The following is a 72,089-nucleotide window of genomic DNA, read 5'->3' as shown; positions in this document are numbered from 1 at the left end:
CTTGCGATTTTCTAATTGCTGTCATGGTTACGCATAAGACCAATCAAAAAGTCTTTGCCAATACTGGACAAATGCCGACCAAGACGACTTACCAGAACCGGAAGAACTGCCCACCATCACGGAAGCTGAAGTCGCCGGCGCCCTCGCTAGACTTCGCCCGAAGAAGGCCCCGGGAGCGGACTGACTGGGCACCCCAGCCCTCAGAAGACTGCCAGAAATGGGTCGTGAAATGGATAACCTCCCTATTCAACTCCTGCCTCCGACTCAAACACTTTCCCAAACCCTGGAAGCAGGCAAAGCTTATCCTACTACCGAAGCCTCTTAAAAACCTCACCCTACCCGACAGCTACCGCCCAATCTCCCTCCTACCTTCCTTGTCGAAAATCCTAGAGCGACTCATTTTGGCCCGCTTCCCCGAGGACTTCCACATGGAAATCCGCAAAGAACAATACGGCTTCCGTCGGGGTCACTCCACCACCCTCCAACTGACTAGAGTGTTCTCAGACCTCACTGACTCCCATAACCAAGGACTGGTCACCACCGCAGTCTCCCTGGATGTCAGCAAGGCCTTCGATCGCGTCTGGCATCAAGGGCTCCTGTACAAGTTGGCCCACAGTCCACTTCCTCGCAGTTTGTTCCGACTTCTCCAGTCTTACCTAGCAGACAGAACTTTCTCTGTCTCAGTGGAACAGGCCGCGTCGTCGTCTCGGCCCGTCACCGCGGGCGTGCCACAGGGATCTGTACTGGGCCCAGTGCTGTACCTGTGGTACACAAAATGACATCCCAGTCATTCCCAGGATGTCTCTCGCCCTCTACGCTGACGACGCACTGTTCTACAGTAAGTCGGCCAACATCCGCCAATCATGTGCCTACATGAGAAGGCAAATGGAACATCTGGACCCCTGGCTGAGGAAGTGGAAGGTCAGGATCAACACTCAGAAGACCGAGGCTATCTGCTTCACCAAAAACCCGCAGTATCCGGCCCAGCGCGAGAAGATTCACCTGCAGGGGGACCAACTAAGGTGGACCAAGTCTATTAAATACTTGGGAGTCGTCCTCAACAGGACTCTAACGACTGGACTTGCCGCCAAAGGAGGATCCGCCTTGGAATGGCCGCCCGTCAAGGGCTGTCGGCTCTACTGAGACCTCACTCCGGACTTCCCATCAGCACGAAGCTGCTGCTCTACAAAACGATAGTCCGCCCCATCGTGACATACGCGGCTCCTGCCTGGTATCCACACACCTCCAAGACGACCAGGAAGGCACTAGAAGCCTTCCAGAACAGGACAATCCGCCAACTGACGAACACACCATGGTTCGTCAGACACACGGTCGCGTCCTATGGTCTGCAGGACTTCCCAGCCTGCATGACTTCATCACTGGCCATGCGAGAGTCATGTATGCAGCAGCAGCTGAATCCAAGTGGGATCACATCCGTGAGTGGGCAACCAGGGAAGCCGTCCATCCGTGGAAAATCTCACAGCTAAAAGTAATATTAGACGACCCACCATAGAAGACTAAATGTACTAAACAAAAACCAACGACTCTCCACTTCACTTCACTTCCAAACCTACTACACTTCTTTTCACCGACCTAAATAAAACCACACACTCAACAATTCCCCACGACCCAACGCAAAAATAGCCCCTCTTGGGGCTGGACGTACTGATGATCAGTAGCCATTCTGCTTGTTGCAGAGACGCTACCACAGAAGGGACGAGAGTCCCGGCTTACCCGCTGCCTGCCTGCCTGCAATGGAGTGACGCACCATCATCAACCTTAATGATGTGTACAGAAAAATGAGTCTTCATACCTAATTTCAGAACTGTAGGTCAATTCATTCTTGAGATATCGTGCAGAAGGGCAGACAAATAGAAATATAAAAATATAATAAAGGTTTTCCTGCCCCTAAAATGAAAATATCGTATCGTCTCAAAAGGTGTATTATAAAACAATAAGTATGGTGAAGATTGTACATATAGATCTCAATCCGTTTTAAATATATCCAGGCGTGTCATGACCTAACTTACACCCTTATATGTAAGGAGTTATTTGACCATAGATTTTGCTACGATCGTCTTAGAGATGTTTTGTTCATGTCATAGTGTTTCTTTTGAATTTGACTTTAAAATGAAATGTTACAAGATAAGGGTTACAATTTAAAAAATTTAAAATTACACCTCTCTAGCCCCATTTTATACCTTCCTGGAGGAATAAGGGGGAGTACACAAAAGTTCAAAAAAGTATTGTAATAGGTATAGTGACGATTGTACATCAATATCTCAATCAGTTTGGCGTATAATGACCTAATTTACACTCTGTTTATATTATCAAAATAAAAATATTGACGAAAACTCCAATAAGACTTTAATTTTGACTTTTAGGGAACGTTACATGATAATATACAGTTGCCTAACTGTACTCTATAATTCCCTCTCTACACTTTTGTCAATTACTGCTGTACAAGTAGCAGTGGACATGCTTAATTTGTTTCGTGGGAGGATCCAATTAACATTGATTTCAACAACTACCACTTAACTTGAACAGATGGTGCACAACAACAGATTCATTACGCTATTTATCCCAAACTGATCGCGAAATTGTACACAGAACACCGATTCTGTTCTATTGTTCAGGATAACACTCTTAGTGAATAATTCAATACCACCCTAACCAATCATAATGTAGGCTTTCACGAGTTATTGGCAACTTGTTGTATTTGGTGTATTTAATCAAAATTGATGCCTCTATGGTGCTGGGTCTTAGAAAACATTCCTTTTTACCAGTAAAACATGAGTTCTTTAGGTAAAATAGTATATGGAAATTTAATCTACAAACTGTACATTGAAAAAGTTTTCGTCGATATCACTCATATAATGTTATAAGATGTATAACACAACGTTTCAAGGATTGGAATTTATCCTCTTCCTCAGGGATCCCACTGCAGCCTGCACTAGTGTGATCCTCGCACTTGTGATTTGTGCTCGTGACTTATACACCCTGTGTAGTGACAACGCCTAGCTAGATTCCAAGCGGCTTTTTGGTATGTTTGAACCCTTTTCTTTTCCTTACTTCTTTCTGTTCTTTATTCCTGTATGTATTAACAACTCCCCCACCTGACGAAGAGGATAGATTCAAATCCTCGAAACGTTGTATTAACTTTTATAGACCTATAAACGATGGCAAATGTCTGAAGTCCTATTATCCTTTCAAACCTTCCATCGTAAATAAAAAAAAAAACAAATAATGTTTTTCTATACTTTGCCTTATAACTTACCAGCTCTACTACTCGATTACGCTTGAAGACCAGAGCAAGAACTGGAAGAGTGGAAGAAAGATGAGGGATTCTTTGTTAAGAAGAAGCGTGCTTTCACAGTGAGGACACATGAAACAGGAACATTAAGTCGTCGAGTTTGGTTCTCCGCCTCTCTTGCCTTTTTTATACCTCTCTACAATGTTTTATAATACGAATGTTAATGAAGTTAATTTGGAAAAAAAACAATTAAAAAATTGTAAAACAATATATTTTTTTATTTGTTATATATAAATTTAGTAGTTATAAAATGTAGGTTCTGGGACAGGACCTTTGACCCCTGTTATCTCTCTGCGGGGGGTCCTTATCAGTGATAACCTTTGACATTTCCGCATATTTTAAGATAAGCACGTGCCAGATAACCTTGACCCCAATTAAAAAGCAATTGACCTCAATTAAATAACAATTAGATAAGCCCGCGAGGTCGCTACTATTGTTTACGTTTCGTTATCGGCACGCGCCGGTTCGTATCGCGAATTCTTCACCTCTAGGTCATTGAAGTTGATATTATTATTTACTTTCATCCCACTTTGGCGGAGAAAAAAACATTAAAATGTCAGAAGAACAAAGAAAAGCTTACAATTTAAGAGTTTTGAGAAATAGGTATCAAATATTCTACGAGAGACGTGAAGGTGAACGAATTCAGAGCTCTTTCGTTTCATCTTCGACTTGGACGTGGGGTGATTCAAAATATTACAAAGCACAGGTTTCACGTCCAACGGATACAAACAACTGCGTACAAGACTCTCAAGTTTCAAGTAGTGGCAGCTAGCTCTAAGGATGAAGATTTGAGACCGGTTACAACTTTTCATAAAACTTATAATTGAGAGTAATAAAAATTTTGTGAAAGATTTACTAGTAAAAAAAAAAAAATAATTTTATAATTTTGTTTTGATGTCTTAATAAAGTTAGAAGAGAGTTTCAGAAGATGATTGGTACAATTCATTCGTAAACTTCAAATTGCAGAGAAAGAAAAAAGGATTGTTGAAGATTTACTAGTAAAACAATTTTATGTATATATGTTTAATATAAATATAACTTTTTACTGAGGTATTAATTTTAATTTGTGTTAACATCCCAATAAAGATAGAAGTGTGAAAGATTCAACAGCTCAGAAGATGATTGGTATAATATTCATTATACTAAGCTTTGATATCAATTGACCTGACCTCTGATAAATGTTTTATCTAACAACCAATTTAATTTTAAAGTAAGCGGTATTGTTTGATCCACCGAAACATGCTTGCAACGTCTGCTCTCCTGATAATATCACATTTTTACTTGTCCTTTATTTACCCTTGTTTACTACATTTTGTCGACACGTGGTCACCTTAAACCTTTAGAATGATTAAAACTGTAAATTTCTATCAACACGTGTTCGCCTTTAACCTCAAACGTCAGTTCTGGATGGGTATATAGCGTTCTCCTCTTCAGAGAGTTGATCAAGTTCAATTTTCGACTTCTACTCGTCCGCTTCTCACTTAACAAGTAAGTACAACTATAAAATAGTGTGATAGAAAATGGAAACCTTGCGGTGTTAACACAAGTTTTCTATCGCACTTTTAAAATAATAATAAGTACTTAGTTTTATGGAGCAGAGAATGGAAACCTTGCGGTGTTAACGTAAGTTCTCTGTTATTAGTAATTTATTTTAGACCAGTGTGATAGAAAATGGAAACCTTGCGGTGTTAACACAAGTTTTCTATCGCACTTTTAAAATAATAATAAGTACTTAGTTTTATGGAGCAGAGAATGGAAACCTTGCGGTGTTAACGTAAGTTCTCTGTTTAGCTAGACATACACAATTATTATCATAAACAGCTTTAATTAATGTAAAACTTATTATTTTTTAGTGTCGAAGTCTCAACTAGGGTTCGTGCGTCTAACTGAAAACGCTTTTCCTCCACATAGAAGCTCACCTTCAGCTGCTGGTTTTGATTTATGTAGTGCCTATGATTATGTAGTACAGAAATTTGGCAGACAATTAATTAAGACAGATATAGCAATTAAACTACCTGAAAACTGTTATGGTAGAATAGCACCTAGATCCGGTTTGGCTCTACATCATTTCATTGATGTTGGAGCAGGTGTAGTTGACAGGGACTATACGGGGAATGTAGGTGTTGTACTATTTAATCATTCAAATCAAGACTTTGTTATTAAAAAAGGAGACAGGATAGCACAACTGATTTGTGAATTAATACTGTATCCTGAGTTATGTGAGCTTTCTGACGTGGGAGAGACCGTGAGAGGATCACATGGGTTTGGGTCTAGTGGTGTGTAGTATTAAAATAATTATAAACTTTTAAGATTTATTTAAGTTAAAATAAAATATTATATTTTTGTTAACTTTTGCAAGCGTTTAACAGGTTAACTAATTTTCTTTTTTTCTTTTAATGCAGAAAATGGAGCAAGCCCATCATGTCGTGGAAACCGTGGATTCTGACAATGAATCCATGAGATCTGATGCCGTGGTTGACCAACCAAAGAAAAGCACTTCTTCTTCTTCAAAAGTAGAGGGTGCGTTGATCAGCTTGATAGTTTTGATTCAAAATTTGTATACGATTGGGTTAAATTCTTTGGATATGTGGGAGAAGGCAGTCAACGGACTAAAAAAATGCGAAACTTTGAAAAACAACTTTGACGCTATGGCCCTAGTGTTTGACTTAACACAACTTATGAACGTTTTTTATTCCAATGTACATATTAACCCAGTAGATCTTAGTCAAGAAAAGGTCCCGTTGCTCACTGCAGAAGTTAAAACATACGATGAAGTAATGTCTTTTTTTAAACCAATTTTAAGTAAAAAACCGTTGAAAGGGAAAAAATACACACCTGAAATAGTTAATGCTGTAATTCAATGTTTAAATTATATTCTTTCGGGCTCATCTAAAAATGAAGAAGAAGAAAAGAAAAGTAGCAAGAGAGGTAGATCAAAACAGTTAAAACAAAAATCTGTTAAAAAACTTAAGAAATCTCGATCAGCCTCAACCTCCTCGTCTTCTTCTTCTTCATCTTCTTCTAGTTCATCGTCTTCATCAGACTCATCTTCTTGCAGTGAAGACACGGAATCTGAATCAGACTTTGATAGTCTTTTTAGAAGTAGGAAAGGGAAGGGTCCAATAGTCTTAAGTCAACAATTTCAATGTTTAAAAAATAAGAAAAGATTAAGGTTTACTTCTCCAGGAGAGCAGGGTACGCATTTAATAAAAATCGAAATTACTAAAACAAAAGACCTAAAGTATTGCAGTTCAAGTAGCATGTATTGGCAGATGGTATCAAAAAAAGGCTTGTTTTTGATTGATTCCACTAAAGGTGATGAAAAGGAAGCTCTAAAAAAACTGTCTTCTATTTTAACTATTTTTGGTAAGAAGGTTAAAAACATTGAAAATACAAAATTAACGGTGATTGATCAGAAAGTAAAGAAGTAAACATATTATGTAAATAGGGTTAGTTAAGTGATATTTCTTTCTTCTATCTTAACCACTTTAGAATTTTTTTTTTTTTTTTTTTCAGATTAGTTTACATTCAAATTTTACAATGGCTAAGAGATCACACTCCAGTTTAGCCGGTGATGAACAGGCTATGGAAGTAGATGCTCTACCTACAAGATTGACTAAGCGGAGACGTCTTGAAGTTGTTACTCGTGTTGATGAGTTTATCGAGATAAAAACCGCTTTCAAGGGAATACTTAAAACTTTTTTCCTTAAAAACAGTGATTTGAATTTATTAAATATTTGTGATTTTCTCCAACAACATGAGGATAAACTCGAACGTTTAATTAACAGGGTCATAGCCGAAAGTGATGCTATTAAGTTTAATATTGTGCTTGAGTGTACTTATGTAAAACCTCTTAGCCAAGAGGTAACACCTCGCGCATTCAAAACCAGAAACAAGAAGGTTTTGGAAGAAACTTCCATTTCCAGAGTTGTACAAAAAATGTTTAGAAAAATTTGTAGAGAAGAGAGTGAACAGTTAAGCAAAGGGAGTGGGTGGACTCTTCTACATATTGATGGGATTTTAGTACGATTCAGCAGGTACAAACCGCTTAGAGGTAGTACTTTCATACCTTTACCATCAGCAATAGTGCTTAAAAAAGCAGTAATCAATCCGATGAACTTACATGATAACGAGTGCTTTAAGTGGGCAATTTTATGTCATTATGTTAAAGGTGTGCACAGGGAGCGCGTAAACAACAGATACTTTGATTTACAACATAAATTTAATTTTAACGGTATTCAGTTTCCAACACCTCTAAATCAAGTCGGTAAATTTGAAAAAAACAATCCGACTGTTAGTATAAACGTATATGGACTTAACAAGAATAATGAGGTGTATCCTCTGAAAGTGGTTAAGACTGAGAAGAAAGATCACATAGATTTGTTGTTATTTTCTAACAATGTAGGAGTAAGCCACTATTGTTATATTAATAATTTTTCTAGATTAGTACGTGTACAAATGACAAAACATGAAGTAAAGGCAGCTTTTTGTAAAAGTTGTTTAAAACATTTTCAAGGCTTACGTGCTAAAAAACTGTTAAAAAAACATAGAAAAGACTGTGTTCCTAACAAACCCGTAAAGGTTGTTATGCCTCATCTTACAGATAATGAGGATGATCCTACTTATTTATCTTTTAATAACTTTCATTTTAAGTATAAAGTACCTATAGTATGTTATTGTGATTTTGAGTCTATTCTAAAAAAACCTAGCTCTGAAGAATGTAACAAACAATCTCAACATGTAACAGTAAAAGAAATACATGAACCAATGAGCTTCTGTGCATATTTTGCTATCAACGAAAATATGTTACCACTAGAAATTGTAAACAGTTTGCCTAATGAGCCCTATCTCTATCGAGGTCCTAATGCCGGTTTAAAATTTGTAGAGTACATTAAATCTATAGCAAATCTGATTGGTGATTTGTTAAATGTAAACGTACCCATGTTACCTCTTACTAGGGAAGAAAGTGATAGATTTAAGTCAGCCACCCACTGTGAATGTTGTAACACAGAATTTAGTGAGGCTCTTAATGCTCCTTGTAGAGACCATTGTCACTTAACTGGTAAATTCAGAGCAGTGTTATGCGGTTCTTGTAATTTAAAAAGACAAGATCAAAAATCTCTTCCCGTTATAATTCACGGTAGTTCTAATTATGATACCCATTTTATTATTAAACATTTAGGACTTGATCAAAATAAAGTTGATGTTGTTCCTAACACCAAAGAGAAATACATTTCTTATGTAAAACACACAGATAGCGGTATTAAATTAAGGTTCATAGATAGCTTTAGGTTCATGGCAAGTAGTCTAAGTTCTTTGGTTAAAAATTTGAAAAATGATCAATTTATTCACACAAAAATGTTTTTTCGTGATGAAGACTTGTGTCTTGTAACGAGAAAAGGAGTGTATCCATATGAGTTTACCGATAGTTGGGAGAAACTTGATGTAACTCAACTCCCTGCTAAAGCGCAATTTTATAATAGTATGGGTTTAAGCGAAATATCGGACACGGACTATGAACATGCTGAAAAAGTATGGAATACATTTAACTGTCAAACCCTCGGTGATTATAGCGATTTGTATCTGAAAACCGATGTGTTGTTACTCTGTGATGTATTTGAAAACTTTAGATTAGTTTGTATAAATAATTATGAATTAGATCCAGCACATTATTTTACCTTACCTAGTCTTACCTTTGATGCTATGCTAAAGTATACTAAAGTTGAACTTGAGCTGATTCATGATTATGATATGTATATGTTTATCGAAAAGGGGATAAGAGGAGGAATTACCCAATGTGTTAAACGCTATGCAAAAGCTAACAATAGTTATTTAGGATCATCTTTTGATGCTGGTAAAGATGTTAGTTTTCTTACTTACATTGATGCAAATAATTTGTATGGTTTTTCAATGTCTCAACCAATACCGAAAGAAAACTTTAGATGGTTAAAAAAGGGAGCGATAAAACATTTTGATGTTATGACAAAGCCTGATGAAGGAGAAAATGGTTACATTCTAGAGTGTGATCTATCTTATCCACAACATCTTCATGAGGAACATAATGATTTACCTTTTCTCCCTGAAAACAAACGTCCTCCAGGATCAAAACAGATCAAGCTGTTAACAACATTAACGGATAAAAAAAAATATGTTTGTCATTATTTAAACTTAAAACAAGCTTTGCAAAACGGTCTTGTGTTGAAAAAGATTCATAGAATTCTAAAGTTTTCCCAGAGTTGTTGGTTAAAACCTTACATAGATTTTAATACTAAAAAACGAAAAGAATCAAAAAACGATTTTGAGAAAGAATTTTACAAATTACTAAACAATGCAATGTTTGGAAAAACAATTGAAAACATTAGGAAAAGAATTGATTTAGAACTAGTTACTAATAGCAAAAGAGTAGATAAGTTAGTTTCAAAGCCTAATTTTAAGAATAGAATAATATATGGTGAAAATATTGCAGCTATTGAGCTATCCAAAGATAAGATTTGTTTTAACAAACCAATTTATGTAGGATTCACTGTCTTGGAGTTGTCCAAACTTCACATGTATAACTTTCACTACAACATTGTAAAACCTTTTTATGGTAACAAACAAATCAACATTTTATATCTTGATACAGATTCTTTTTTGTATGAAGTATTTACTGAGGACTTGTATGAAGACTTTGAGAATCCTATTCTAAAGCAACACCTCGACTTATCCAACTATCCTTTTGATCATAAGTGTTTTGATGCATCTAACAAAAAAGCATTAGGCAAATTTAAAGACGAATGTACAGGGATTCCAATTGTAGAGTTTGTAGGTTTACGACCTAAACTTTATGCCTACCGCACAACAAATGATGATTATTTACAAGAATCCAATAATCTAAGATTGAAAAAAGCTAAAGGAATTTCAAAGGCTGTAGTGGATAAGACTATAGTTTTTCAAAACTATTTAGATTGTTTGTTTAAAAATGAAAATATGAGAAGAGATGTAAGAACTTTTCAATCAAAGAAGCACAATGTAAAAACTGTAGTAATTAACAAGTTAGCTTTAAGTAATAAGGATGATAAGAGATATGTTTGTCCAAACAACATCAACACCCTAGCATATGGTCATTATAGCTTGTAAGTTCTTGACTTGTCATTTTGTGCTTGTTATTGTGAGAATAAACAGCTTTTTAATCAAAAACTTTGTTTTTAATTCACAACCTTTTCATATATGACATACGCTTGTATGTTTCTTTCAAGGTGATTAGAAAAAGGAAAGAAGAAAAAATCGAAATAGAGTAACATGTTCCTTTATTGATAAATACAGAAATCTACATAATTTTTTTAACAATACCAGACAATGGTAAATATTGAATTAAAGCATCATGAATGATCAAACAGTAGGCTGCCGTATTAGCAGGTATTGCAGCAGACGTTTGAATTTCCAGTCGTATATCCAGTGATCCTGATTTTAACGTTTCCACTTGCTTAGAACAGTCAATAACAAATAAAGGAGTTTTAGCTAAATATGTTGTTTTATCGAGACAAGGTTGATCATCACATCCTGAATAATAAGAAGATTGAAATCTTGTATACAAGTCATACATTAATGATTTGTTGCTGTTCAAGTTATCATATGGATAGTACTTGCTGTTGAGGTAAAGTTTCACATTTTCTAGATGACACAAATCAAAATGAGATGCATTTTTAGCAGCGTTATCTTTACGATTTGTTTGAAAACCTAGTATGACGTAGCGTGGCTTTTCCATAACTGAACTAGTTTTAACTGTCCATGTTTGAAACTGCGAGGCTGGTAAAGATGGATATTCGTTTAACTGCCATCTTCTAAAAGGAATAGAAATGGGTTGATCTTTATCTACAACTTTTAAAAGAGATAATTTTATATTGTCTTCAACTTGTACGTAAGGTACTTTCCAAATAACTTTTGCCAAATTTATTTTAAAATCATGTAAAGCAGCTCCACTCTGAATGATGGCATTCTTATCACTTGATGCTCTCAAAAGTACCAATTCCTGTTTAACATTTAATAAAATATGATTATAATCTTCTACAAATCCAAGAAGCAATTTAAGTGGTACACAAAAAGAAAAGTTAGTTCTATCACTTAAATTTTCTACTGATGTAATTTTCCAACCAGCATTTTCCATCCAGTTGACATCACTTGGGCGAGATGTAAGTATATTTTTCATTGTAGTCGTAATACCAACATTTTTAACTCTATCAATTTCTGTACCACACAGTTCGTATCGTATTTCATCAAACAAAAATGACATAGCATTATTTACCAACTCCGTAGTTATATCATCAGAATTGTCCGCAACCTTTATAATTTTTCCCTCAATCAGAAGGAAACTTCGACTTGGTAATGTGTATACATCTTGTTGGTGAACTGGAATTCTAATTTCATCACTATTCTTTAATGAATTCGAAGAGTATGGATTGTGAGAATGCCATTCAATATTAATTACTGAATCATCAAAATTTACATTTTCACCAATATCCAGTATCCCGTTCATGATGATAAAGGTGATTTAAATATTCCTAGTGAGTTAAGAAATATGCGGTTCCTCAATGTTAACGGCTTCACTGTTCGAGGAATACTGACATTTGGTGTAGTATGAAAGGTTTTAACTAACTTTTTTTTAGAAGATGCAGAGGTTGAGTTAAACACCAAGCCCATAGTTATTTTCCTGCTTTCTCTCTAATGTGAACGCGTAAATTAATGTTTTCACCTCTGAAATTAATTAAATCTCCGTTCTGATCTTCTAGTTTTATGTTAAATTCTGATAAATTATTTTGTTTGTAAATTGGAAGATATTGTACTGATTCAGGTCTTTCAACAATTTTAAATCCAGGTCCAACCACTGGATAAAATTCATGTAATACGTGTCCTTCGATTCCGTCTCTATATGAACCTCCTACAATATTACAAGTGATTCGTATGATATCAACTTTGTTAATGGCCACTTGACTTGATGATACATGCCATTTATTTGCATCCAATATCTTGATATCTTTATCTATAAACCCAAGTAACGAACCTAAATTGTGAGGTTTCGAAACGTCTATTCTCTTAGAACACCATATTTCACTTTTAAGTGTATTGTTGTTTGCTTTTAACTTGAATGTTGTAGTCGGATCTATTTCTTTCAATTTATTGTTAATATACTTATGAATGTCTTCTATTTCATAAGATCCTGTTGGAAGAGATATTGTATTGGAGCCGATGTAAAGTACGTTATTGATATTTTCTTCAATATTGGGAATTGAATTGTAAGTCATTAAATCCAAAAAACCCATTTCCCAGTCATTAGATCTTGATAAATCTAAAGGAGGAAACAACGTACACTTGAGATCAGACGATCTTCCTGTAACACAAATCATTTCTTCACGAACAAAAAGTCTAAACACAAATGACCGCAGTTAAAAGTATTTTCCTTCTGCCTCGGAAAGTAATTGTATTTGATTGTAACGTGATGGGGTCCACTGTTAAAGTAATCCTCTAACTCGGTCGGCGGTCTTAAATTACCAAAACTGTCAAAGTATTCTACGTTATATCCACGTTTCACATAACATACCCAATGTGTACCTTTTCCATTTATACTATCTAAATTAACAACTGCAGATTCATTATCGTTAATTTTAGGCGGTAACAGGTCTCTCATAAATACTCCTCTAAAGTATGGTAACTTTAGAAGCTTAGCACATTTTAAAATGTCAAACTGTGATAGCGGTTTACTTGGAAGCTCATCTATTATTTTCGATGAATATTTTTTTTTTTTTTTAATCCTGATCCGGAATACGGTTTTAAATATAACCCCTTTCCCTTTAAGGTTTTTTTCATTTGCTTTGTTTTGTTCTTGTTTGTCTTTGTTTTCTTATTGTTTTTTATATTTTTATTTGTTTTCATCTGTTTCCTCTTCTGTACTGCTTTCTTCTTCTTCTTACTTATTGACCCACCACTTAATTTAGATTTCGCTTTCATAATATTTGTAACTGCCCACGCTGCGGCTTTTTCACCTACACTTGAATCTGATGCTTTAAATCTATTCCAAGCCTTTTCAGCTAAGATTCTGTCAGCGTATGCTCTGTTATTAGTATCTTGATATTTTAAGTACGCTATATCATGTTCCTTACAAGCTGCGTCTAAACCGTTAATTCCTGGATCGTTTCTACTTAATCTCTTTTGTAAATCTGTACCAGGACCGCAGTACTGATAACCTCCAGGTAAATGTAATTCAAAAGGTAAAATGTCAATTCCTCGATTTATAATAGCACTTGCAGTTTTTCCAATTGTACTTAACAGTCCGGAGCCACAATAACGACTGAAGCGGTTGTTTCGCACAGCCATTACTTAAATACATCTAAGAGACGTCTTCACTTACTGGGGACTCTACTTTAACTGAAAAAAGATCAAGCCAATTTATGTTTTTATATTTTATAACTTTATTTATCCATTCGGATTTAGTCATCTTTTTCTTACTCCTTTTGTGAATTTGATAATAAATTGCGTAGGTTATGTCGGCAATATTTTCTAGAAAATATAATTTGTTCACAGCATCGTACAGAAACTTAGGTTTAGACAGATTTGATATGGTAGCACTCTTTGCATCAAGTTCTTTAGTTGTTTTATTAAGTATTAATGTGTTATCTCTTAAATATTGCACATTAACAGCATGTTTATTGAAGTATTTTAAATTTACAATGTCATACTCCTCAACCGGTTCACTAGCACTGCATATAACTTTATTTTTCGCATCAAACTTTCCATTTTCAATCCTTAAACAGTCTTCGATGGAATCTTTTAAATATTGCACGTTAACTACATCTTGTAAATTTGAAGGTTTTCCAACATTTGATATTTTTAGATTTTCTGCATTAAACAAACTCCCATCTTTGGTCCTTAACAGACTATTGTTTTTGATATAGTTTAAATTTACAACATCGTTCTTCTCGGTAGGTTCTCTGACATTACACAGTTTCTTATTTTGCATATCATAATTGCCTTCGGTAGTAAGTTCGAACCCTTCTCCTTTTGGACCTCTAAGAACCTTAGTCGATCGTGAATGGTGACCAAATTTATCAACACTCATGATACATGTATATCATGTGAGGAATAGAAATAAAATGAACAATATTCAACTTGATAACAATATTTATTTTATTTTTTCACTACAACGTTTTTTTTGACAATACAGGTTCTAATTCAAGTAGTTCTTCAATGATTGAGTTGATTTCATTTGAATGACCTGTGTTCCCTGCTTGTTGAGATGCTAATAATAACCTCAATCGATCTACAAGTTCATTTGGATCGTCAAAATAGACATAATTAGGTGCGGTGTTTGTTAAATTAATACCGCTCCCGGTAGCTTCTTTATTTACCAAATCAGAATATGTTGACATGTGATGCTCTTCAAGTGTTGGTACTCGATTAATCAGAGGAGCAATTATATTTTTATATTTACTTCCTCTGTTAGATCTAATTTTTCCTGTTGCTGAATAATTCACTCTATAAACGTTAGTTTCTCTCAAAATGTCAGCATATGCATTTAAATCCTCTTCAGTATAAATATAATCGTTTGGAATGTTCATAACTATTAATTCATAAAGACCGGGTGTACCTTTATATCTTTTTCCATCTATTAAAATATCATCAACATGAATATCTATTCGTTTGTCTCCTATCATCCAAGAATCACCATCGATTCGAATACCATAATTATGGTCTAGAGTTTTACCTCCTTGTATAAGTTTTAGAAAATAATCTCTAGCAATTTTCCCCTTAAACTCACGTTCTACAAATTCCTTTGCAAGTTTTTTTCCTTGGGGTGTTTTTAATAATTCCTGTCCAGTTGTTGACTCGTATACCATTTCCTCGTCAAATTGCTTTGGCGGCGGTGGTGTATTCATTTCAATATCGTTATTATCATTTGTTAATTCAGTTTCCATATAAGAATCATGACTTGCTAATCGTTTTGCAGAAGGAAGCTCTTCACTATTACCATCATCATATTCATAATCACTCTCATAATCAGGTTGAGTTGGAAGATTTAGGCGAGGCTTTCTCTTAACTCCTTGAGGATGTTGAGGTAAGTAACGTTTCGCAGGTGTTTCTTCATGGTCTTCTAAACTTTTCCTCTTAAGTTCTTTCTTAACTTCTTGTTGTTGTTGTTGTTGTTGTTGTTGAAGCTGTTCACCCTCCTCAACTAGTTTTTGTAACGGTTCTGATATTGGTTTTAATTTGTTTTTCCACATATCTTCAGTTTCTATAAGGTCACGTTTAAGTGTTCTATGTTTTCGTTTTATATTTTTCCGGAGTTCTGTAATTTCTTTGATAATATCTTCTTTTGTTTTGTTAATTTTTTCATTCTCAATTGGTTCGCATTGATCGTCCTCTGCTGCTTTACTCTCCATCTTTACTCCTTGATCGTCAAACATCGACTGAAGGAGTAAATGAAATGCAAAACGATTTGTAACCTCTCCCTTTATAGTGTTACAAACGTATCAAATCCTGATCGATAACGTCCTTTATTAACTTGACTTTCTCTATCGATAACAATAAATTTATTGTTTCCTTGATCCCATACCCTAAAGCAAATAGTTTTAAATGTATCGAAACTCATGTCAGGGTTTACATGATCATGGTAGATATGTTGCAAGTTACGATCATCTTGTTTGAAAACAACTATAAAATTAGCATTATCACGTACCAACTGTTTTGGAATGTAACTGTACGTTTGACAAATATAAAACGTGTCAACATCATTATGTCTTCCCATGGAGAAGTAATTTTTTATATTAGTTTGTTTACCACAAGCTACATCATCAAAAATCATTATGGAATTCGGTTTCACTTCACTTGGGTGTGGGACTTCATCGTTGTCTGAAAACGAAAAGTATCCAATCTCAGGAAGTTTTTTTAACACACATTCCAAAAACTCATACTTTGATTGATACAATGATTTCGAGAATATATAAATATTCTCAAAAAACAGACCTTGCGGAGAAAATAATAAATTTAACATTAAGTTCGTTTTTCCGCAGTTGGAAGGACCGCAAATTATACATCTTATAGAATTAGGTAATAATTTACCATGATGTTTTTTGTATTCTGAATTCTTCTCCTTTATTATCATATCTAAATTTATAACAGAAAAATTATTTTTTTTGTTTTTCAAACTTCATTATAGAAGATCTACTTTATCAATCCAACTGTCATGTGATTTATCAAATCCTAACCAACGCACTAAAACTTTATCACCTTTTTTCCTAACAATCTTTTCTACTAAATACGTGTCTTTGTAATTGGTTTTGCTTAGTTCCTCTTGATAGAATCCTCCTTTAATGACATTTCCTTTATCATCTCTTAATATATATGTAATAGGTTTCGTTAACTGTACTTTATATACAGTATATATTTCATTGCTCCATTGAGGAAAATAACCTTTAGTAAACACTTTAGATTTTTTGCTTACTCTAACTGGATCACCAACTTTGAATCTTTGTTTTAACTGAGGAGTTTTACGGGTTTTAACAATCCTTAATAAAATATCTCTCTCATTTAGATTTGTTACATCAACAGGTTTGACTCCTATAGTTCTGTGAACAGTATTGTTATATACGTTTACAAGCTTTGGTAATAAACCGAGCCAGCGGTAACTACCTTGTTCACTAAACGCTCTCCACATTTTACTTTTCAGTGTGCGGTTAAACCTTTCAACGATTACCGCTTTTTTATCTGAGAATGTATGATAATGATTTATATTGTACTTATTTAGTAACGATTTAACTCTAGAATTGAACCATTCAGTTCCCTGGTCAGTCTGAAAATGTTTCATAGGATATTTTAATAATATTGGTTTTAGAACTTTCTCAATTTCAAGCCCACTTTTAGACTTCAACGGTATAGCAATTGCAAATTTACTGAAACAATTAATAATTGTCATTATATATTTAAAACCCTTATTTTCTTTTTGAAATGGAATCATTTCCACTAAATCTGCTTGATATAGATCATTAATACCCTTAAGTTCAACATGACGAGTATGAAAATTCCTACGTGCTTGTTTATGCAATTCTCTTGCAATACCAGCTCTAACAGCTAATGTATTTATTCATCATGAGTTATACTCTGGTAGTGAAAAATAAAAACAACAATATATCATGATATAGTATTTTATTTGACAAGTTCACAGAAAGGTGATGCTCTCTTGTGTTCTTCTTGCGGATTGTCTTCTGGACTCCACTGATCCAAAGTAACACCGCAGCTAACGCAGGTAGTCGAATCACCAGTTCCAATGTAGTAAAACCCGGTGCTCACCATTTCTTCTATTGCAGGATATGATTTAGGCCACATCATAAAAGTCTCTTTCATAACCTTCTCAGTTTCAGCAACAGACCTTTTGTACTTGCAATAGTTGTTATAATCCTCCTTTATAAATTTACTCAGGTCACAATCTGGATTGTTGATTTTATGAACGAAATTTAAATGTCTAATAGTTAGTCTGGTGCTGTCTGACTGCCATCCGCATCCGCAGCAAATAACATTCTCAAAATACTTTGTCCGATAAAATCCAGAGTTTGTTAAGTCCTTTTTAGTACAGTTGAAAATGTTACAACACCCATTAACGGTATCTACTGACATTGTTGTTGTTGTTGTTGTTAGAACAGCGCACGTACTAAAGACTATTACAAAAGAACAATTATTAAAAATACATTTGTTATCTATGAACTTTGAACAGATAATGATGTCATAACTTTATTTAAACAGTACGTACAATGTCTTTTCTTAACGTTATGCGGGTAGTGTTCTTTACATGTCATGCTTAAGACAATGTCTATATCACATTTCAAATTGCTGGGTAGTTTATCATATATATTTTCCACATCCTCAGAATGATTTACAATGAAATGTTTTGGGATAAACTTGACCATACCAGCCGACATATGTTTGTATCCTTTTTGAAAACACTCCTTAAAGGCTAAATTGACATTTTCCATTTGTTTCTCCACAAGCTTTTGTGCATTGAACCATTGCAACAATACATGTACATTAATATAAGCACAATTGTGTGGACTGTGATTAAAACTACATTCTTTCATCGAACTCGGTTGTACAAATTGAGATCTCAAAATAGACAAATTGGGACAACCGAGATCTTCTATATTAATAACATTAACACAAAAATCTGACAGTAAACTAGTTATAAACTTTTGTTTTTCGTTTCCCTTCACATACACATTTCCGTTTATTTTAACATTTGAAAATATATCTTTCATTGAATTATACTCTGTAAAACCAGATCCCCAATACAGTCCATGGTATTGTCTCTCCAACCACAGCACCTGTTTTTGTATTTGTGGTGCGAGTTCATGAAAATTACACGGTGGCTGAAATAAATGGAGCTCATATATTTGTGCATCAGTTGAAATAAGAGCAAGTTCTTTTACTATAAATTCATTGTTACTATTTTTAAACCCTTGAAAATCTATTATGAACTCCATCTTCTTCTTCTTCTTCTTCTAGTGATGAGCTGTAAAATCACGTGGTTCTCTGACGTCAATAGACTGCTTCACCATTTGTCGGAATCCATTTTTCTCTAATAAAAAAAAAAGAAATAATTAATAACAAATAAGTGTTACTTACACTAAATATTATTCTAAGTAAAGTTGATTTTTAATCTTTTATACTTTTAGAAAGCGTAAGATTGTAAACAATTGTTATTTTACATCTTTAACGTTTTTTTTTTCAATATTTAAAATAAAACAACTGTTAAACAGAGAACTTACGTTAACACCGCAAGGTTTCCGTTCTCTGCTCAACAGCACTAAGTATATTATTTACAGACTTGTAATTCTTTAAAGTGTAATAGAAAACTTGTGTTAACACCGCAAGGTTTCCATTTTCTATCACACTGACTATAAAGTGAATTTTTATTAATATTTTTAACATAAAACAACTGTTAAACAGAGAACTTACGTTAACACCGCAAGGTTTCCGTTCTCTGCTCAACAGCACTAAGTATATTATTTACAGACTTGTAATTCTTTAAAGTGTAATAGAAAACTTGTGTTAACACCGCAAGGTTTCCATTTTCTATCACACTGACTATAAAGTGAAAGATTACTACTTACTTGTTAAGTGAGAAGCGGACGAGTAGAAGTCGAAAATTGAACTTGATCAACTCTCTGAAGAGGAGAACGCTATATACCCATCCAGAACTGACGTTTGAGGTTAAAGGCGAACACGTGTTGATAGAAAGTTGCAGTTTTAAACATTCTAAAGGTTTAAGGTGACCACGTGTCGACAAAATGTAGTAAACAAGGGTAAATAAAGGACAAATAGCGCTTCATTTAAAATTAAATTGGTTGTTAGATAAAACATTTATCAGAGGTCAGGTCAATTGATATCAAAGCTTAGTATAATGAATATTATACCAATCATGTTCTGTCTTTATTGGGACGTTAACACAAATAAAATTAATACCTCAGTAAAAATTTATATTTATATTAAACATATATACATAAAATTGTTTTTCTAGTAAATCTTCTGAACTGTTGATTATTTCTGCTCTTCTAACTTTATTAAGACTTAGACACCACGTCTTAAAATTCCTTTTCTTCTCCGACAGTAACATCTTCGACTTCTATATTTGGGTGACTTCACTTCGTACAATTCCTTGTTTCTTAATTCAGCATCATATTCTAGGACACGAATTGTTGTATTCAATCTTGAGATTTCATTATTTAACTGTCCTATTCTATCGATGTATTCCTCAATGTCTTTTTGTAAAGATTCTTTAACATATGCGCAATCATCAGCTTGCAGACAACAGTCATTTGTTTCATTTAAAATTTCAAGTGTGGTCGTGTCATCACTATAGTTGTCTTCATTAAATGTAGAGTCGTTTTCGTCAAAAGAAAACGTTTCATCACCTTGTTCTGACGGTGCATCATTCATAGTCTCTTCATTAAAAAATGACAACGATTCTTCTCCATCAGATCCACTAGTTGTCTCTTGGCTACTAACATTGAAATAGTTCAAAGTGAACAACGCTTGATGGGGAGATTTAGGTGAGTAATGTAAATCTATCCTTGTTCTGTTTGATATTGCGTGAGCTACAAGTGTACTTCCATTACCCCAGTGTTGTGAAGAGAAATTTTGTTGACTGTACACAACACTCAAAACATAAAGGAAGATTACATATGGCATTGTTACCGACATGATTAACACACATAATAATAATAATAATAAATCAATAGCGAGTCAATCCATTTATATTCTTACAAAATGCATATTAAGCAGAAAAATATAACTCGAAACACTCTCGAGTCAATCGTACTATAGTTAGAAGAATTGTTTTTTTTTTTTTTTTTTTTTTTTTGGATAACGTTGCATTATATTATTCATCACCTAGTTTTAAAGAGAAAAAAACCTTATCGGTCTGATGGACTGGTTGGCAGACGCCTGACAGTGATATCAGGTCCATGACCTAGAGGTGAAGAATTCGCGATACGAACCGGCGCGTGCCGATAACGAAACGTAAACAATAGTAGCGACCTCGCGGGCTTATCTAATTGTTATTTAATTGAGGTCAATTGCTTTTTAATTGGGGTCAAGGTTATCTGGCACGTGCTTATCTTAAAATATGCGGAAATGTCAAAGGTTATCACTGATAAGGACCCCCCGCAGAGAGATAACAGGGGTCAAAGGTCCTGTCCCAGAACCTACATTTTATAACTACTAAATTTTAACTATTAATATAAATAATCTTCTAATTATATACCTTTGCAAACATGCAACTAAAGTTCTAAATTTGATTTACTACTGAATATTTCAGTTTGTTATAAAGTGACTAGTTATGAGAATACTACGTTAACAGCAAGCAATTACAATAACAATAAATGGACATGAACTTCATAAAATGGTATTGTAATGGGTGCCTGGATTATGACGTGTTATTATTTTAGCATAAATCATTTATGGTCGTTTTACATTGAAATCAGTTTAGAGAGGTTGTTTTCAACATAGCGCACTAAAATGGCCCTCATAAACGTAGCTTTAATACACTTGTATCAGGTACATTGTTTTAATAATCTACATAAAACTGAAGAATACAAGACCCAACGACCTGTTTACCCTCCTTTTACTCTGTGATTACAAAACTTTTGGGAGTGATCCTTAGGCTGTTAATGCCACATTTTTTCAGTGAAGAACTTTGTAATGAAAAGGTAATGTCTCAATACTGTATGCTTGTTACAGGGTACTTTATGCTTAATCAACTTAAGGAGGCTACTATTGAGATATCAAAAAGTATTGGTTTTACAGCAAACTTTAAACTGGGGAGCTTTGTTTAATTTTTATACTCACTGCAATTATATAGTCAAAATTTTTAGTCCAGTTCTATTTCATTTTCTAATATAGCGGCTAACTTTGATTTTTCTTACAGCAAACTATATTTTTGTTGTAGATTTAGATCTAACGTGCAATTATAACTGTTCCGTAGAAGTGCTGAAAGTTTTAGAATCTTTTTTCCAAGATTTATTAAAGAGTCTTTTATCATTCTAAAGATAGAAACAAAATGCTTTTCTCATTGTGCAATTACTTTTTCAACGGAGTGTTAGACAGTTGTTGCAATTTCACAAGTACTTTATTAAAAAAGAACTTAAATTACTGTAATTATGATTAACTCTATAAAAACATTTGGATCTGCTTGTAGATAACACGTGGAGAGTTCATATAGAACGTGAAGGTAAACACGCAAAGCACGTAATCTCTAAAGCACAACATTAGGGGAAGAGTTCCGATATTGTTTCCACAACAGTACTCCGAGTTTTAAACTAATATTGCAACAGATTATTACATAGTTGGTTTTGTTACCGTATCTTCTAGTAATATTCTCAACGGTGTTTCAAAGCCTGGTATCTAACATGAAATTTTCCTTTTTCTAGTATGTCTTATCAATAATGAATTAATTTTAAATTTTAAAAATTATTTTTCTTGGGCCACACACGGATTGCGAAATATATGCTTCTTAATTTTCAAAAAAATAGCGTTAAAACTATTGATTTTACAACATATTTGGTACAGATTATATTAAAAGTGAGTTCTATAAAAAAGTGTGTGATATATAAAGTCCAAAACGCGCTTCAACTTTTATTTGAAGAGGTTTAATATTTAATATTTTGAATGGTTGTGTTGATTTATCATTGAAAATACCTTTCTCAAAATAACCCATGCGAGGAAGCAGTACAGTGGTAACGACTATCACTGAACAATATTTTTGCATATAATGTCCTATCAAAGATGTAAATGTTTTTGATCTTTTCACATTGAAATAGCGGGTTTTAGTAAAATTTCGTCTTATTTCTCCACGCGAAGTTAGGGCTCAGAATCCCTTTAAAACATTTAAACATGGGGAAAAGCGGCTTAATGGTTAAATTTGAACTAACACCAATGGCTGGGAAGGATTCTTGCAAGGATTGCTCAGCGGTGTCAATCGGAAATTAATTAGCACACGGCCTTAGCAGGTATCGTATTAAGTACATAAATGTACATTAGAGGGATAATACTGAACTATTCTTCTGAAAAGTAAATGCAACCCAAATATGTTCGTCTTCATAAACTGTAATAATTGTAGAAAATAAAATAAAACAACTCCTCGTAACTTTTCAATTCTAAATAAAATGTAATTTAAATATTAATATAAACAAAGTATTATTAAAAAAAGTAAATTATTCAAATTCTTCTCCGGACGTGTTGATGTTCAAAATTTATTCTGTTTATGATCCCATTTTAAGTTGCTGGGATTTAAAAAAAATAATATTGTTTTGTGAGCGAATGTATTCGTAAAACTAAAAAATATGAAAATCTGATTGTGTATGAATGCTTCTAGATACACCTTTTAGTTTGACAATTTCGATACAATTTTATATTGTTAATCAATTCAAGATTATTATTATCCCCTACACTGTCCCACAAGATTCTGTCATCGACTGTGAAATCCGTTTCAGTTCTACAGCATATTGTTGTTATAGTAGGAAATCACCATAGATGGGAAATGTTTATAAACGTATTTTATCAAATAAAACTGATAAAATATTGTGTGTGATCAAAAATATTTCTTTTTATACCGCAAAGAGTATATGCCTAGCAGAATGTGAAATATTAAAATGTATTTTGGTGGAATTTTTAATTTACCTTAGGCTTATTATGGATTTTTATTTTTATTAAATAACTGCAGAAGCCATATGTGACAATGATGACACTATAATGAGTACGTTCTGTTATTGTATGTTTAATCTGTCACTTAGAGGATTTAGTTATATTGGCGTTGTAAAGATGATGTAATTTTAAACTATCTGGTGAGTACTGCAGCTGTGTGCTAACCAGAGTATCTTTAAGGCGGAGCTTAAGGATATTTAAGAGTACGGACAGTGATTATTTGTCCTCTTTCTCTCTCGTAATACTCCCCTCTAGATGGTAAGAGGTACTTGAGTTGTATTACCTCTGCAATGTGTTTATTTTTCCCCATTCGTATTTCGAGAGAGTCCTAGAAATCTTCACCCTTAAGTGATTTGCGTAGCTAAGACTATATACACCTTGAGTGCTATCTACCTTCGAAACTGGTCAGTGGTAAAGTGATTGTTTACAGACCACTTTCTTAAACATTTAACTCCTATTTCAGCAGTTATACCTCCTTTTCAGCAGATAAAAATCTTTCCTGTTTTTATTGAATTAAACTATCCACACTGGAATACTATCAATGGTCATACTTTTAAGATAAGAACGTGTTTATTTTGATAAACAAGGTTCCTACCGCAGCACGTGTCACGTAACAGGCTTCGCTCAGGTGTCATGAAAACTTTAAGACTACATCATTTTACTATTTCAACACTTTAAAGGCAAGCAATCATAAAATGAGTTGTATACCCCTGGCAGATAAAGAAAAAATTATGCCAGTCTACTTAGTGAGTTTCAAGCACTCAGCCAAATCTCATATAATATATGAGATTTGGCTGAGTGCACATATTATGGACATGCACCAACACGCAGCTGTCTATTAGAAGTTTCATGCAAAATCTACATATGCAATCTTTCTTGAGATATCTTGCGAATAGTTAGGATAAGTGCGTTACTATTTCAAGTGTAAACAATTTAATTTTCATGTGACTCAAGTCATTTAAATGTTCATTAGCTCAGCGACTTTCTAATTACCATTATGGTTACCTTCAAGGCTAATTTTTCTCTAACGCTTAGCCAAATCCTATGGACAGACAAGCGCCATAATCAAAATCGACGTTACATATGGTATAGAAATGAAGCTTAATGAAATATTTTTGTCTATAAGTTATTATTATTATATCGTTCCTAACTCACGAGGAACAAGATTCACTAACGCTCAACCAAACATAAAGATAAACATAAAACACGCAATGTTCGATTCAGTACTACAGTAACAAGAAACCATGCAAGTTATAGCAAAATTTATAATACTCTCTAATAATTAGCATTTACACTCTATAGTTTCATTGGCCGGTAAATAGAACAGATGGTCAATACGTGGCCTCTTCATTAGTTCTTCATAAATGTATTCTTCCTTGCTTTGCTGAAAGATTCTGATATTAACTCTTGTAGTGTATTGTATGAATTGTTAGAGGGCAGTCCGTAATGACACTAATTTTTATATCTCTTACCACACAACTATAGAGTAACGTTTAATATACAAAGTATTGTATAATATGTTACTCTATGGGCACACCCATTCCGTGTGTCTTAATCTAATAATCATACACCCTCCCTCCTTAACCGAGTGGAATATAAATCAGCTCGGTTTAAGTAATTAAAGTTATATGACGAATACGAATAACAATAACGCGCTACGGATATTGTTAATCCTGTACATGAACAAATGAACATAATCTTAGTTCTTTTGTTTTGTCAAAATATTAATATACTATTTTACTTATTGTATTTATTTAACATATATATACAGTATATATATAGTATGCAAAAAAAGTGCATGTTAGTGTATTTTTCAACGGATTGTTATTTTTTTATATATTTCCCACTGTCACTTTCACTATCCGTGTCAGTGTGATCATCACATAAACGAAGCCAATCGGCTATATTTGGGAGTCGGTTATTTCCATAATACAATAAACAAGAGAAATAAAACCATAAAATACTCCAGGACGGGTGTACATTATGTGGTAGATGTATGCACTGTGCATCTACAACGCACTTACCATAGAGTAAACGTTCATGACAGAGGACCAAGGAAGTGCTGACATCTTGTAGAAAATGCCAAAACTACTAACGCGACGTACGGTTGTTACAAAAACGCAATATGCGACATATTAGGGCAGACCGATGCTCGAATAAAACAAGAACGGTAACACGATGCGTAATACGATTTATACACACTTCCTATAAACTTAATATTACGTCAAAAACCGTGCAGGAGCTTACTCGATTGTTGTTATAACTAACGTCTAGGATTTCGGGTTGGTTAACTTGTACAATTACAATGCCGTAATATTTCGGCCTCGCCGTGGACATCCATTTTCAGTTGGTTAAATGTTAAACTGTGCAATTGCCTGTAGTATGCATCCATCTTTACAGGAGTTGAAAGGAGTGAAGATTTATCGTGATTGGTTGAAACCAATATGAGTAACAATAATCAATAAAAGCTTCTTTATCAAAAGCTGTTACCTTTTCGAAAATCTGCGACTATTTTCTTCATTGAAATCGTTTCTATTTTTTGCTTATATCTAAGGTTTCTCTGATATCCTTGGATACTAAAAAGAAAGTTTTCTAGTAACTTTGTTTTGTCCAATTCAATTGCATGTCGTGTTTTGAAGTGTATGATCTGATTTCCGGGTTTTAACATTTTGTAAAGCTATTGTGTTTACTCTCTTCTACAGGTATTGAACGTTTTGTTTCTCTGATAAAGACTGAATAAGAACTGCAGTACACGTACAGAACGTCGTAGACTCCAGATTGTAAACAGTAGAATCGAGTCCTTCACTGGTTTCAAACAGTTATTCAGTTTGTGTGCCGTGCTTGACAAAAGTTTTGATATTGTTTTCCTTAATATCCTTCGTATTGCCTTGGATGTAAGGAAGGGTTTTGGAAGTTCTTCATTCAGTTGACTATAGTTGATTGTCCACAACATCGTTGAATATTTCCCGAACAGTTAAGTTCTGTGTAATCGATTCCCAACACAGTGTGAATCAGAAAATTTAGATGTTAGTTTAAAACAAACATAACATTGAATGCAAATATCGGATTACAGTAACAATAACTTTAATGAACAATGGACTTGATATTAATGTAATTAGAATATTAAAATTTGCATGTACCAGAGTATTATACTTAACTTAAAGTAGAAATATACCTGCACAGTTTGAATTTCATTGGAACTGCCTGTTTATAATTTATCAAAAGTAATATTTAAATTATATGTATGTATATATATATATATATATATATTTATTTATTTATAAATGCTGAAGTAGTATTAAATAAAAGTAGAACCGTTTTGTGGTACAAAACCTAATATACAAGGCTCTCTTTGATTAAACGTTGTAATTGGTTTCCAAATCGATGTTGGTAACAAAAAAGCTGACTCATCAACGTTTCTCACTAAGGACACACGTTGTGAGGTTGTAGTTGAAACATTAATTACATTTAGGCAATGTTGTTATATAACTCATAGCTGAGTTATTGTTGTCCTCAAATATTATAGATATAATTATATAGATGAGTCTGTATGAATTATTAAGCTGTTTCTACAAAATACAGATACATGCATTACAAAATTTCAATCATAATGATATGTTGTCATGATATTGTTTTTAAAGCCGGTTCTGTTTAAACGACCTTGAGTTTTTACCCATAGTTAAAGTTTTAAACCTCAAATACTTTTTCACCCAAAAGTTTTTTAATCTTTTTATTGTAAACTGTAAAGTTTTTGAGTTTTAATGGAAAAATGTAAAAGTGTGTTGAAATTAGTTTTAAATAACCAAGAAATAATACAACGGGAATTCGGCATATGGACAGGCTACCGAAAGCCAGTTTCCAAGGCCAAATTTAAGATATGGACAGCGCAAGGGTCACCTTAAGTATTGGAATTATTTTAAAAGGTAACTTTTCAACCATGGTATGGATTTCAACAGGGGGAAGATTTCAATTCTCTGTTTCAAGTTTATTAGTAAAACTACGTTTAGAGATCTGAAATCTGATCTCTTCCTTCTGAAAGGTGAATGGCTATTACGTGTATGTATAAGGCTTGTGCAATATAACGTGAAATTGTATACGCGATATACTGTATTACAAAGGGCAGTAACGTGAACATGGCTTGGATAAGCCGGTCTTAACCAGCAAACATTTTCAAGATAACGGCCATTCACATTCGAGCGAATTTTTGGACTCGATTATTTCTAACCGATACATATGGTACATATAATATAGGTCATTAAAAACTACTTTTAATCTTTCCCTTTTTCTCATCATGTCTTACTGGGTCAAGGTGGAGATTATTCAAATTTTGGAATATGCATTATATCAGTTATGCGTTTATAGCGCAAAACAAAAAACTGATTTTAAAATTCTCGGGTAATTTGCAATTATGGTTTTTATAATGTTATTTTTTGATAATGCGTATATATTTAATAGCGAGCGTACACATTTTTTACCGTATTATACACAATTGTGGACACAATTGTGAACACGTAGTTCTACATCGCTTCAGACCAGAATTTTGCACATGAACATTATTTTTTTGGAAATACCTTTTATAAGTTTTGTTTGCTAAGTCTGAATCAATAACATTTTTTGAGATGAAGGTCACTCACATTCTTGCAAAATTTAAAGTTTTATTTATCAAGATAAATGAGAACTGACGCTTTTCATAAAATTGGCAAGTCATTTCATGCAACATTTATTTCTTAATTATTTTTTTAAAACGCTTCTCAGGTTCAAGGTGGTGAAAAGTATATGTGAAAAGTACCTTACTTCTGACTGAGCCGTAAGGAATATTTTATCTCGTACAAGAAACGGGTTTGAAAGCTGTGCCTCCGGAAACTGACGGTGATGCCATTGAACGAAAAAATCCCTCGAGATAATGCCGATCAGTAAAATATAAAACTCCAAAAGGCTAAATAATGAATTAATGTAAAACATATTCCATTTGACATATTCTTTGTAATATACGTATAAAACATACACACGTATTCGGTATGACAATTTTCGATTTTTAACATCAGACAGATTAAGTAGGTAGGCTTTAAATTTGGGGGGGGGGGGGTGGGGGGGGGGGGGGGTGGGGGGGGGGGGGGGTGGGGGGGGGGGGGGGTGGGGGGGGGGGGGGGTGGGGGGGGGGGGGGGTGGGGGACCATAAATGATTTATGCTAAAATAATAACACGTCGTCATAATCCAGGCACCCATTACAATACCATTTTATGAAGTTCATTGTCCATTTATTGTTATTGTAATTGCTTGTTGTTAACGTAGTATTCTCATAACTAGTCACTTTATAACAAACTGAAATATTTCAGTAGTAAATCAAATTTAGAACTTAGTTGCATGTTTGCAAAGGTATATAATTAGAAGATTATTTATATTAATAGTAAAATTTATATATAACAAATAAAAAATATATTTTTTACAATTTTTAATTGTTTTTTTTTTCAAATTAACTATCATTAACATTCGTATTATTAAAACATTGTAGAGTGTATATAAAAAGGCAAGAGAGGCGGAGAACCAAACTCGACGACTTAATGTTCCTGTTTCATGTGTCCTCACTGTGAAAGCACGCTTCTTCTTAACAAAGAATCCCTCGTCTTTCTTCCACTCTTCCAGTTCTTGCTCTGGTCTTCAAGCGTAATCGAGTAGTAGAGCTGGTAAGTTATGAGGCAAAGTACAGAAAAACATTATATGTTTTTTTTTTGTTATTGACGATGGAAGGTTTGAAAGGATAATAGGATTTCAGACATTTGCCATCGTTATAGGTCTATAAAAGGTAATACAACGTTTCGAGGATTTGAATCTATCCTCTTCGTCAGGTGGGGGAGTTGTTAATACATACAGGAATAAAGAACAGAAAGAAGTAAGGAAGGGAAAAGGGTTCAAACATACCAAAAAGCCGCTTGGAATCTAGCTAGGCGTTGTCCACTACACAGGGTGTAAGTCACGAGCACAAATCACAAGTGCGAGGATCACACTAGTGCAGGCTGCAGTGGGATCCCTGAGGAAGAGGATAAATTCCAATCCTTGAAACGTTGTGTTATACATCTTATAACATTATATGAGTGATATCGACGAAAACTTTTTCAATGTACAGTTTGTAGATTAAATTTCCATATACTATTTTACCTAAAGAACTCATGTTTTACTGGTAAAAAGGAATGTTTTCTAAGACCCAGCACCATAGAGGCATCAATTTTGATTAAGTACAACCAAATACAACAAGTTGCCAATAACTCGTGAAAGCCTACATTATGATTGGTTAGTGTATTGAATTATTCACTAAGAGTGTTATCCTGAACAATAGAACAGAATCGGTGTTCTGTGTACAATTTCGCGATCAGTTTGGGATAAATAGCGTAATGAATCTGTTTGTTGTGCACCATCTGTTCAAGTTAAGTGGCAGTTGTTGAAATCAATGTTAATTGGATCCTCCCACGAAACAAATTAAGCATGTCCACTGCTACTTGTACAGCAGTAATTGACAAAAGTGTAGAGAGGGAATTATAGAGTACAGTTAGGCAACTCTATATTATCATGTAACGTTCCCAAAAAGTCAAAATTAAAGTCTTATTGGAGTTTTCGTCAATATTTTTATTTTGATAATATAAACAGGGTGTAAATTAGGTCATTATACGCCAAACTGATTGAGATATTGATGTACAAATCGTCACCATAACCTATTACAATACTTTTTTGAACTTTTGTGGATTCCCCCTTATTCCTCCAGGAAGGTATAAAATGGGGCTAGAGAGGTGTAATTTTAAATTTTTAAATTGTAACCCTTATCTTGTAACATTTCATTTTAAAGTTAAATTCAAAAGAAACACTATGACATGAACAAAACATCTCTAAGACGATCGTAGCAAAATCTATGGTCAAATAACCCCTTACATATAAGGGTGTAAGTTAGGTCATGACACGCCTGGATATATTCAAAACGGATTGAGATCTATATGTACAATCTTCACCATACCTATTGTTTTATAATACACCTTTTGAGACGATACGATATTTTCATTTTAGGGGCAGGAAAACCTTTATTATGTTTTTTATATTTCTATTTGTCTGCCCTTCTGCACGATATCTCAAGAATGAATTGACCTACAGTTCTGAAATTAGGTATGAAGACTCATTTTTCTGTACACATCATTAAGGTTGATGATGGTGGCGTCACTCCATTGCAGGCAGGCAGGCAGCGGGTAGGCCGGGACTCTCGTCCCTTCTGTGGTAGCGTCTCTGCAACAAGCAGAATGGCTACTGATCATCAGTACGGTCCAGCCCCAAGAGGGGCTATTTTTGCGTTGGGTCGTGGGGAATTGTTGAGTGTGTGGTTTTATTTAGGTCGGTGAAAAGTATTGTAGTAGGTTGGGAAGTGAAGTGAAGTGGAGAGTCGTTGGTTTTTGTTTAGTAACATTTAGTCTTCTATGGTGGGTCGTCTAATATTACTTTTAGCTGTGGGATTTTCCACGGATGGACGGCTTCCCTGGTTGCCCACTCACGGATGTGATCCCACTTGGATTCAGCTGCTGCTGCATACATGACTCTCGCCTGGCCAGTGATGAAGTCATGCAGGCTGGGTAGTCCGCAGACCGTAGGACGACCGTGTGTGTCTGACGAACCATGGTGTGTTCGTCAGTCAGTTGGCGGATTGTCCTGTTCTGGAAGGTTCTAGTGCCTTCCTGGTCGTCTTGGAGGTGTGTGGATACCAGGCAGGAGCCGCGTATGTCACGATGGGGCGGACTATCGTTTTTGTAGAGCAGCAGCTTCGTGCTGATGGGAAGTCCGGAGTGAGGTCTCAGTAGAGCCGACAGCCCTTGACGGGCGGCCATTCAAGGCGGATCCTCCTTTGGCGGCAAGTCCAGTCGTTAGAGTCCTGTTGAGGACGACTCCCAAGTTATTTAATAGACTTGGTCCACCTTAGTTGGTCCCCCTGCAGGTGAATCTTCTCGCGCTGGGCCGGATACTGCGGGTTTTTGGTGAAGCAGGTAGCCTCGGTCTTCTGAGTGTTGATCCTGACCTTCCACTTCCTCAGCCAGGGGTCCAGATGTTCCATTTGCCTTCTCATGTAGGCACATGATTAGCGGATGTTGGCCGACCTTACTGTAGAACAGTGCGTCGTCCAGCGTAGAGGGCGAGAGACATCCTGGGAATGACTGGGATGTCATTTGTGTACCACAGGTACAGCACTGGGCCCAGTACAGATCCCTGTGGCACGCCCGCGGTGATGGGCCGAGACGACGACGCGGCCTGTTCCACTGAGACAGAGAAAGTTCTGTCTTGCTAGGTAAGACTGGAGAAAGTCGGAACAAACTGCGAGGAAGTGGACTGTGGGCCAAACTTGTACAGGAGCCCTTGATGCCAGACGCGATCGAAGGCCTTGCTGACATCCAGGGAGACTGCGGTGGTGACCAGTCCTTGGTTATGGGAGTCAGTGAGGTCTGAGAACACTCTAGTCAGTTGGAGGGTGGTGGAGTGACCCCGACGGAAGCCGTATTGTTCTTTGCGGATTTCCATGTGGAAGTCCTCGGGGAAGCGGGCCAGAATGAGTCGCTCTAGGATTTTCGACAAGGAAGGTAGGAGGGAGATTGGGCGGGTAGCTGTCGGGTAGGGTGAGGTTTTTAAGAGGCTTCGGGAGTAGGATAAGCTTTGCCTGCTTCCAGGGTTTGGGAAAGTGTTTGAGTCGGAGGCAGGAGTTGAATAGGGAGGTTATCCATTTCACGACCCATTCTGGCAGTCTTCTGAGGGCTGGGGTGCCCAGTCAGTCCGCTCCCGGGGGCCTTCTTCGGGCGAAGTCTAGCGAGGGCGCCGGCGACTTCAGCTTCCGTGATGGTGGGCAGTTCTTACGGTTCTGGTAAGTCGTCTTGGTCGGCATTTGTCCAGTATTGGCAAAGACTTTTTGATTGGTCTTATGCGTAACCATGACAGCAATTAGAAAATCGCAAGATAAATAAATCTGTATAAAAATTGAGTAGCCTACAATCATTTGACACTTTAACGTGTTATGATTCCACATGAAACCTGATGAAATGAGCTATATGCTTGAAAATTTGCATTCAATCTCAGGGAAAACCATTTACGCAACACGAGGTCTGTTGTACCTTGTAGTAAAGTCACTTATAAATGCGAAATATTTCACATGACCATATAACTTTTAATACTATTTTAAAACAGAATTAATTTTGTCAATTATACCTGCTTCTGGAGGTAAGTGAGACGGTTTATTACAAGAATAATACAAATAAAGTCTATTTCTCTTTAGAAACCAGTATTTACATTTTTTCAAGGTAAATTTTAAATACGATCAATTAGTCTTGGTATAAAAAGTAAGAAGTATTTAAAATTTATCAGGCACTCATTAATCCGAATTTCAGGTCCATTCAGTTCGGTTGTACAGTCTGAAAAGAGACCAATTCTTAAATTTTTTTGTTATTTATAGCGTACTTTTTTCCGTTTACTCATGGTTTACTTTCAAAACAATACGTACGATATAATAATAAACAAAAATTGCGTTATAAGCCTATGAGTGGATAATGATTGTAAACTTGGACGATCTAACTGATAGGTCTAAGACAGAAAATATTAAAATATGTATGTTTGTTGTAAATTTATATTTCCGTATAGTAGAAGATTATTTAATTTCCCCTAATTGCTGTTTATAAAAAAATGGACTTTGGATTTTCCTATGGTTCAGGGAAGCAAGAAGTGGTAGCATACGAAATTATAAGCACTCGTCTCTTTGAATTAGAATAATTTAGCATCCTACTTCAAAGAGTCACGAAACTGAGCAAGAACTAGTTGCCTTGTTTGATAACGCATCTTCTTGCCATTGTGCAAATTACTATTATCCAAAGTAGTCTCTAATGAGTTAATCTTCTCGACTATATTCCACCAAAGAATTTTTGACATCATATAGAAGACAGTTAATACGTACATTGTTAAAGTCATATAAACACACCCAACACGGATGGGCTGTGGGGAGGGGGGTTATAGGGCTCAAGCTCCCTCAGACATTTTGGAATACAACATTAAAATTGCACCAAGTAATTTGTTTTAATGTAAAACAAATTTATGAGATTTGAAAGCTGAAAGATTTGCCATGAAAGTATTCTCGAGCTCATATTTTTGGAGGATGTTTTCATGCTTCATAAACCACTCAGTGTGTTGGCCCTCAGAAATAATTTAAAAAGAAAAAGGCCACTGACAACACATAAATACCCAAATTACAGCTTATTCCGTATATGAAATACTTGTTGGTTCGTATGGATAACATATCTATATTCTTTATTTCATATTAGCATAAAGGTTTTTAAATATTTTATTTTCCTCAATTTAAATTACGATGTGACCAAAGTTTTGTAGCAAGAACCCAAAAGTTTTGCTTTTTATTCTCGTTTCAACTTGCTCGGTTAGCTAATTTCCCTCGGATAAGGAAGCCGTAATTAAGTGAAACTGTAGAATGTGTACGATAAAACTGTGCGTAAGTAATTGTATTTAAGACGGTTGAGAAAACCGAACATAAAAGAAGTGCACCAGACAAAGAATACAAAGGTATTTTAAGTGAACTCATGGAGTAGGGACTTCACTAAGTGTCGGTTTATGGTCTGTTACCTTTAATCACTTTTTCGTTCTTAGTTGAATGTCCACTTTAATTTTTTATACAAAAACATGTTATTTACTTCTCTTCCTTTCTTATGATACAACTCGGCTTGTTGTTCACGATTAAAAATAAAATAAATTGTCTCTCAACAGGAAATTGATTATTATATTTAACGTTTCTTCAATGTTTATGTACTGTAGCTACCATTATTTAATTATGTATTTCAAATGAGCAAATTGGATTTATTAAGACATATTGAAATTACAAACTATATTTTAAAATGAGAACATTGAATATAAACACTCTATACTCAGTCTACTGGGTTAATACGGGTAGGGTACGATACGCGGACCCGGTTATTTTATATCGAAGAATATAATCATCGATACCTAATATTCGCATCTCAAATCAATCAATCAATCGATATAAAAGTATCTATAGTCCTCCATAACAAACATATGTTTCGACTTTAATATTAACAGTCAAATTATTATAACCAAACAAATTATTATAACCAAAATTAGGAAAACTGAAGACGACCATATTTTCTCCTCTCACAGTTACATTTGCTTCTTTCCCACAACTTTCATATAATGGGTTTTTCGGTACGAGTCCTACATGTTCAAACCGCGAAAAACTTGTCTTATAATCTTTCAAAGCAATGTCGTGTAGTTTTCTAAAATTGACTGCCATTTTAATAATCAAATTTTACTTGGTAAAATTGAAATATTACCTTACGTATATTATTTGAAAGTGTTTACAGCAGTTGCTATAGATTATTTACGTTAATTGTTCAAAATAAGTATCAATTGATTATATCGATGGTTATGATTAAGTAATATCGTTTGCCAGTTTCGATACAGTAAAAAGCCGAGTCCGCTTATCGTACCCTACCCGTTAATACTAATAAGGTTCGCTATTAAGACTAAGAGGTATTAAAAAGGCTTTTGAATCCAAAAGTGGCTAGTGGTTACGCTTTTATTTTGATTAACACTTGATACGCTGAATACCTGGAACATATAATCACACTACGATAATTATTTAGTGGACATCGTGTACTACGGCCAAGTACTGTCAGTTAAGTTCGGTTAGTTGGTAAGATTACATTTTTATTAATTGGTACTTTTTAGGCATTGTGCGGGAAATAAAACCTTTAAATACACAATCCTGATTCTATTTACATTCTGTTTGTAAGTTTAATCGCTAAAAATATATTCAATAACACTGATGGAGTTATTTATTTCTTGACATCTCTAGACAGACTGACGGATACCTTCTATATCTTATTTCATTGAAGAAGCAGAGCAACATCCCTTTTAACTCTATAAAAAACTTATGTGAAGGGAGCGCTCCCAATGACGTCACGAACCCACTAATGTGGAATTTCCACAATGCCTCAACAAGAGCAATGATGTTTCATTTCCCATTGCGGTAGTCTCTTTTTGACAACCACACAATGACTAGCAGTACCGCAGTAAATCGTTAAGAATTAAAACATCCTAATTTTCCGGACTTTAATTATTGATTAATAAATCAATTGTGGAACCTTCCAATCATCTGAACACCGGAATTTGTTACATCTTTGTTGTAACAAACAGGTTTTGAAAGTTTTTACACAACTTTGGGGGATTTAAATAAAATTCCAGTTTGAATCTGGTGTAAATTAATAAATCATTTAAGATTTTCATTTTTCTCAGTTGGACGTTTTCGTTAGATAAATTGTTGACAATATATAGATTTTTTTAGGAATCGATATATTTCTAACGCCTAATTTCTTGAATCAGGTAAGCACAGGAAATTGTTGTAGAATGTTGGTTGCGTTCCCTGCACCAGGTGTGTTTGCAAGATTTTATGTAAACAGAAATTCGTAGAACCTTATAGTGCATCACGGTTTGCTTCGCCACACTTACTAAGTATACACAGAGGCCTAAGAGGTAAGATAACAAGCGATACCGTGTTTATCGAATGAACATGTTTTGGCTTGGAAATAGGAAAACTTAACTATAAATCTGTTATATTTGTAAAGAAGATAAATAAATAGAGTAGCTGACATATAACTTCCACCTAAAACACGGTATTTTGACACTTATATTAATTAAATCAACCAAATATCTTGGCAAATTGAGTGTAAACTTATTATTCTACTTACATGAATTTATTCTGGACTATCCAAGGCAAGATGTAAGAAAACCAGCAAGCTAGCCAAATCGAAAAGTGTGGAGGGAAAAACACGAATGTATAAAAGTTTAATTTAATTCTCTCTATACAAAAATGAAACATACTATTTAAAACTAAAAAAATGTACGCTTGTAATTGTAAGAAAAATAAAAGATAATATTACATCCCTGATTACTACATCATATTACAACCATAAACAAGTTGAGGACTGCAACTTCTGCAGAATTATGCAACTATGTACTAGCCAGAAGAACCTTGTCACACAATATACGAGTTACGTAGAAAGTTGTCTCTGTTGTCGTTGCTAGACAAGAGCTGCAGTTTCAGAATTAATTAAACTTCTAGTATAAAGCTTGTATGAGTAGAGGATGTATAACATTGTTATTATATTTCTCAGATTTAAATCCAAGAACGCTGCAATGAGTTGAAAGTTGAAAACGTTTGTAGTGGAGGATGCTCCTATTTAACGGATAATTTTAATCTATAAATTAGATATTTCTTTGGTTCTAACCTTAAAACAACTAATTATTTTTGCATTCAAGTTAAACAAAACACAAAATTTCAACATGACGTAAGACAACATGTATCTACTGTTCTTCGAAGGGTTTATTGGAAAATCTTCCAAACCTTTTGGCGGTACAACATTTTCATGGTTGGTTTGCATACACCCCTCATTTACTGAAATATTCTCTTATGATCTCTGAAACAATCTTAATTTATAATTCTCAATTCTTACATTTAATTTTTAAGAAGCCGTCTCACTATTCGAGTAAAAACATTGACATGCAAAGGTATTTACTTCTCAATTGGCTTGACTGTGAAGTACGATCAGCTGTAACGCAATTTAAACTTATTCTCGAAAACTGATGCTTATTTTAAATTTGAAGAATAATTTACGTTAATTCCAGACATATAAATTCCAAAGCATGGAGTTTAGTATCACGTTTTATTAGAATAACACTTAATTAACATTTCTAGAACCATTAAATGTAAATATGCATAAAGCTTACATAATTTGTAATATTCTCCTCTTTCTAAGGAAACAAGAAATCTTTGCTAGAGGAAAAAAGTCACTTTTTGTTAAACGATCTTAAAAAAACTCCATTACACTAAATGGATTTGGTAGAATAAGAAACTAATCAAATATACACACACACGCACAAACACGCGCGCATACATTTTGGAGTGGGTATACAGAAACATTCTGTTTAAAACAGTTTTCTTCGAGTTCAGTAGCTCATTTTTAGCCGATTTCGTTTTATATTCATCCTTTTCCCTGTATCAATTTTAGATTCGTTCGTCATTCATAAAAATGCATGAAAAGTATGATACACCCCGCATGAGCAGACAAGACAGTCATAACCTATCGTGGATGGGAACTGATCGCTACGGGACGTAAACAACGTTCGGTTAAATTTTCATTTACCGGAGGTGGAAGCAAACATGTCTTGCTCTTTGTTTTTGCAGAAAACTTTGTTTTCATTTGTTGGCGACTGCTCCCCAAGGGCACCGTCCTTCTAGCCGAAAATTCTGTCTAAACACGGATTTTTTAACAAACTTTAAAGTAATATAATTTTGTTAATTTCCAATAATTTAAAAGAGAGTAAAAATACAAAATATTAGAAATTTTAGTTTTTATTTATTATTAATAATTAATACTTAATTAATTTCTTATTTATCATTTATACTTAACTGTGGTGATGTAAACCAACCCACAATGTCCAACAGCTGAGGAAATATTTATTAATCGCATAATAAAATTTACTAATTCAGTAATGTTTTATTTCAATATAATATTTCATTTTTAAATTTTTTTATTAAATGGCTGTTTAAAAATCTTGTTATTGTGTTTTAAAAACAAGGTAATATCATATTATTTAAACTACAACATAGCGAACATTTTTTTATATTAAAATAATAAAACTCATTTATTTATATATCTCGTGTTAAAATACACGAGTAATTAGCGTATAATTTAGTACAGGTCAAATCAATCCCAAAAGCATAAACAGATTTGTAACAGGAAATATCGTGTATATTTTCTTGGTTTTAGAATATTTGTAATAATTATCCAATTGGCTAATGTCACAAATTTTTAATTTACTTTATTGGAGGTCAATTTATGTAGGTTCTAAATATTTCCTCTTCTGTGTGAAAGAATTAGATGATTAGTCAATGAGGTCGTTGAGTCTAATATATTGACATTTGTTTTTTAACCTATACATCCTATTATATTAGTATAGTGATTATTAAAGTTTAGGCTCTATTAAAATTACTTTACAACAATAACAGTTTATTCTAATGTCTTAGGATGTGATTTTTAAATCGTAATACGACTAAGAGCCGTAATATGTGTTCAGTAAATTACTCAACGTAGTTCGGATATAGATTACGCAAACATATACTACTCAACGATCGGTTCGCATATTACTCTTCCGGTTTACTCTTCTAACGCCTCATTCGTAAAATTAGTAAATGTAAAGGTGGGGAAGAAGAAAAATGAAGGAGACAATGAGCTAAAGGGAAGGAAGGCCCCTCTGAAACTTTATGCAGGAAATGTCACTATTTATTTTTTACTGAGGCAAACAACTTTTCCGACAACCTTTAATTATTGTGTTTCAAAGTATTCTTGTACATAAAATTATAGCCATCGAGTCTTTACTTTATGATTATTACCGATTATTAACTTTTGACAACTTATTTTAACCAATATTGAGGACGCAATGTTCTAAACAAGTGTTTTTATCATTCGCTCTTGATGTTCTTTCATTTATATGACCCGAAAAGTTTAAAAGTTATTATACGTTGTATAAATAGATACAAATATTTTTTTAATACACACTTACCAATTCCAATTTCAAACAGAAATTTCAATACGTTTAAAATATATGTATGAGTTATTTTAAAAGTTATATACATTTCATAAATCTCTTGAAACGCATGAATGCAGCATTATTTACACTTGTTACAAACATTATTTCAATATCTTTTCTCATTTCCACCTGGTGCAGTATTATTTGAAGCTCAAATTTTGTAACACATAAATCTTAAAACATAGCAAAACTTGCTTCTTTTTGCTCTTAAAATCGATTGATTTATAAAATTGGAAACGGTAACACACCATATAATCTTCAAAACATTTGATGTCCATTTTTTAAATAATGTAGCCTAATGATGAAAATACAGGATATAATACAAATAGGACGATTTTTATGAATAACCTTAAGTGACTTGAAGGCATTTCACTCTTTGCGTTATGATCTTGCTACTTGAAAAAGCATAAAACGTATCCTAGAGAAGTGGTATAAAATAAATTGCAGGTATTGCATTTTCTCAGAATGTACAAATTTAACCTATAAGGTGACAGGGACATTTTTAGCGTTTAGTATATGGTTCTGTCTGCTTCTTAGATTTTGCATTCACTTCTAAGATGGAGATTTCTCCTAAATTAACCTTGGCGAAATAAGTGATGCTAGAAAACAGTACAGTAACACTTAATTCTGTTTGGTCACACTCAATTGGGCTACCAAAACGATATTGTTTGTCTAGTTAAAGAAGTAGTCTGTCAGAAAAAGGAATTTCCATATCATCAACGTGTTAATGCCTCCTAGTGCACGAGCTAGCTCATTTTTCGAGGCTATAGAAATATGAATGTTGGGGCTGGGCGTAGAAGCGAGTATGGATACCTACTGGTTATTACATAAAACTTTATTCCATCACTGTTATATAACAGAGAGTTATGTAAAATATATCAAAACCTTAGAGTTTAGTGATAATGTTGATTTGAATTGAAAAAATAGTGCCGTATTTCACAAGATTGCAAAGAATTGTCTTAAGCTGGTTTGATACGTTAGACATTTTTTTTAATTATATACAAATTCACTATTCGCACATTTTAATATTCATCCTAAATTTGAACAAAGGATAATTGAGACTCTGTGTAACGAAATGCTGTGAAGGAAACTCACCTTACCTATGCAATATTCGATTAGACCCAGTATTAAAACAGGTCTTGTTGCTTTTAAAGGATATTAATCCTGTGAAAGGTATTGAATGTCGAGCCCTTATTGCTTATACGATTTCAGTTTTTCATCTTTGTCAGAAACGTTGATGGTACTTCACCTTTATTACTGGGTGTGTAGGAGGGGTGTATTGTACATGAAAACTCTTCGGTTTAAATCATACCTTGGAAAACTACGCTACAATAAATAAACTGATAGACAATAACGTGTATACCAATTAAAGTACAAATATAAAATTTGAGTATAGGCTATAGTTTAAATTTAAAACCCCTTATCGTTGAAATATATGCAATTCTTTTCGATGAAAATAGTCAAATTTTAGCTTGTTGACATCATAAAAAACAAAATTTTCTCATATTAAAATACAATTTATTTTATAAAAGTAACAACATTTTATGGTTTTCTATTAACTTACTCGTAATGAATTAATAAGGTATACACGTTGAGGGGAAAATCCTTGTCCTGATTGTTCTTGTTGAAGTCTTATGATGGGTGAATTTTTGAAACGATAAAAAGTGTATTATTAACAGCACTCGTTATTAACATACTAAAGTAAGAAGCCGTTTAAATATCCATCAGCGTGTTTCCGAGTTCATCGTATTAAAATAACATTACAATGTGTTGCAATAATATGGCGATATAGTATACGCAGTGCTGTTATTGCGTTTTTGTAAATTGCTAAATGAACACTTTCATTTTTTAAATTATAAGTTATAAAAGATCTGTATCATTAACCGACATTACTTTCAAACAAGGTCTTCCAAAGAATTCGCTTTAAAAAATTTTCAAGGAAATAAATAATTGATATTCAATCAGAAATTTCAAGATAGTGACGTACATATATCTAATTTCCTTCAACCTTTATCAAAAGGCGTATTACATACAAGTGATGATCGGCTACCAAACTTTCAATTCTCACAATATTTAAGGAATAAATTTTGATACTCCGTATTGAGTTTTCATAGATCCCACCTTTCAAGAAGATCAAAGACTGTATGAATATCGTGAATAAGAGATAATGTACTGCTGATATTGGCTGTTAACCTCCGCTTGTCTGATACACAGACGGAAATCGTTTTTGGTAAAGAGAAAGTATTATGTATATTGTGGTTTAGATAGCAAAGAAGTATTTGGTAGTGGGTCGTATCATTTGTTTTTTTAAGTTAAAATATAAATAGTAAAAACAAGCATAGTGCATTAAATAGTTTAATACATAGTATCTAACGTGGAAGTTCAGGTTTTCGAGAATTGTTAAATAAATCTGTCATTAGGCATAATAAAAACAAACACTATTGTGTTTGTTTGTTATGCCTAATTTTTTAAGAATTTTAAGGTTATTTTTAACACTTGTACTTCCTCCAAACTTTATACTTTCTTCTGATGTTTCCTCAGGACTGCAAAGTATAACCATAACATCTAATCAATACGTTTACAAACATAAATTCCAACTTCTTTTAAGTAAACAAAATCCATAGTTTTTTAAACAATTTCTGTCCCTATAACTATTTAAGTCTTGTACAAATTAACTTTAGAAACTAAATCATTTATGTGCAAGGATAATAGGATTTTGGATATTCGCCATCGCTATATGTTGAAAAAAATAGAAAAAAATAATGATATTATTCCTATCATATTATTCCTTCAAACCATCATTGTCGATAACAAACTTTAAAAAATTCATCTAAACTTTAATATATTGATAGACACATGCAGTCTATCTTGCTTACACTGTGTTGATGGACTATTACTTATACAATACAATTAGTATAACCTTTTAATACATGTAAGAATAAATTTAGGAATCATATCTCTGTCATTATTTTACACAAAATAACTGTTATTTATCAATCATATAAACATCGTAAATGAATGGGTGAGTTCGGACATCAGCCATCGTCATACAATAGTATACTATAAATTTATAATTTAAAATAGCTTTGTCAGGTGCGAAAATAATTAGTATATGAAAGGATATATTACAATCCTCGGAACGTTGTGGTATACATTTTGTAACATATAACGATGGCAAATGTCCAACATTATGTTATTCTTTAATGGACCTGTATTTACTCAAAACTACTTTTCATATCCATTCCCTATACTTCCAGTTGCTATTTTTCTCCAATAAAGAGGCTTTAATTCAGTGGTGTCATCTTTAAATACGAAGTATTTTAATTCTTTACAATACAAATTATGTAAATTTTACTTTTTAGATAAATCAATTCTATCACATTTTTACTAACCCAATAGTCTAGTCTCACTTTCATTGCAAAATTCTTCTAAGTAGAAGTGTTTTATTTGGTTTTATAAGAAACTGATCGATGTGTCATTACTTACAGAATATCAAAGTTCCATTAAACAACCGCCTTTCAAATTTTTGTTTTTTGATATTTAAAAGTTTTCATAATTCATTTTTATGCTGTTAGTAAAACTCATCCATATATAAACTTTTACAAGAGCATTCAGCCAGGCTTTTTCCTTCAACATGTGTACATACGAGGTACACTCGTAAGTAATGCATTACGAATAGTTAATAAAAAAAACTATAAAATGTTTTCAATTTATGAATATTGTTTTTATGTCTCTAAATAAATGTTGACAAAACAAAACTATGTTGACTGTAAAAAATTGCATATATTTCACGATAAGGATTTATAACATTTCAACCATAGCCTATCTTCAAATTGTATATTTTATTTTTATTTTTATTCAAGATTCAAGATCTTTATTCGTAAATGCAAAATACATTTTTACATTACACGTCAAAATACTAAAACTATATCTAACTTAACAAATCTCTTACACAGTAAAAACATTTATCAAGAAAGTGTGTCTTTAGTTTTTTTTTTAAATAAACGTAGATTTTTGCTCATTTTTAATATTCAATGGCAATGCATTAAAAGCTTTTGCACCCAAGTGGTATGGACCCCTCTCAAATGCGCTAGTACTATGTGCAGCCACAGATATCAGCCCTCTTGATCTGGTCGGATACTGATGGTAGTGTCCATTGCTTACAAAAAGCTTTGGAGTGCCCTTAACAAAAGAGCATAGCTCGTACCCCACCAGACCTGCCAGAGTAAGTATTTTTTAATTCACCGAAAAGAGGTTTACAAGTTTCGAATCTCCTACGTCCCTGAGATGATTCGCAAACACCATTTCTGGAGGACAAATACTCTATTAAAAATTTACTACACTGGATTGGACCCCAGAACATTAACCCGTACCTCAAATTCGATTGAACGTGAGAAAAATATACTGTTCGTAGAACCTCTTGGCTACAGACCTTGGCGAGACGGCTGAGAGCAAATCCCATGGTTCGAAGCCTTTTGCAGACATGTTCCACGTGGCCGCCCAATGTGAGCCTATTATCGACATATAAACCCAGAAATTTAACTGAGATTTCTTGCTTGGCTTCCTCGCTTCCTAGTTTGATAAGACCCTGGATATTAAATTGTTTTTTGCTCCCTAGATGAAACTGGATTAATATTAGTTTTGCTGATGTTTAATTTAAGTTTATTTAAATTGAACCACGGATTTAAACTTTGCAACTGGATGTTTGAATTCGATATAGCCAAATGTGGGGATTTTATTGGAAACAAGAAAAGGAAACAATCATCAGCAAACATTATAAACTTTGAGGTCTGTTGAAATTTTTGGAAGATCGTTTACATAAATGAGAAATAATACAGGACCAAGAATAGACCCTTGAGGAACACTACAAGTAACGGCTGTATATGATGAGAAAACTTTATTTTGGCCATCATGGATTTGGACGGGTATGATTCCTATCAGACAAATAACGACTTCATGATTTGAAAAGAGTGACCTCTAACTCCATATTTTTTCTAGTTTTCCAAGGAGAATATTATGATCAAACGGAATCAAACGCTTTGCTTAAATCACAGAAAACACCAAGGGAATGAAGTCTATTGTCCAAAGAAAGCGATAGTTCGTTTATAAAATTAAAGATGGCTGATGTAGTGGATTTCCCTTGCTGCTGAGTAGAGAGAATGTTGTTGGACGATGAGAAGGACGATAGAATTGAAATCGGTCTATAGTTTTTTCTGGTAGTTGTTTTACTGTGAGATTTGTAGACTGGAATGAATTTACTGATTTTTAAGAGGTTTTGGAAATATACCTGAAGATAAACTGGAATTTACAAATGTGAGAGAATACAACACTTATAGAAGGAAAAAATTTTCTTTTAACACTGTGCAAGGAATCTCATCCACTCCAGCGGCATTTTGTACTCCCTCAGCCGTCTCACCGCCGTCTCAACCTCTGAAACTGACACCTCAGAAAGATACATACTATTCAAGCGTGCGGTGATACCATCCACAGGGTTGTAAGCCCCACTAGGCTGTGATAGGGATTGCCGCCCCCAGTCCTGAAAAAAAAACTGTTAAAAATACTCTGCAACATCATTGCAATTCCTTATTCGTTTGTCATTGACATTTAGTTCAATATTTTTCTTATCTTTTTGTGGCCTCAATTTCATCAAGATATCATTGACTGTTTTCCAAATTGATTTTGAACGATTTTTTGAATCTATGATTCGATTATCATGAAAAGATTCGCTTTGCTTTGTCAACCTCAATTTTTGTACTCACGTTTCCTCTCATTAATTGTTTGTTCGATTTCAGGTGTCCGTGATAAGGAGAGTAAAAAACGAATGTTCTCATGGTCACCGTTTTAAATCCGGAGTTATCCATCTCTGTGGCTGTTTCTTTCTAACATTGATTTTTTTTGTTTTAAGCGGGAAAGCTATATCAAAATAATACTTAAAAATTCTTGAGAATGTAGCAAAATTTTTTCATTTGTGTCAGTAAGCATTATAAACTTTGTCCCATCTCTCCGCCTGCATTAAATTTGTAAATGTAGCAAAAGCATTGTCTGTAAAATAAACGTTTTTTTATTTGAATGTGTTTTTAAATGGCACACCTGGTGAGAATATTAAAATATACTACTTGAGCTCTATGGTCTGAAAAAGATATGTTCAAGATTTTTTATCAGCAAGATTTGATTAGAGTCCATATTAGTCACAATATTGTCAATAATACTGTTTACCAGTGGATGTTATATCTTGTGAAATCTTTTATAAGAGCTACAAATCTAATATAAATGAAACAGGTCATTAACAGTTACACACTCTTTATTAGTCAGATTGTGAAAGGGTATATTAAAATCTCCACATAAAATTGTGCTATAACTAGAAGACTCAAGATAAAGAAATAATTCATTTAGTCTATTATATAAAAATTGAAACATTACCAGTTGGAGGTCTGTAGATAACAACTACATTAATTCTAAGAAAAGAGATTGATACACCTGTCAACTCTATATGTGATTCCACATTCAAGCTTTTTACAGTTTCCATGATTTTCTGTGCACAGAAAATTTTTGAAAAAGTTGTAACGCCCTCCACCTACATGGTTCCTTCTATTTTCAAAAGAAACTAATTTATAACTATGAAAAAAGCATTTTTTAAGTTATCATCATGTAACCATGTTTCAGAGATGCACACTATATCGGGATTCGTGTCGTCCAAAAAAACATTTATTTGATCAATTTTATTACAAATACTCCGAGCATTGAAATGGAATTAAGCTAAAATTTTCATTCTGCTTTTTATAAGAAACGCATTTTGTTGTGAAGATGAAGTCAAGTTTAGATTGTTAAGTACAGATTGTCTAAAATAGAAAAGTTTTTTTCATTATTAAGCTGGTTACACGAAGAGTATTGGCATGCACGTTACTGTTTATTAGTTTATATATTGTAGCTCAGCTCTGCAACATATGATTTAAACAGAAACAGTTTTGTACAACACGCTCCTCTTACACACCAATCTATAAAGGTGAAGTACTATCACCGTTTCTGACAAAGATGAAAACTAAAATCTATACAAAGAAATAAGGGCTCAACATTTAATACCTTTCACATGATATTATATTTCAAAAGCAACAAGACCTGTTTTAATAATGGGACAAATCGAGTATTGAATAGGTAAGGTGACAGAATCTCAATTATCCTTTGTTCAAAAATTGATGATGAATATTAAAATGTGCGAATAGTGAATTTGTATCTAATTAAAAAAGTGTCTAACGTATCAAACCAGCATAAAACAATTCTTTACTATCTTGTAAAATACGTCACTATTTTTTTCAATCCAAATCAATATAACAGAATATGTGTTTTCGTATTGTTTTCTAACATCACTTGTTTCGCCAAGGTTCATTTTGGAGAAATTTCCATCCCTTTACTCTTTCTTAGAGAAATAACCGAAATCTACGAAGCAATCAGAACCGTAGGGGTCAAAAATATATACAATAATACTGTGAGGTACAATAATTAAAGGTTGTGGAAAAAGTTGGTTGACACAGTACGAAAGAATCGGTGACATATCCTGCATAAAAATTACAGCGGAGGTTTTCTTCCCTTTAGCTCATTGTCTCCTTCCTTTTTCTTCTTCTTCTTCTTCTTCTTCTCCATTATCAGATTAACTAATTTTACGAACAGAGTAAGGAGGAGTCAGAAGAGTAACTAACTATATACGAACCGATGGTTATGATATTCTATATGTGAAATTACGTTGAGTAATTTACTGAAAACATATAACGATTCGTAGTCATATTCCGATTATAAAATGACATCTACAAGATATTAGAATAATATATTACTTGTATAAAGTAAAATTTATAGACAACACCCAAACTTATAAATGTTAACATTATACGCATACTAGTAAAATATGCTGTTTCACATCTCATAACCATTATACTAATATAATAATTAGGCTTAATAGGTTAAACACATATCACAATATATTAGAGCCAAAAACCTCACTGACTCCTAATAATTCTTCGATTTCTCTCACACCGAAAAGGAAATATTCATAACCTACATAAATTGACCTCCAATAAGTATAATAAATTAAAAATGTTTGACATTGACCTATTGAATAATTACTAAATTTATTGTAAAACCAATAAATATACACCATATTGTCTGTTACAGATTTGCTGTTTGTGCTATTGGGATTAATTGCACCTGTACAAACTTAAACGCTAATTACTCGTGTATTTTGAAACGAGGGATACAAATAAATAAGTTTTATTATAACAATATATATAATGTTCACTATGTTGCAGTTCGAGTATGATGATATTGACTTGCTCGAAAACACAATAACAAGATTTCAAACAGCCATATGATAAAAAAAATGTTTAAATGAAATATTATACTGAAATAAAAAATTAATGAATTATAATGCATTTTTTTAAATAATAAATACTTTCTCAGTACTGAGAAGTACATTGTGAGTTGGTTTATTTGACCACGGTTAAATATAAATATTTTTAATATTAGTTTATATTTTACTTTCTTTTACATTATTGGAACTTAACAAAATGTAGTACTTTTTAAAGCTTGTTAGAAACTCCGTGGTTTGACAGGATTTTCGGCAAGAAGCAGGATGCCCTTGGTTAGCAGTCGCCAACAAATGAAAAGAAAGTTTCTGCAAAAACAAAGAGCAAGACATGTTTGCTCCCACCTCTGGTAAATAAGAATTTAACCGAGCGTTGTTTACGTCCCGTAGCGATCAGTTCCTATCCACGATAGGTTATGACTGTCTTGTCTGCACATGCGGGGTGTATCATACTTTGCATGCATTTATATGAAAGACGAATTTAAAACTATCACAAGCAACTGAGGTTGATAAAAACGGTTTTTTTGCACAGACTGTTTTGGAATATGGACTTTCAAACAAGTTATGATTGGGTTTTTAAATCTTTCATATATAGGACAGCGCGCGCGGGCGTGTGTATGTGTTTTCGTAATGACATTAGTTTCTCAGCCCCGAAAACCAATTAGTGTAAATGAGTTATTGGAGATTTTTTTATAAGTATCATTTTTCTTAAGTCAAGAAAATGTTTTTTAAAAAAGAGGGGAATTTCACAAATTATGCCTTACACATCTTTACATTTATTAATCAGTGGTTCTAAACATTTAAATTATACCAATAAAACAAATAATAATAGAATTCACAATTTCAAACTTGTATGTCTGGCACTTACTTAAATTGACTTTTAAATAACAAAGCATGCATTATAGAGCATAGGTTTAAATTGGTTTACATTACGGAATATCTGATCACACTCTACAGTTAAACTAAATTTGTAAGTTAGTAACCTCTAATTATCTTTCACGTCAGCGCTTCTACTCGAATAGTAAAAACTATTCTTAAAAATCAGATGTAAGAATTGAAAATGACATTCTGACTTTGTTTGTTCCAGAGATCATAAGATGATGTTTCAGTCATATAGAGCTTGTATACAAATCAACCACGAAAACGTTAATCCGAAAAAAAGAATCTATGAATTATGAATTTTCATACGAATGTAAAAACTAATAGTACAGTATACTTATCCGAAGGAGAGTATACGTAATAAGAGTTATTACACAACGTTAGTTTTGTTTTCAGTATAAGTTGTAGGAGTACAGAATAACGGTCTAAGTTAATAACTAAATTCCATCGCCTATAAATGGTCTTTTCCGAACATTTTAATATTAATACACAGTAAATTAAATATTGTTTGATCTACTGGTTTCCAATAAAGCCTTCATTTCTGAAAGGTTCTTTCTCAAAAGGTAACGTTCATCGGTATTGCAGAAGCAGCTCGCACTATACGAGTTACTTGGAAATGCTCCATTTATTGTGAACAGTTTTGCTCAGTAGTTGTTAACGAGTATAAGTGTATATTTCGCTATTTAAAATTTGATTATTACACATTCTACTCTTTAAAATTCGTATTAATAAATAATGTAGTTATTATAAAGGTGGTTTAAAATCGTATATTGGGTGTCTCCAATTTAACAAAATAACATTTCAAATCAGCTATAGAAGGCAAGGCTGTAATTATAGAATTTTTAAGGTGTCTTATTATTTCGGATATACATGCGTACTGAAATCATTAACTACAGAAAAACAAAAAAAAAATGACAAGTAAAAAGCTGTTCTTGCAACTCATACTGTACTTAAACAGGGAGAAAAATATATGGACAAAAAATGTTTATATTACTTCAAAACAGTAGATACATGTATCTTACGCCATGTTCAAAATAAATCAATACTATAATTTAAACAAAGACATTTCGTTTTTTATAACTTGTATGCAACAATAAATAATATTGTTATGGTTAGAACGAAAACAATATTAAATTTATAGAATAATATCCGTTAAATTGAGTAAGTCGTGCATCCTCCACTACAAAAATTTTTAACTTTCAACTCATTGCAGCGTTCTTGGATGTAAATCTTAGAAAATATAATAACAATGTTATACATCCTCTACTCATACTAACTTTATTGTAGAAGTTTATTTAATTCTGAAAACTTGCAGCTCTTGTCTAGCAACGACAACCGGGACAACTTTCTACATAACTTGTACATTGTGTGACAAGGTTCTTGTGGCTAGTGCATATAGCTGCATAATATTGCAGGAGTTGTGGTCCCAAATTTCGTTTATAATTATAATTTGTAGCAATAGGAGATGTAATATAATCTGTGTTGTATTAAGTAGCTATTTTAATTATTTTTTTCTTACAATTCCGAACGTTCATTCTGAATTTAAAATTTTTGTTTCAGAGAGTATTGAATTAAAACTTTGATACAGTCGTATTTTTGCTACCACACTTTTCTATTCGCCTATCTTGCTTGTTTTTTTACATCTCGTCTTGGATAGTCAGAATAAATTCATTTAAGAATAATAATTTTGCCAAGACATCTATTTCGATAATAAGTATTAAATATTGCGTTTTAAGGTTGTGGTTATATATTAGCTACTCTATTTATTTATCTTCTTAAAAAATGTGACAGATTGATAATTTTATTTTTGTTTCAATCCACTGAAATCGTGTAAACACTTTAACAGCCTGATTTTGTCCTCAACAATCATGCAACAACTTTCGGTGTACATATAAGTTAAGTGATCATATAATTAATGTATTAGTCAAGAAACCAAAGCCATTGTGTAGTTTATAAAATGAAAATGTATTAATTCTTAAATATTTTACTGCTAGAAATTGTGGATGTGTTAATCGTCACAAAGAGACTACTGCAAAGGGAAATGAGACATCATTGCTCATGTTGAACCATTGTGGATATGGATCACGTGGGCACATGGACGTCATTGAGGGCGCGCCCACTACCGTATCTACACAAAAGCGATTTGAAAGCATGCATTTATGTTGCTCTGGGATGGCCTTCAATTATACCGTGTGTTTCTAAAATTTTATGCACAGTGAAGGAATCTTGGAAACTATAAGATATAAATCATAGATTAGATGGACAAATTTGTACGTAATAACAAGACCAACAAATTAACGTGGTCGTGTTGATAATTGGTTGCGTCGTTCACTCGCTGCGTTGAAAAAACCATTTTTGTAAACATTTTCAAACTGTTTACAGGAGCAATTAATTAATAATCCTTTGAAAGGACTTAAAGTGTAAATTCTCATGTAAGGACTGATGTACATAAGTATACTTTTGATTACAAAAAAGATGAAAAATATGTATACGTATATGTATACGCCAAGTTACTTTTAAATATTGCAAATTAATCAAATAGTTTTTATTCGTATTTATGACATTACCTTTTATTAATAATACACAGCAAATTAAATGATGTTTTTGCTGTACTGGTTTTTCAATAAAGCCTATAGTTCTGAAAGGTTTTTCTCGAATGGTAACGCTCATTGGTATTGCAGAAGCAGCTCTCACTCTATGAGTTACTTTACAATGCTCCATTTATTCTGAACAGTTTGCTGAGTGGTTGCTAACGAGTATAAAGTATTGGGTTAAATTCGGGTTATAATTACTGATTTTTCAACATATTCCTCTTTAAAATTCATAATACAGGTCCTGTAGTGACGGATTACGTAGTAAATTTTATTTAAAATGTGGTTTTAGATCATTAAATGATGGTATCCATAAACTCTAACTTTACCAAAATAACACATGGATTCAGCTATTGAATGAAGGAAAGGCTCAAAAAATTAAAGAATCATTAAGGTGTCTCAATTTAAAAAAAATTATACGTTCTGAAACCATTAACTACATAAAAACCAAAACCGTCAAGTAAATAGCTTTTGCAAATCCACCTACTCTTATATTACTTCCAAAATAAGTACATGTAGGTTACGTCATGTTGGATTCCAATCAATACTAACATTTAAACAAGGAAAATTCGTTTTTAATAACTTGTACACAACAATAATTAATTTTTTAAGGTTATATATCAAATTAATATAATCAATTTTCTCTTAAATCGAGCAGGTCGTTCAGCCTCCACTACAAAGGTTTTCAAAATTTCAATTCATTGCGACGTTCTTGGATTTAAATCTTAGAAATATAATAACGATGTTATACATCTTCTACTTATACCAAGTTTATTGTAGAAGTGTAATTAATTCTGAAACTGCAAGCTCTTGTCCTCGCAACGACAACAGGGACAAACTTTCTACGTAACTTGTACATTGTGTGACAAGGTTCTTCTGGCTACTAACATAGCTGTATAGATATTGCTGAAGTTGTGGTCCTCAACTTCGTTTATGACTATTAATTTGAAGTAATAGGGGATTAAATATAATATTTATTTTAATAATATAATATGTTTTGGATTAAATAGATAATTTCAAGTGTTTTTCATAGAATGTGCGAATGGTTAATCCTGAATTTAAATTTGTTGTTTTACAATTTTGTTTTCAGAGAAAAATTCATTTAAACTTTTAAACATCCGTATTTTTCCTACCACACTTTTCTATTGTGCCTAGCTTGCTGGTTATTTACATCTCGCTTTATATAGTCAGAATAAATTCATTTAAGTAGAATAACAATTTTTATAGTTAAATCGCATAGAAATCCGTAATTTCAGCCGATAGGCTATGTTAGGATACTTTATCTTATCCCTTAGGCCTGCCTATATTTAGTAAGTATTGCGGAGCAGACCATGATGCAATGAATTTCTGTTTACATAAAATCTTGAAAACACACCTGGGGATGGAAACGCATCCAACATTCCAGTACTTACAAAATACAATTATTCCCCGTGGCCTACCTGTTGCAAGGAATGACTCTCCAAAAATATTAACTCTCCAAAAAGGCTATGTTGTGGAACAAATTATCTAACGAAAACACCCAACTGAGTAAAATTAAAATCTTTGAATTTACACTACATTCAAAATGGATTTCTATATTGAATACACCAAAATGGTGAAAGCACTTTAAAACCCTGTGTGTCTACACAATAATTAAACAAATTCCGATGTTCAATACTTGGAAATTTCGATAAATTCATTTATTATTCAATAATCAAAGTCTTTAGACAATTGTTATAAAAAATAAATTCCTTAACTTAACGGTTTTTACTGCGTGACTGGGGGGGGGGGGGGGTGGGGGGGGGGGGGGGTGGGGGGGGGGGGGGGTGGGGGGGGGGGGGGGTGGGGGGGGGGGGGGGTGGGGGGGGGGGGGGGTGGGGCTGCATTTAAAAATTACAAATATGTCAAATTTACAAAAAAAGGCCTTTGAGATATTGGAAGAAGAAAACCAAATTTAATTAAGGAAATTAAATTATATATAACCAATTATATGAAGATTATATTTAAACACAAAAGGCCTGTTTTACTGTACTTTTGGACATATGCCTAGAAAACATACAGTTATGTTAGCAGGGCATGTCAATCTGATTTGGGTTTTATCAGGTCCCCAGCCAGTAACACAGCGCAGGCGTTTGCACAGTTATATTATGCACATCGCGAACATTCACCAACTGTGTGTTAAACTCGGTGCAGGTGAAATGGAGGGCCTGAATTAAGTTAAAAACACTTCCCGGGAATATATGGCTGAGTTTCTATTATTGGTAGTTTATCGTTCCCCAGCCTGTAACACCACGCAAGTGCACAGTTTATACTGTAACATCGCGACATATGTCCCCTATTGGCTTCTATTTTGTAGTTTATAATTTCAACGCTGCACCATCTACTTTCTATTGGGGATAAAACATCTCTCACACCCATATAAGAAATGGCATATTACACAATTTGTAATTTCAGTAAGATAATGTAGATAATTACACGGAATTAAAACGTCATATTTTAGGTTTCTTGGCCGTTATTTCGGATTCGACTTTCCCTCACTCGCGCGCACATTACTATCCGCGATTGAAACGTTTAAGTCACACGTTTTTGCTCACAATCGTGTTTACGAATAAAGCATTACGATAATCCTAAATAATATTATGAATGCGAATGTTGGCCTTTGTTTGTTTGTTTGGTTTCGTCTGACGGCATAAACTAAAAACCGATTGTACTGAAAATTTTACTTGGACTTTTCTTACGGTCCCTGGGGATGAATTATAGGGCTCTTATTATTTTAAAACTCCCTCCTGGACTACACCACACTTGGTCCTTTAAGATAGCGAAACATGCTATGTTGGTCTTTAAAGTTGTGTAATATTATTTTAGAGAGAGCCTGTGATATGTAATAAACTGTTCAGATCTAAAATAATTGTTTTATTATTTTCATTTTGTTTACATTTATAGCGGCGGGGAGTGCATTTCTAATATAAGTAAATTTCTTTTAATAGTAGGTTTTAACCATTAATATTTTTAAAGCCATTTCATATTTTCAGCGATTAGGAAAGTACGCATCTACCTTAGAAAATGTCTCATAAAACATTAAGATAGTCAAAATTTGATCCCATAAACTCCTTTTGAAGCCCCCCCCTCAGTCGGTAAGAAAACCTATGCGAAGATGAAAGTTCGCTGGACTGTGCTTTTGAACTAATGTAGCATTTCACGGGTTTTAAAATGTACTAAAATATTACGAATATTTTTAAGTTTATATGAGAAACAAAACCGGTCCTTTGTTTATGTTCGTTTTAACTGTACGTCTTTATCCAAATATTACGTATTAGATCTAAAAAGAGAATGTTTACAATTCCTAACTTTTACTATACATTTTAAAGACTGATAATAAACACTCGTCTTAGATTCACTTTTGACAGAAGTAGGCTTCTCTGATCTGTGACATTATATTTTCGTGATTGTGGACAAGGCAAGGAAAAATCAATGTTATGGAACAAACCATGTTACGAATTAAAATAAATTTCATTGGCCATAAACTGTAATAAACCTTTTACTGATTTTCCTCCTTTGATCGTGGCTCAATAAGGCAAAATCAACATTAAGTGTAGGAAAATAAAATCATCACGGAACCAGGCAATGATCATACACGTACAACGCCTACTAAATTATCATTGCAAAGCAGTAGTTATTCCTCTATCAGTGCAGAGCTCTGTATGTATATACCTTTTCTTGATCAGAAATAAGGCAAAATCAAACTATGGAACAAAAATATCACTAAGATCGGAGGTTTACATTAGCTACCAAATATTACCATTTGTTTAACAATTTTTTTACTGTGGGAAGAAGGCAAACTAAATATTATCGTCGAAAAACAAATCACTCAAACCAGAAGTGCAGCTTAGTGCAAAAACCTGCGAAATAGCGTGCCGAAAGCCGCGGGTAACTATTAGTACAAGTTAAAACACATGCTGTTATTCGTGCATTATGTTGTTAATCCTTACTGTATATTGATAGTGCAAAGTTTACACTTTTCATAAGGTCCAACTATGTACTGGTCTGAAAGTTTAGCAATGTACTAATTGACTTGAATTTAAGTGTCACCCACAGTAGGAAAAAAATACAGCCAACCCATGTGGTCCCAGACATTAATAAAAACTCTAAAGAGCTTGGTTTCTCCATTTTATGTTGAGGATGCAGTTTTGGAGAGGGTTTAGATTCCACCAGGGGAACTTTATAGATGTAAAACAGTCTATGAATAAAGATGCCCAACCAAGGCGATCACTGCCTTACTGATAACCATGATTTATTCATTGTCAGAGGGATGTCTCCTGAGTGTCCTCTCTGAAATGTTCGTCCTAACTGGTTGCATTGGGATTAGTTCCTGCCCATATAAATATTGAACTATCAACTCTTATGTATGAATTTCTAAAAGGAAGTAGGCCACCTTTGAACTTTGCCAAATTTTCAGCGGGCAAAATCATAGCGGACGTCAGGACCAATGATCGGGTCTGTATGGAGTATATTTAGATAAGTAATAGTCCTTTGCCCATTGCAGCAGATGAACAGGGGTGTGTAATGCAATGTTTGTATTAAAACCATTTTTGTGATTACGTGCGCCATCCAATGTGGGTTCTATTTAAAAAAAAAAAAAAAAAAAAACACCACCAAGTAACTAACAAATCTACCCAAGAGGTTTCACCTCTAGGTGGTTTATACGGGATGGTGCTATTGCAAATGTCCGAGATTCTGGGGCGCGAAGAGGTAATTCGACATGTTCTAGTCTACTGCAGGAGATTGACTGATTGGAGTGGATGTGGTTTTGGTTCCGATTAACAGTCAAAGGTTTCCTTTGGCCAGCCTACGACATAAGGGTGTGTGCTACACCCCTGGGCCTAGCGTTTGACTGCAGAGACTGGTATAATCTGGCTTCCCTCCCTTCATCCGAGTGGACATGATTTGAAGATTAGTGCCATAACATTTTTCGTCAATGAATCTGTCGACAGGAGGCAGGCCCCTTTCTCCCATCCCAAATATCCTGTTCACTCCGATAAGCAGCCGCAAAAGGTTCTTATATGACCAGGGTTGCATGTTTTTGAAGCTCCTTGTCACTAAGAGAACATAAAAATAAAATCTAATCCACCAACTTTTGTGGTATGTACGGTATTTAAAGGAAATAATTAAATATAAGCCTAGCAGTTATGTACACTGTTGATTTAAAAAATGGTTAATTACGGAGCCTGCAGTAGTTTAGGCCGTAACCTTGTGATTAACGATTTGTGATGTAAGATTTCTGTGAATTAGTGTTCGTTTCACTTTCGGACAATCTTCATTTTGGCCCTAAAAGTATGGTGATTAGGTAGGTTTTTGAATGATAACCTACTAAACGGAATGGGAAGACCGGCGGGGGAGGGGGGAATACTACAAAACATGAGACACAGTAATTAACCTTCCACGAAGATTACGACGAAAAATCGTGACGATTATCGATTTTAATGGAGGCGAGAGTTGGGTGAGGCATTTTAATTGATTAAAAAAAAGGAAGTCGATGGGATGGGAATACATGAGTGTTCAAAATTCTTAGCATTTCAATTATATTTTTAATTATTAACATTATAACAAAATATCAATATTAAATAAAAAGTAATAAGTCGCATTGTTATTGAACATTTCACTATCTAAAGCTCTTCATAATTGTTAGCACAGTTGACTATTCGCTGAGAATTTTTATGTGGCCCATGTCTTGTCCACAGTAAATATGCTATAAATCAGTTATTTATTATTAGGTTTAAATAATTTTAATTTTTAATAAAATCCTCTAAAATGTTATTCCTGTAATTCTTGAGTATAATTGGTGGTTTTGAAGATACTGGAAGCTAATATATTTCAATGGCCGCCATTTAAAACTATTTAAGATAATACTGTAATACTTTTGCAGTAGCTGGCCTTGTTTCTATAAACATTTGACACAAATTTTGTGGTTTCTAATTTATTAGTTTTTCTGATATTAATGTTTTTATTCTAAAAACACATACCGACAGACCATGTATGGTAAAACACCAGCATAAGTGACCCATGTTCATATTTTGTTTGTCTTAACCTGGACGTGTTGTATTATAGTTCTTCATTTAAATATGAGGAACACTGAGCTCGAATGATAGTACGTGTCACTCCATGGAATTGGTTGAACGTTAGCGAATTATTTTTTTACATTGGTTTTGTGGGTAACCATGATGGCATCGAGAAAAATAGCAGAATAAATAAATATGTAAACAAACTCAAATACACCCATAAAAGATTCGAACAATTATCCAACATAATCTTTTAGCAAAACTAAATTTAAAAAACCTGATTGTATAATGTGGCAAGATATGTAGATAAATATTCCATATGTAGGTTTAAATCTTGTATGAATCTTCATTTTATACAAGAATAAGTTTGGTGATACGTAATTTTCGTGTCAACTTCTTTGTATAGTTGTCTGTTTCTCTATTTGTCCGTAGGCATTTCGAAAATGCACATAGATGTACATATAGGCATGTACACATAGAATGTACATAGGTTTGAAATTTTGTATACAATATCAGCGAAGCCCTGTTACGGGCAGGTGGCGTAACATACTTCTGCCTAGTAAATATTCAGAAGTTACTTCCGAAGAGTGACTGAGCCACTTTCAAAGCTTAGAATTGAATCCCACTTTGTGATACATTTTTGAAAAGGGAGATCGGTGAAAACACATTTTCTATGTACTTAAAACAATTTATATCCATTTACAATTAAACCAATTTCAAGAAAGTTAAAAATCTAATTAAACGCTCTGAAGCCGGTAGCCGTGGTGAAAGGGACGGTAACTGGTAATTTATACCAGATGAGATTTCTGACCACGAGGTGCGATGGCCATAATTAATTGGGACAGATCAAAACGTAACGATATTACATCACACGCAGAGGGTGGACATAGTTGGAGTCCCTCGCTAGCCCTGATGAGCATTTTATTACGTCAATATTAATTAATTATGTAGCTGATGCAGCTTGACGTTGTTTCGTCTCTTCAGACACATATATAGAGCAGATTTCAGCTGTTACTCAGTTGAAGATTGAGTAGCTTTGCTGTCTCTTCGTGCGCCATCCTAGCCAGTGTAGGAGACTACAGATATTGCTGCTTACAACTTATCTTTGCAATCTCTTTACTATATAAAATACATGATATAGGGGAGCCCAAAGCGAGGATTTTGCGCGTTACTCGAGCGCGTCAGAAAATCATATTGGGTGAAACCTTGTATCCTATAATGTACCCCTACCCTTAGTATGAACCCTTAATATAGAGGCGTGCGTTGAGGACAGTCCGTCAGATTAGTAAAAAATACGATTCTCAGAAAAACCCGAGCGTGTTAGATTAAGACAAGGTAAGTAAAGTACATGAAGTATAATGTATACTTCAATAATATGGACAATTTGAGCGTGGCGTAAGGAAATAGGGGAGTCACAAAATTGTAAAATAAAATGTCAGCTTGAAACACTCAAGAGCGGTTAAATTTGTTTTTAATCCTTTAATAATTAGGGAAAAAATATAATCTGACGTTTTTCATGGGGCGATTTTGCTAAAACCGTAAATACAGCATACCATTTGCAGTGCAAACACCAATATTGTAATGCGTGCTTGTTTACAAAGTTCCAGTTTTGGTCTATCCAGCAGTTCACACTAATTAGTAATTGGCCAATGAAAGTGTGAGGTGTAAGTTAGGTTTAGGGTCAGTACCCATGACATTTAGATCGATCCAAGTAGGTAGGATTAAACGGGCTCTTATCTTTAATCTCGTTCTTGATAACAAACCATGTGGTTCTGCTATCTTCGCTTACTCAAGTAGTCCTACTCAAGGTTCACTTTTACTACAAAACTCCTACCCTTGTTAGTTGTAACAACAGTTTTCGAACAAAAATGTAGAAGTAGATATTTAATCACGTGTGTTGCACACCTATACAAGTGTGGGTGTTGATTAAATTACGGAACTAAATAAATAGCACATGATACATTATAGTCATTGAGCCGATAATTTGAAGAAGTTCAGTAAATAACAGTTTCATGGCCTCAGATCACGCCCCAGATCGTCTAACGTGATCTGACGTCGGAGAAGTTGGGTTTCCGTTTATTCTCATATATAACCTGTAAGCGTTAATGCAACACTAGTAGTAGTGGTGAATTAACGAAAACGTGCCCCTTCTTCATATGACAAATATTTATACTGAATTAATACATTGAGCACTGAAGAAAATTTATTACATTTGGAATGATCAAACGACGAGAACATCGTTAGTGCCAAGCATATGTAAACGATATAACCAGTAAAAATAGACTTTTCTTGCTTTTTGTACTAAAATCTCTAATAAATCGTCGTAAGTTTCATCTTAGGTTTTTTGTATTTGAATTAAAACCACTCTGAAATTATAATTTGATTTACTTTTCTAGTATGTGGCGGTTTGCGGCCTTTTGGGCCTGTTCAATTGGCGGTTTGACTTTGATTGAAAAGGTTTCCACTTATATAAAGGACTAATGCATTATCATCGTCTGTACTATTTGTGTATTGTAGAATTGATTATACGGGGAACTGGATATAATACGCTAGTTACACTCACTGTATGTTATAGAATGAATTCTACAGAGAATTAATAGAACAAATACATAGAAATACAATAGAACATTCACTTTGTGTTAAGGAATGAATCAGAGAACTAGGATGCAATAGAACATTCACTGTGTATTGTAGAGTGAATTTTACAGAGAAACTAAGATACAACGGAAAATTAAATATTATTAATAGGGGAGTTAATTTTCGACTTTGGATGATTTGTAAGTATGTTGAATTAATCAGGAAAACATGCATGTAGCTGATTATTTTATGATATGATGACGGATAGATGTTATAAAGTGGACAGAGGACGTTTATATGTGTAAACAGTAGGTAAGTAACTGATCAAAAATATTCTTTTGCCTCTCTTATAAACAATAGATAAATGGTTCACTGGAAATTTCTCATGGCGACTCTCTGTGGGGCCGAGAGACATTATCATCTTCATATCGGCTATGAATCTCCATTTGGGCAGCTGTGGAAAATATTTATGGACTGAGCTCGAGAGAGTCGTAAAACATTGAGTGTAAGAGAAACATAGGTTTAATCAGCAGACCACACTGTTACGTACCCCGTCATGTTATCACTGGCCGCGTTACCTCAACAATAACAGTTATTCTGGTGTTCTCACCAGTCCAATAACACTTCTCTTCTTGAATTTGAAACAGAAACGCCTGGCGTTATTGGATCCGCCCTGCAAAGTTGTTTTAATGTATCGATAGCGCTATATTGGTTTTGGTTATGGCATGTATTGGATTGTGGATTTTGCCAATATCGATGATCTAGTTAGCCTTTACAAAACTTCCACAGGACTGTGGTAGAGGTAATAATTTAGATCCACATTGAAAATACTGTAGTATATTTAAATTCATAACTGCCATAATTAGCAATAATTACCATTATCAAGAAATAAGGCCATATCCTAGTAAGTGCATTTTAATTATTGGGTTAATTACCTCCTACAGACCAGACCTGCAAGCTCAGGGTTTTATGCGCTATTACAGATATAAACAGCAGCAAAGTACGACGTTCAGTGTCCCACAGCCTGGTAGTTGAAAGTGAAGTAACCGAGCCACTTACGGGTTAATTGTCTCCTACAGCCCCAGGCCTGCAAGCTCAGGGATGATGCGCTACTAAAGTGGACAGAGGTGCAGAGGTAGATATAAACAGCAGCCAAGTACGATGGTCAGTGTCCCACAGCTTGGTAGTTGAAAGTGAAGAAGAAACCGAGCCACTTACGGGTTAATTGTCTCCTACAGCCCAGGCCTGCAAGCTCAGGGTTGATGCGCTACTAAAGTGGACAGAGGTGCAGAGGTAGATATAAACAGCAGCCAAGTACGATGGTCAGTGTCCCTTAGCTTGGTAGTTGAAAGTGAAGAAACCGAGCCACTTACGGGTTAATTGTCTCCTACAGCCCAGGCCTGCAAGCTCAGGGTTGATGCGCTACTAAAGTGGACAGAGGTGCAGAGGTAGATATAAACAGCAGCCAAGTACGATGGTCAGTGTCCCTTAGCTTAGCCGTTGAAAGTGAAGTAACCGAGCCACTTACGGGTTAATTGTCTCCTACAGCCCGGCTATGTTCCCACACCACGGTCGTGTCACTGTGTCGTTTTCCTGTATGGCCATCAAATTCAGCCCAAGAGTCTCGAACCTTTCAAATTAAAACTAACTATATAATTACAATAAGCTTTAAGTAAGCAGATATTATGTATATTTAATATATCTTTTAGAAAGAGAAGAAGTTCAACTTTCATAGAATGTACGAAATATATTTAGGTTGTTGACTAATTTTAGTTAATTAATTTAACGTTTTTTCGTAGTCATTTGCATTGCCATAATACTTTTGCATAACGTTGAAATAACAGTTTCTAATTTTTTTAAAATCACACTTATATGTTTTCAAATGCATAATAATATTGTATATCGATTTTTCAACTATTTGTGTATGTACTTCCAAGATAAATTGATTTTGAAACTTTTATTGTATATTCAATAATACCTTGTTAGTTAATAAAAAAAGAGCTATAGAAAAATATCGAATTTAAAGCTTAACACTATTATACAGAGACAAAATTAAAATTTTTACATTTAATATAATAGTTTTGTTTGTTAATTCTTTTAAATTTTAAGTTTGATGTTATAAAATTAAAAAGAAAAAAAACTGAATATTGTGCGCTAGCGGATTTTTCAGATCCTTGTTACAAAGGTAACAAAAACTTACTTCATAGAACAAGTTAAGTATAAAACACAGCTTCTGTTTGTGCTTATAAAATATTGAAAGGCGTTACTCAGTCAACTGTGAAGTAAACGGTGAGTAGTATTTCACATAAATCGTCAATGGATTCAAATAAACAATTCAAATTCAAATACATTTATTGTCGTATAAAAACGAAAATTTTAATTACTGTTTCAATAGTTTAGAATGGTTAATTACAGTTTAAAGTTAAAAACAACAAGTATCTTAAATTTATTTCATGATAAGAAATCATACTTAATAAATTGCGGTATAATACATGATAATAAGAGAGGTGAGAATAAATTTGCATTAAATGAGTGAGAGTCACAGTCACTACCATTGCTTTGTCTAAGCGACAAGACAACATTTGTAACAGACTGCCTACATGGTATATCAGCACCTGGACCCTCCAACCTATTGTCACAGTCACTACCATTGCCGTCCAAGACACAAGACAACATTTTTAACAGATTGACGATATGGTATATCAGCACTTGGACTCTTTAAAACTATTGTCACACTCATTACCATTGTTCTTAGCAGTAGCCGGGACTAAACTTTAAATAAAACATAATGTAATAATTAAATATAACTATGAATATAAGAAATATTATTTCAAAGATAAGTTCTAAGTTATAGATAAGTCTGCCTACCTGCTGCGAATTTTATATTCACATTAAACTCGATCGTCGCTTCACTACTGACGGAAATTAAACATTTCTGATCGGCCCGCGGGCTTTTATTTTATAACCCCTGATCTAAGGTATATCACCACACTTATACCGGAAGGTGTTGTTTAACTCATCCTCCTATAAAAACTATGAGCGTGCAACGTGATATTGTCTTATCATACTATCCTATACTATAAGTTATTAGGCCTATAATCGGTATACACCATTATAATCTGTTTCATGTTTGTTCAGTTTGAAGTAAATGATAGCAAGAAAACTTGATCTGGTAGGTTTTTGTTGGTACAAAGCACAGGAGGTGTTATTATCAAGTTAACAATGTTTTTATCTCTCAAAGTGGCGTCGAACGCTCTACCTTCCGTAAAATTGCCATCGCGACAAAGAGTAACGGATTTAGATCAGCGGAGGGAAAGTGAGGTTAGCTTTGATCACGTGACAGATAACGCGGGCTTTTATTGTGTAGAAGTGAGGAGTCGTTGTGATCGGTTTGACTACACTTTGCCTTATAAGTAAAGACATTGTGGCAATGTCACAATCAGAAGTTATTTATTTAGGTAATAACAAAATGTTATATGAAATAAGTCGAATACGAAAATAGAAACAATAAAATAAACGTCACTTACTATAATTTACTTATTGATACAATCTGACACGTATACTTGTACAGAACATGTGTATCTCTCTAGAAAAATGATTTTAACTTTCTTTAGAAAATGTTTGAGCTACATAGGTTAGCCACAGTGTTGAACATAGCTCTCACACTTTTTCACAAGGTGCCAATAGAGTAGTAGAGCATGTTACCTTTGAGGCGGGTATTGTACTGAAGATTAAAGGTATTTCCTGCAAAAAGATGTACTTTTAAATAAGTTAAAAGTTTAAGTAAGTAGGTACAGTACTTATAAGAGTGAGGAGATTGTTGCTGAAAAGGGTATTAGTGAGTAAACTGACATATGCGAACAATCCTCTTTTGGATTCTAAATACTCTTAAAATTTCTGTAGACGTATCCCAGAATGCAATAACATATTTTTACTTACTGTGGCAATAAGCATAGAAAATTTGAAGTATATTTTCTCTTCAGGGATTAATACTTGTAAAGTGAAAATAATTGAAGACAGCTTTGTGCGTAGGGTTTCAATGTACTTAGACCAGTTTATTTTGTCATCCAACATAACACAAAGATGAGGATCCAATTCTGATGGGCTGATACCCTTTGTGTTCTACCTCGTAAAAATGAAGAGAAAATCATTATTTTAGTTTTTCTCTTCATTCAAGTAAAGACAATTTGCTTTAAACCATCTATTCAATTTATTATATGACTGATATAAGAACAATTTATAGACTGTGAACATCATACTAATAAGATAGATCAGTTGTGTCATCTGCATAGGCAACAATTTCTGAATTCATATGGAAGGAAGGTAATATATGTATATACAGACAAGTGATGCAAAGAAGTACGAAGCGCGGGACACGTAGACTAGGGACGACTGCCCCCCACCCCCTGTCTATCTCACAGACATGCTTTCTCAAGTACAGCGAAACTACGGAAATGTAAGGAGACACAAGCATGAGAACGCCTAAATGTCAGGACACATGGCACGAAAGTTATTTTGCACTTTGTTTGTGATCCATATTGCTTATTTTTAGTGCATTTCACGAGCAAGAGGGGGATTGAAGGCAATATGAATAATGAGTTTCAAAATTATTTGTAACATTAATTAACGAAGTTTTACTATGAATGATAATTTTTGACGGGGTTGTTTTGAAAGGATAGGTGAATTTCGGAATTTACCATCGTTATAACTTCATAACATATAGCATTGGGAAATATCTTAAACCCTATTATCCTTATAAAACCAACAACTGTTTGATTTTTTTAGAAGACAAATAATATTGATCTGCTAGGACTTTAGGCTTTCTTAAGTTAATCGCAATATAAAATTTTACAAATACTATGTAAAATAATGGAAGTTCTATTCTTACTGAAATACAAAATGCCTAAATGTCATGTTCCACCCTATAAAAGATACATTTTGAGTTGGAAAATGTTAATATAGAGAGCTCCATTCAAACGGAGAAGGAAGGTTTGGACACTCTACGAAGAGCTCCCGCAGGGATCTGTATTAGCTTCTCTTCGTTTTAACATTTATCTTGCTGATCTTCAGGACAAACAGGAGTTTGGAGAGTCATCTGTGAAAGTGACCCTATCTTATTTTCAGATTAAGAGGCACTCTCAAATACCATATTGTGTGGAATATCTTCTCACAGGAATTGTGTGTATAAAAATTATGTTAGCGCATAATAGAAACACGTTTCTGAAGTGTTAACAATTTAAATTTTTAATAAAAGTGGTAGATTAATTTTAATTTATAATTTATTGTATAGACCTAGGACGTACGTAGATATCTTTTGGTTTGTTTGTATTTGAAATGGTATTTTTCAAGTCAAATACGGAAGTAAAACATTAATTGAAAATATATCTGAGCTTATTAACTAGTGAAGTGAATTTGTTATTTAATAATGGCAAATATAAAAACTACTTTTACAGGATTAAAATGCTAATATTTCAGAATTATAAAGTTTAATTTAAACAAAAATAAAGGGTACATTTATTAAATAAATAATTATAATCGTATGAAAACAATACTTTTGATACTTTACATTCCTAACCAATTTGAAAAAATCTTTGTAACAAAACTGTCAAACATAAATTGAACCTGTTTTATTACATTAAACTATAAATAAAACGCTGCATTTTTAAATACAAATATGTCAAATTTCAAAAAGGCTTTTGAGAATGAAGAAGAAAACAATTAATAAGGAAATTAATTATATATAACCAATTATATTAAGATTATATTTAAACACAAATCCTGTTTACTGTACTTTTGGACATATGCCTAATTAGACAGTAAAGTCAGGGCATGTCAATCTGATTTAGGTTTTATCGGTCCCCAGCCTGTAACACAGCGCAGTGCACAGTTTATATGCGCATCGCGACATTCACCAACTGTGTGTTAAACTCGGTGTAGGTGAAATGAGCTGATTAAGTAAAACACTTTCCGGGAATATGCTGAGTTTCTATTTTGTAGTTTATCGTCCCCAGCTTGTAACACCACGCAGTGCACAGTTTATATGTACATCGCGACATATGTCTATTGCTTCTATTTTGTAGTTTATAATTTCACGCTGCACCATCTACTTTTATTGGGGATAAACATCCTCACAATATAAAATGGCAATACACAATTTTATTTCAGTAAGATAATGTAGATAATTACACGGATAAAAGTCATATTTTGGTTCTTGGCCGTATTAAAATTGGGATGGATTTCTCCTCATCTTTAAGTAGAGTTGCTTACAGGGAAGTTGCCTTGGGCCCATTCTATTCACCCTGTTTTCCGCCACTATGGGTTCAGACTTGCAACATAGTCGCTTGTATTCATACGCCGATGATGCTCAACTGTGTGTTTCATATGAAGCCGGAAGAGCTGACTCAGCAGTTTCCATTTGGAATGCTGACTTAAGCATTGTCCATGATGGTCTGAGAGGCATGGGATTAAACTGAACAAGGAAAAGTGTAGTGTGTTGTCGATTCCTTCCAATGTGGGTTCGGAGACAGTGGGTGAGGTGTTGCTTGGCAGTGTCAGACTGAAGGAGTGTGAATCCTCAAAGCTCTTGGGCCTCATGCTTGATAGTGGCCTCACACTATCTGGTCATGTAAGTGCTGTTTGTCGGCGAACACTTGGTCGACTGAGAATGCTATACAAGCATAGGCACATGTTTCCTAGAGAGACCAGGCTTCGCCTTGTCCGGGCTCTTGTGCTCTCTGTGATCGATTATTGCCTCCCTGTCTATGACAACATTGTGTCTAAAGGAGATTTAGAAAAATTACAGAGAGTCCAAAATATGTGTGTAAGGTATGTATGTGGTTTAAGAAGGTTTGACCATGTTTCGGAGGCTCGACGATCGCTGGGTTTGTTGACTGTAGCTGATACTTGTACCCTGCGCTCCTCATGCCTGGTTTACAGAATCCTGACCACTGGCAGGCCGGGATATCTGAGAGAAAAACTAAAAAAGCAGGTCTCAAGTCCGATCTCGCAGTACTAGACAGATGCCTCGCGTTCGCCGTGAATTTGAAAGAAAACGATTTGCGTACTTTGCTCCCAAATTATATAATGAACTGTCCTCCAGCGTAACAGGCCAGGGTGTATCTGAAACGACATACAAAGAAAAATATATACAAGTATTTAATGTACAATACAAGGTGATATAGCCATATATAACTGTATGTCTAATATTATGTTTGATTTATTAATAACTATAAAATAAGCTTTTAATTTTTTAAGAACTATAATAAGACATGAATCGTTTTGTAAACCAGCAATTATTGTTGAAAACCGCTCCAAAATAAAGTCCTTATTTATTTATTTATTCCTTATTTATTTCGGATTCGACTTTGCCTCACTCGCGGCACATTACTATCCGCGATGAAAAGTTCAGTCACACGTTTTTTGCTCACAATCGTGTTTACGAATAAAGCATTACGAAATCCTAATAATATTATAAATGCGAAAGTGCCTTTGTTTGTTTGTTTTGTTTTCACGCATAAACTAAATCGATTGTACTGAAATTTCACTTGGACTTTGTTACGGTCCCTGGGATGAATATAGTGAATTATAGGACTCTTCTTATTTTGAAACTCCCTCCTGGATACACCACACTGGTCTTTAAGATAGCAAAAAATGGCATGTTGGTCTTTAAAGTTGTGTAATATTATTTTAGAGAGCCTGTGAAATGTAATAAACTGTTCAGTCTAAATATTGTTTATTATTTTCATTTTGTTTACATTTATAGGGAGTGCTTTCTAATATAAGTAATTTCTTTTAATGGTAGGTTTAACCATTATTTTTAAAGCCATTTCATATTTCAGCGATTAGGAAAGTACGCATCTACCTTAGAAAATGTCCTAAAACATAAGATAGTCAAAATTTGATCCCAACAACTCCTTTTGAAGCAGTCGGTAAGAACTATGCGAGATGAAAGTTCGCTGGACTGTGCTTTTGAACTAATGTAGCATTTCCGGGTTTAAATGTACTAAAATATTACGAATATTTTTAAGTTTATATAGAAACAAACGGTCTTTGTTTATGTCGTTTTAAACTGTACGTCTTTATCAAATATTACGTATTAGATCTAAAAGAGAATGTTACAATCTAACTTTTACTATACATTTTAAGACTGATATAACACTCGTCTTAGTTCACTTTTGACAGAAGTAGGCTTCTCTGATCTGTGACATATATTTTCGTGATGTGGACAAGGCAAGGCAAAATCAAGTATGGAACAAATCATATTAAGAATAAATAAATTTTATTGGCCATAACTGTATAAACTTTTTACTGATTTTCTTGATCGTGGCTCAAAGGCAAAATCAACATTAGTGTAGGAAATAAAATTCACACGAACCAGCAATGATCATACACGTACAACGCCTACTAAATTACGTGCAAAGCAGTAGGTATTCTCTAGCAGTGCAGAGCTGTGTATGTATATACCTTTTCTTGTTCAGAAATAAGGCAAAATCAACTATGGAACAAAATATACTAAGATCGGAGTTTACATTAGCTACAAATATACACTTGTTAACATTTTTTTATTGTGGGAAGAAGGCAAACTAAATATTATCGTCGAAAAAAATCACTCAAACCAGAAGTGCTTAGTGCAAAACCTGCGAAATAGCGTGCGAAGCCGCGGGTAACTATTAGTACAAGTAAAAACACAGCTGTTATTCGTGCATTATGTGTTAATCTTACTGTATATTGAAGTGCAAAGTTACACTTTTATAAGTCCAACTATGTACTGGTCTGAAAGTTTAGCAATGTACTAATTGGCTTGAATGTAAGTGTCACCCACAGTAGATAAATACACCAACCCATGTGGTCCCAGACATTACTAAAAACCTACGAGCTTGTTCTCCATTAATGTTGGATGCAGTTGTGGAGAGGTTCGACTCACCAGGGGACTTATAGATGTAAACAGTCTATGAATAAAGATGCCCACCAAGGCGATTACCGCTACTGATAACATGATTTATTCATTGTGAGAGATATGTCCTGATTGTCCTCTATGAATGTTCGTCTAACTGGTTGGATTGGGATTGTTCTGCCATAAATATTGAACTATCAACTCTTATGTACAAGTTCTAAAAAAGTAGGCACCTTTGAACTTTGCCAAATTTTCAGCGGCAAAAAATAGCGGACGTCAGACAATGATCGGTCTGTATGGGGTTATTTAGAAAGTAATAGACTTTTCGCCTATTGCAGCAGTGAGCAGGGTGTGTAATGCAATGTTTGTATTAAAACATTTTTGTGATTAGTGCGCATCCAAGTGGGTTCTATTTTTTTTTTGAAAAAAAACAAAAAAAAAACACCACCAAGTAACTAAAATCTACCCCCAAGAGGTTTCACCTCTAGGTGGTTTATACCTTCCAATTGAACCCACACTGGGTATAGAAAAAACCGATGTGTATTGCAAATGTCGAGATTCTGGGGCGCAAGAGTAATTCGACATGTCTAGTCTACTGCAGGAGATGACTGTTTGGAGTGGATGGGTTTGTTCCATAACAGTCAAAGGTTCTTGCCAGCCTAGACATAAGGGTGTGCTACCCCCTGCCTGCGTTGACTGCAGAGACTGGTATAATCTGGCTTCTCCTTCTTCCGAGTGGACATGATTTGAGATTAGTGCCATAACATTTTCCTCATGAATCTCGACAGGAGGCGGTCCCTACTCCCATCCTAAATATCCTGTCACTCCGAAAGCAGCGCAAAAGTTCTTATATGACCAGGTGCATGTTTTGAAGCTCCTTGTCCTAAGAGAACATAAAAATAAAATCTATCACCAACTTTGCGGTATGTACGGTAAAGGAATAATAAATATAAGCCTAGCAGTTATGTACACTTTGATTTAAAAAATGTTAATTACGGAGCCCGCAGTAGTTAGGCTAACCTTGTGATTAATGATTTGTGATGTAAGATTTCGTGAATATTGTCGTTTCACTTTCGGACAATCTTCATTTGCCTAAAAGTATGTGATAGGTAGGTTTTGAAGAACCTACTAACGGAAGGCTACAAAACTGAGACCAGTATTAACCTTCCACGAAGATTACGACGAAAATCGTGACGATTACCGATTTAATGGAGGCGAGAGTTGGGTGAGGCATTTTAATTGATTAAAAAAAAGGAAGTCGATGGGATGGGAATACATAAGTGTTCAAAAATTCTTAGCATTTCAATTATATTTTTAATTATTAACATTATAAAAAATATCAATATTAAATAAAAAGTATTAAGTCGCATTGTTATTGAACATTTCACTATCTAAAGCTCTTCATAATTGTTAGCACAGTTGACTATTCGCTGAGAATTTTAATGTGGCCCATGTCTTGTCACAGTAAATCTGCTATAAATCAGTTATTTATTATTAGGTTTAAATAATTTTAAAGTCATTATATTTTTAATAAAATCCTCTAAAATATTATTCCTGTATTTCTTGAGTGTAATTGGTGGTTTTGAAGATACTGGAAGCTAATATATTTTAATGGCCGCCATTTTAAAACTATTTAAGATAATACTGTAATACTTTTGCAGTAGCTGGCCTTGTTTCTATAAAAATTTTGACACAAATTTGGTGGTTTATAATTTATTAGTTTTTCTGATATTAATGTTTTTTATTCTAAAACACATAACGACAGACCATGTATGGTGAAAAAACTGGCATAAGTGACCCATGTTCATATTTTTGTTTGTCTTAACCTGAGCATGTTGTATGATAGTTCTTCATTTAAATATGAGGAACACTGAGCTCGATGATAGTACGTGTCACTCCATGGGATTTGGTTGAACGTTAGCAAATATTTTTACATTGGTTTTGTGGGGTAACCATGATGGCATCGAGAAAATAGCAGAATAAATAAATATGTAAACAAAATTAATACACCCATAAAAGATTCGAACAATTATCCAACTTAATCTTTTAGCAAAACTAAATTTAAAAAACCTTATTGTATAATGTGGCAAGATATGTAGATAAATATTCATAATATGTAGGTTTAAAATCTTGTATGAATCTTCATTTATACAAGAATAAGTTTGGTGATACGTAATTTTCGTGTCAACTTCTTTGTATAGTTGTCTGTTTCTCTATTTGTCCGTAGGGCATTTCGAGAATGCACATAGATGTACATATAGGCATGTACACATAGAATGTACATAGGTTTGAAATGTTGTATACAATATCAGCGAAGCCTGTTACGGCAGGTGGCGTAACATACTTCTACCTACTAAATATTCCGAAGTTACTTCCGAAGAGTGACTGAGCCACTTTCAAAGCTTATTTGAACCCCATCATCAAAGATTTGAACCCCATTTTGTGATACATTTTTGAAAAAGGGAGATCGGTGAAAACACATTTTTTATGTACTTAAGACAATTTATATCCATTTACAATTAAACCAATTTCAAGAAAGTTATAAATCTAATTAAACGCTCTGAAGCGGTAGCCGTGGTGAAAGGGACGGTAATTGGTAATTTATACCAGATGAGATTTCTGACCACGAGGTGTGATGGCCATAATTAATTGGGACAGATTAAAACGTAACGATATTACATCACACGCAGAGGGTGGACATAGTTGGAGTCCCTCGATAGCCCTGATGAGCATTTTATTACGTCAATATTAATTAATTAATTATGTAATAGACTATATTGTACAGTTTTAGTAATAATGGTCAACTTTTACTTAATTAATGAACTGGATAATGATACAAGCAAGCCAACCATAATCTCCAACACTCCCACGGTTTAGTTGGTTAATAAATATGTAAAATAGTTGTGACGTCTTAAAAAGTCCTAAAATGTAATATATCCTAATTGACTAAAATAATTTTTATTCCCCGTTGATTAGGACTTGCTGAGAGCCGTACGCATATTACGACCTGTTGACGATGATTTGTTTCTCCGTACGAGTCACGTGCGACCTTTGGTTGTTGACGTAATAACTGGCGGTCGTACTGTCCTTTGTATGGTGTTCGGTTAGAGCAAAGCCGGTCTATAGGTCGTAGGAAGCCAACAGTCATTGCTAGCGCCACAACACCTAAAACATTACATTGTTATATTATTAATTCAACAATGTAGGACTATTTTTGTAAATAATATAAAAAGGAATTAATACAAAACAAGGGGGTTAGTTTTCTTTCAGTTATTGTTGAAGACATAGATTAATTGTTAGCTATCAGATTCAGGAAAGTTTTAGTAGTGTGGCTAGAATGGCACTCGAAGAGAGAGCAAAGCTCTCAATCTTCAACTGAGTGCTGTCCGTCTATGTCTGAAGAGACGAAAACAACGTCAAAACAGCTTCACTAGACGGAGTATCTACTCCTTTGCTAAACTTCTGAACGCAGATTACGAAGACACCCCTCTTGAGTGAGCACGAGGAGCACTTGAGGCGACTTTCTCAACTGTATTAAGGGTAGGC

This window comes from Homalodisca vitripennis, chromosome 4 (assembly GCF_021130785.1).
Source record: "Homalodisca vitripennis isolate AUS2020 chromosome 4, UT_GWSS_2.1, whole genome shotgun sequence".
Classification (NCBI taxonomy): domain Eukaryota; kingdom Metazoa; phylum Arthropoda; class Insecta; order Hemiptera; family Cicadellidae; genus Homalodisca; species Homalodisca vitripennis.
This window is presented reverse-complemented; position numbering follows the sequence as displayed.